The sequence below is a fragment of the Hyposmocoma kahamanoa genome, unplaced genomic scaffold, assembly GCF_003589595.1.
Source record: "Hyposmocoma kahamanoa isolate Upper Pololo Valley unplaced genomic scaffold, ASM358959v1 86, whole genome shotgun sequence".
In the NCBI taxonomy this organism is placed as follows: domain Eukaryota; kingdom Metazoa; phylum Arthropoda; class Insecta; order Lepidoptera; family Cosmopterigidae; genus Hyposmocoma; species Hyposmocoma kahamanoa.
Window position 1 is genome coordinate 16,278,069 of NW_020654289.1, and position 72,089 is coordinate 16,350,157.

A 72,089-nucleotide genomic window follows, 5' to 3' on the forward strand; every position below is an offset into this window, starting at 1 on the left:
CAAATCGCAACAAAGAATAAATAGTTTAAATAAGGAGTACAGACACCACTCATCAAAGTTCCTGCAGGGCTTCGTGTGGAATAGACGCGTTTAGCTTGTGCATGCGTTTATCTCCGCGACGAACCCGACAAACGGTTCAAAACTTCAAATGCAAGTATTTACTGTCGCATAACTTTGCAAGTTACAATAAATTCCGTTTTATTTTTATTATAACTATACACTGGTTCATTAACTGCGCACCTAGGTGGCAATAATCGCTCTTTTGTAAATAGCTCAGTTAAATAATAAAAGGGCATCTATTCATATCGAATAGGATAGTCGCCTCGATTTTTCGCGGTATAGGTGCCCTTGGGGGGCAAGGGAAAAGACAAGAAAGTTGGGAAAAGAAAATTAAAAAAACATCTTATTTTAGTGAAAAAGACAAGTAAATGATAACAGTTTAAAGATAAGTAAAAGTACCAAAAAGACAAATTATTAACTGTTCAAACAGCGAACATTTTGTATATAATGTTTTGATAGCTACAAAAATACGAAGTGAAGTAGGTAGTAACTTTAAATACGTATATATTTATTATTAAAGATATAATGCGTATATACAATACATTAAAGATTACAAATAAACATTTTATTATGTATTTTTCTAATTTTATTCTAAAGTGTTATCTATCCTTGTTAGTATTTTTATCGTGTGGCGTCTATCTATATAGGTAGGCGTCTATCCTCAAAAAAATAGGTTTGCAAAAAGGCAATTTCTTCAAAATCAGGAAATGTTAGATCAATAAAATTAAGTCTTAGTGTAATGTAAAAGATTAAACTAGTTATATCGATAGGAATTATTCATGGTAAACTAATTTTGTTTTTATTTGATTAGGAGGCCCTTTCAAAAAGTGGGGCATCTAACCCGATTTTACCCTACAATCTGTTTCTGGAAGGTTCCTAGATTATTCCAGCGTGTCTTTTAGGTCATGTCACGACTCGAATATCCGCAATGAATATCAGCATCGATGAGTGCTGATGCTGATGCGAATGTTTTAATTTATTCAGATTATCAGATGCTGATATTCACAACAACCCTACTGGTTACTATACTCAACTCCTATACCTCACATTGCTGGGCATGAGACGTCTTTATAAGGCCTTTAGGCCATATTGACAGCCCCAACAGATATATATTTCAGCAGTTTTGTAAAATTTCTGCAATTTACAGATACTCCCTCGTGTTTTAAGTTATATTTAATTCTCAGTTGCACAAATATTTGAAAAAACTGGAACCTAGTTGGCTATTAGACCCGCTTGTAAAACAAGTGGCCATAAATTCATTTAATGGGCATTATTATACCCTTCGATAATATTCCGGACGATGTTTAAAATACCAATAGAAGGGAAAAACAAGACGTGCGCTTGGTAGTAAGCCACACGCCAATCCAGAACAATTGCAGCGCCACTCAGAGCTTTAAATCGCAAAGATCTTGGGGGCACAGCCATTGCGCCCGTCACCTTGAGACATAAGTTGACAAGTCCTATGTGCCGTTACCCTTCCAAACTGGAACGCTGTAATGCTCACATTCCTGCTTAGCTGCAGAAATAAGTAACGATGCAGTACTTTCCTGGACGAACTCTTTCACAAGGAACTCTACTGCTACTAAAAACTTACGAGCTTAAAACTACAGTGAAACTAAAACTTGTTCAAATAAAACTTATGCAGCTTCTGTGTACTTAACAACGCATACCACATAGATGACAAAAATCCGTGGTGATGACCCGTTTAGCTCTTCTTTTGTTGTCTCATCTATATTTGAAATAAATATTATGAACATTTCAAGTTCAATAAAGAGCAACGCCTAGGTACTTACTCACAGTAGTTCTTAATCATTCTTTTCAGTGAAATCTGCCTTGCGAATGAGTAGTAGACTTTAACCAATGTGACGATTTCAAATGTAATTTACTTGCCTGTAAAATAAATATGTATTTAAATTTTAATTTGGTTTGTCAATAAAACTGTAAATGTTTTTAGTCAACGCGCTACAATGATACCAAGGTGGATCGGCTGTCGCATTGCAGCGCGACTCAAGTCTGTAGTGGTAGAGTCCCTTGTGAAAGAGTTCGTCCAGGGAAGTACTGCCATGTATAGTTATTTTTGATCATTACTGCGTTCCAATTTTGAAGGGCGAGATTTGTCATCTTATGTCTCAGAGTAACGGGCGTAGTGATTAACAGGCGTGTCGCTTAACACCAGGCGCACGACTAGTTCGTCCCGTCATTTGGTTACAGAGAGAAAAAGCTGACCTCAATAGTTCGTGGAATTAAATCAGTTTACTAAGTTTTATTGAAATCGGTTACCGGAAAGTGCGTGAAACCGGTTTACCCCTAGCCACCCTTAAAGATGGAATATTTACTTCAAATTTAAATGGCACCAATACTATCAGCTAATCCGCTAACTATGACGTGGCTAAGTGACAAACTATTTTTTTGAGATGTCATAAAAAAGCAATAACCCAGGGGGCCTACCACAACCTCTTAAAACAATATTACTATAACCTTACATTGACTTTTCGTAGCATGACGCGCTTAAAGTAAGCTTATTATAATGTTAAAACTATGTTGTTTTATTGGCAGCTTTGTGACTATTCATTTACTCAGTTCTACAGTACTATGACGCGACTTTAACATTAAAGTAATACTGTTCTTATGTCAAATTTAGCAATCTTAAAATAATTACTCGGACGCAGTGGAAACAATTTTATTTTCGAATTTATTGTCTAAGTATTGATTTGTAATGATAAAAGTTATGTTGAACTTATTTATTTACATAAATCTCTTTACTATTTTGTTTATTTTTTATTTAATAGTACACAGAAAATAATTTCTCGTTTAATAAAAATACGCGATCTTTATTTTGTAAAATTATAACAGCGACATCTATATGCTTCTTGGCGACACTAATAGTTGACACTAGACTGTAATTCCGAATTCACAACGTAATTATCAAGACTCAGCTTGTTTTATTTATTTTTCTTCGTGAAAATGCGGAAAAATAATTGAAAACAACGTAATAGATTTTGTTATTATATACTTTTCTTTTTTTAACACTTAATATTCTCTGAATGTAAATAACATTAAGTACTTAAACATTATACTACGATAAGACGATTCGGAACATCAAAAAAGAAAGAGATGGCATTACATAGTTCATATAGCGTTATTTCTTTCCTATTTTTAGTAAGGAATAGACAATATTGGGAAATCATTCGTTCTTTCAATCATATAGCAATGATACATTACTTGGTTGACAGGTTTGTCATAGTACGAATATGGGTAATATTATATTGAGCTTACTTTATGCTTACATTGAAATCAGATTGTTTTTGGAAAGGTTATGGTAGGCCCCCGGTTTTCAATATTGAAATTGTTTAATGATATTTGAGCTATGCATCGATTCCGGTTAAGTTCCGATAAGTCGTTACACACGTTACGTTACGTAAACACGTTAACTAATTCTAACTGTTTTTTTTTTTGCAGTTTAGAATGGACGTTTGACCATTTGTCAGTTAGCCGCGTTTTAGTTAGTGGACGGCAAAATACTGAAGTACCTTCTTTCCAACAAAAAAAAAATCATCAAAATCGATTCACGAATGCCAATTAACAAAGGTCGGAGTTATCGCGTAACATACATTTAAAAAAAAGAAACAGTCGAATTGAGAACTTCCTCCTTTTTTTGAAGTCGGTAAAAAAGTCTTATGTCGTAATGTAGCGCGTCGACGCGAGAGGCTTCACTGTGTGAGAACTGCATTAAGTGTCATTTCAGTCTTCTACAGCCATATCTACAGTAACCAACCAATTACTAAATTGGTCACAGGGTAGTTTACGATTGCGAATGTTTAAAATTGAAACAAAATAATAATTAGCAATAAATCGGACCGTGGCGACCGTCGATCGCTCGATTCTCCCTCACGATTATCGATTATAATCTATGTATGTGTGCAGTAGTATCGATTACGTTCTTTGTAGTGGTAAATTAACACGGAGGCGTGTGTGCGTGAGTATAGGAACAACAGATTTATTGTTAATGGTGTCCTGAACATAATTAAAATGGTTGATGTTTCGCTCGACCCAAGCGGCCGACGTCCTTCGCTCGTGCCTTAGGTTAAGTACAAAAAGCAGAAGCTGCTATCCAAGATGAGAATACGTAATATACCAGTACCAATAGCCTGGTCTCGAACTAGGGTACCTTGTACTATGAGTACCAAAGTAACGGAATTTATTCTGGGGCACCTACCCAGACAACCCAAACCAAAACCAATTTAGAAAAATTAATTTCTCATTTTGGTCCTACCGGGAATCGAACCCGGGACCTTTCCGTCCAGCGCTCACAGCATAAAACGTTGGGGCACTGGGGTTGTCAATCAGTCATATCAACAGTCAACCACTTGGTTTTATCTAACATTAATTAAAAAACTACGAATTAAATAAGGAAACAGTACCTATAGGATATAGTGTAGTAATTAAAATCAAGTCGAAGTGGAGGCCTATTCGTCTAGAGTGGCGTCTAGCTTTACTAACTTATTTAAGGTAGAGGCCACTCTAGACGAATAGGCACTTCGACTCTATTTTAATTATCTTTAATATAAATATAATTTTCATTTTAATGTTTTATTTCCGGTCATAGTTTCAGCCTCATCAAAGGTAATCAATACGCTGAACTGAGTACCAACCTTCACTAGTGGAAGAAGCACCGCAGTCTTCTTGCTTGTGTGAACTTGTTTATTTATTTATAAAGGTATACCAACAGATTTAACAAATATGGAATTACAAATTAAGATGTGGCTTCAAAGTATTGTCGACAGTTTTTTATTGCTCATGTTCTTTGGTTTTTGATCCATTTTCTCAATCTAAAAAAAAAACCGAAATAGCTCAACCTCTGTATTATGAGATTACTCTGTGCTCGGCATAGTGTTATAGATGATGGCGCGATAAGCCAGAGCGATGGACTCTCACCTTGTGCGATATGTAACCCCATGGCGCCATCTGCCCTCACTTTAATATAGTGTTATAGAATATTACCAATATATTTATGCAGCTGGGGAATTTTGATATTATACTTTTCTTTGACTCGAGAATGAAAAATTCGCAGTTTTAAAAGCACTTCCACGCCATTGGATGAGCTGGTTACCATGTGGTATCCTTGTTGAAAAGTAGTAAAATTGTGGGTGGATAGCATAGCGTTGTATGTTTTTTTATGATATACATTATAGCTTAATATGTAAATGGACTGTATTAATAAGTTTGTTAAAATATAATTTTAATATATTATATTATACGCTATTGTTAAATTTTGTACAGCCTGTTTATTGGTATTCATCGATATTGGATTGTATGGTCATAGCTTCAATATTACTTTCAATGGATTTATAAAGCATTTACATTTTTGGTTCCTAACAGAGCACGACCAGAAATTAATATTTTATATTTTGTTGTAACCAATTTGAAAAAATATTAATTTAAGTATTTGAGATATTCGAAATATGTTAAGATTTTTGTAATGGAAATTTTGAGGCTAACGAGCAGACGAGTCACTTGGTGAGCGATGAATGATCATGGAACATAGACGACGATGACATCGCCCATGGACATCCTGATACGTCCGTTCCCTGTTGATTTGATTTTTGAACCCCATGTCATAGAGTAAAGGAAATATTTCATGAGCGAGATATCTTGTAGGTTCTAGAAAGGAACGAACGTATTACCCGCGTGGTTTTACAATGCCAGACATCAAGGGTGTAGAGATGGTCTCTACTCCTTTGGCGGGAGATCCGTGGGAACGTGACAGTGGCAAGATCGAAAAATTAGTCTGAGCTCTCGCCATTATACAGACAGTAGAACAAACACAGAGAGCCAACGTCCCTCCGTAGACTATGGAACTCCAAACTAAAAAGAATCTTTTTGAAATAATGGACAGACTTGTATTCCTTTAGTGCTGGCAACACATAGGCAGCCCACTCTGACTATGCAAATGTCCATGAACAACAATAACGACCTCCCATCAAACTCGTCAACTCGGTTGAGTGCTACTTTAAAAAATTTAATCTAGTTTAATAAAGTTCTTAGGTTTTCGCGATTGTTATACATAGGAATGAAACTATTTTTCCGGATTTAAATCGCGTATATTTGTTATACGCGATATGTATATACGCGATTTAAATCCGGAAAAATAGTTTCATTCCTAGTTTAATAAATACAATTTTGAAACCTGACAGTTTTTTTTATGATATCAAGCGATATGGGACCAACAAGTCGTGCGCCTGGTGGTGACAGTCGTAGTTTTAAATCGCAGCAGTCTGATTGGTGCTGCCACTGCAAACGTCACAGTCAAGTCAAGTCCCATGTGCCTGTAATTCTGTATTCCTACATGACGGTAGAAATAGGTATGGTGACAATACTTTTTTGGACGAACTCTTTCACAAGGAACTCTGTTATTACTAGAAAACTAGTGTGGCTAGTGTAACTTTTTGACATAAATATTCTCGTTCCCTGTCTTCCCTTAAAAACCTCGCAATATGGCTAAGGTCCAGATCATGCTTGTGATATATTGTAAGACGTTCAGAGTCAAAGTTAATGTGTAACGTCAGAGTTCACGACACTCAATCACAGCAACAAAAATTGTTACCCCCAAAAACAATCGCGAAAACAACATTGTCAACTTCTGAGAAAAACTAATCACGCGTCAATTTACGTGGACCGTGAGACGATTAATCAAAATTCCACCACGAACTTAATTATTAGACACGAGTTTATTTAATTTATTTCATCGGCCGATACGTTCTGGGACGTCCCGAATATCGGATGGTAGTGCCACGCCTTGCCATTACGGGCCAAGCGAGCAGTGATGGGATATCCCAGTAACCAAGTGAGTTAGCGACGGTGATGCATTCAAATCGATGAATTTCTTTCTGAATCTTTTTCTATCGACGTATTTATTATGTGTGAATTGCACTATATTGTACAAAGTCAACAGCACATTAAGGACTAAATTGTTCGGATACCGCCTCCTGAGCAACGGAACAAGATCCGTCAATGTTTAGCTTGATATGCTGGTATCCGTACTACATAACGCATTATGGTGTTCTATTTCCGTTTCGACCGCTAGTTGTAATTTTAAAGTTTACCTCCTAAATTAAAGGAGGAAAGTACACTATGAATGGTGGAGTTTAAATGAGTGGTGAAATTCAAAAAGACCCATCGCATCTTACTTATAAAGCTACCTATTAGTACCTACATTCTCACTACATTACTCTAGAAAAAGATTGACCTAAACATTCAACTCGCGTAAAATTTGCAATCACTGAATCAAATTCAATTGATCCAATCTTACTGATACGTTTTTCCATACCATCGTTCCACGGGGACGGGTCGCCGTTAGTAATATATCATGTGGAGGAAATTACCACGGCACTTACCACGCGTTTAAACAAAAGCGAAGGTTAAGGTTTGGATTATGAGATGATCAGTGATTAAGAGGACGGTAGTTTTTGGAAGACAATTAAAAATTCTAATTGGGAAAGGTACATCGACAACTTAGCTAGAAACTGGGCCGATGCAGGTATAAAAATCGATACCATTTCATTGAGTAGACTGCATTAGACAATAGGCTAGTACTAGGGGTCAAATATATACGTTAAGGGCTTACGACGACGAGAAAGTCAATCTAAGTTAGAAAATATCTTAAATGATTAGTAAGTCTAGAATAATGATGATCATTTTAGTAGCAGTATACCCTTACCTATTTCTGCCACCGAGCGGTAACGTGAGCATTTCTGTGGTTTTGAAGGGTAAGGGTGTTGGTGAACTTACAGGTACATGGGACTTGTTAACTTATGTCTCAGGATGATGGGTGCAGTGGCAGTGACCTTCAGATATTTGCTATTTAAAGCTCTGGATAGCACTGCAACTGCTATGGACAGGCGTGTCGCTTACCACTAAACGCACGACTTATTCGTACCTTCTCTTGACATCATAAAAAAAAAGAAAACAACGTAGATAGTTTAGGGAATAATAAACCATTATTTGTAGGTTATGAAATAAAAGAACATTCGTGCTCCCCCATACAAAGAAAACACGATTTAAAAAGAACTCATTAACGCAAACAATCACCTAATGACACAAAATTAAAATCTCTCTAACAACAAAATACATGAAAAATTACAAGAAGCGAAAACAATAAATTTAAAATGCTAACGACATGTAAACTTAATGAAACATCGGCTAGCAGAACATATGGTCAAGGCGATACACCCTGGATTGAAGCAAAACGACCATCCATATCTCATAACCGTACGAACAAATCGTATAACAATCACCATTTTTCAATCGGTTTTTATCAGCCCACAATTAATAATTCGTAAAAATCATTAACGACCGAGACAAGGGAACAAAAGTCGCCGTCCTTTGTGGCATGTCGAGAGTTGTATAAAAAAGGAGAGGTGGAAAAAAATTAAAAAGAGCAACGGAGTACCCCGCAGGGCGGTACCGCGGCCGAGCTGTGTTCACTAAACCAACACGGGATGTGTCGACACAGGGTATCTGTCTGTGCCGCTGCGCCCGCGTCGCCGCCGGTTCCAACGTTACCGTTTTGGCAATCCGAGTCGCTGTTGAGGATAATTGCAGTCTTGATTTTGTCTTTTTTTGGAGTCATTCTTGCAAATATTGTGTACTTAGGTTCGCTATAAGACCAGAATAAGAGTAAGTGACAGTAACAATAGACTGTTTTGTTAAGCGTTACAATATTAAAAAAAAAATAGTTGGAAATGAAACCATTTTTTCGGATTCGGATACTCTATTTTTCACTATACATAGTTACAAAATTAATAACCGTTATAACTGTAGTGAAAAATAGAATGATTTGCATTAATTAATATTAGACATAACTGGTTGAAGACTTTACCATCTCAATCAGCCGTGACCAAGACACCTGAAGAGGACCAGAAACGTTGGTTTGTTTGTAAATCTATTATTTTACGGTTTAGATCCGAAACAATTGTTTCACAATCTCAATGTGTACACAAACGCGAAAACCTAAGAAAAAATGATAATGTTTTTTGCACTGTAAAAAGTAAATCGTCTGGAAAGGTAATCTTTGACTATATATCATAAAATCATGATACATTGTTCTTTAGACACATATATATTCTGGCCGTAACCAAATCTATCAATTCTCAACAATACAATTAATATTAAAAGGACGTCAACGTATCTAATGGCATTCTGCGCCGGCGCCGCATCAAAGACGCTCGACACTTGCATGAGGATACCACCCGCAGGCTGCGCCTAGTGGTGACAGTGTTGCCTACAAGGAGCCTCTATAAAGCTTTAATATAGTGTAAGACTAAGTCGTTAACGGGTTTTATTTTCATTATACATTTTTCAATGTAATCTGAAAGTCTTGAATTTCTTCCTTCTTAGCTTTTTGTAACTTACATACAATCTCAGATAATCTTTAAATATAAGCGTTCAAATGACTGAAGTTATTTTTTCATATTAATTTCACTTTTAAACTGCCTCCGTGGCCGAACGCTGCCACGCTGCACTGCCACGCAAAAGTCCCGGGTTCGAGTCCTAGGCCGGGCAAAATATTTGTATGGCATTTCTTTCTCTCGTGAGTTTTGGTGTAATTTGTGGTTGTCTACGTGTCTCTCCATGGCGTCCGCGATAGAGTTTCTCTAGAGAAAGCGGGGCTATGAGTTTGTGCGTTATTTATTCGTCATTATTTGTTTTATCTCCCAATCCCAAAACTCGTAAAAGTTCAACAATAACTTGCAATACATTAGTTAACTTAAAGATGAAATTAAAAATTTGAAAAATCATCTACATTAAAAATATTAAATGGGTATGTAAGTAAGTATCATTCATAACCAAAAAATAATCGTCTGTCCTCACAGCTGAAGCATTAGCCATAATAGGAAATGAAACTGTTTGTTGTCGTACATTTGTTTTTGTCAAACAAACTAACGTTTAAGGCTACTTACAGGTCCCGTGGTCACGGCTGAATGACCGCGGCGATTTTAAATATGAAAACAAAAAGTTTCATATCCAATGTAGCAATCGAAACGTAAGTACTCAGTAGCTATAATATTAAATTAATGATTGCGTCTGGGACTGCTCTAATTTGTTTGCATTTTTAAAATCATTTAACGACGGTCCCTGATTCAAATAAAATAAAATTATGGCTAGTACTACGGGCTGCAGTGGCACATCAGTGGCGCTGACTAATTTTCATACAAAATGTAGTTTTTTTATAATACCAAGTAACGGGACGAACAAGTTGTGCGCCTGGTGGTAAGCGACACGCCTATCCGTAACAGTTGCAGTGCCACTCAGAGCTTTGAATCGCAAAGATCTAGAGGCACTTCCACTGCACCCGTCACCCTGAGACATAAGTCTCATATGGCTGTAATTTCACCAGCACCTTTACTCTTTCAAACCGGAACGCAGTAATGCTAACATTCTAACTGCTTAAGGCAGAAATAGGTACGATGGCAGTACTTCACTGGACAAACTCTTTTCAAAAGAGTTCTACTTTTACTAAAAGATAGACATAATACCAACTTTGGTTATAGGAATGCAAATGATAAAAATTGAGAAATTTAAAAACCGACATCAAAAATCTGTGGAATTACAGCTATTTGCCAAGTTTTATTGAAATCGGTTACCCAAAAGTGCGCGAAACCGGATACAATAGTTTACCACTCTTAAAGGTCGAATATTTTCTTTAAATTGAAATGGGACAAATACTGAGGTACCCTCTTTCCAACAAAACAAAAAGAATCATTAAAATCGGTTCAGAAATGGTAGAGTAATCGCGTAACTTACACAAAAAAACAGTCGAATTGAGTACCTCCTCTTTCTTTGAAGTCGGTTAAAAAGTGCACCAAATTCACGCCCTTGTGACTGCAGTCGTAACGAATCAAAAAGTATGGTTTCAGTGCAAACTCGAAGTTTCTCGAATGACGCAGTCATCAAACAAAAGAAAGATATCGGTCAATTCACTCAAGCTATGACACATTCAAATATGCATACACTCCTTGTAATAATTAACGCGTTTGCATTTTGGTAAGTTTCGAGATATTACGCTGATTGTACTTAACAATAAAACTGAAACTGAATAAGATATCTATTTCTCCTATAGCACGCCCTGTGGCGGAAGTTCTCAGTAGAGGTCTGTGCCCACTTTGCGCGGCGCCCCCAGGCCAGCTACTTATTTATTATTTTATTTTAAGGGTTCTGAGCCTTGAGCTCGCCCTCTAATCCGGTGACGCAGTCAAGGCCATCAGCGCCCAACTGCAAAATGTCCTTCACAAAAAAAAATACTATTCGAGGTTTGACTGGAGTATCAATAAATAGTGATTACAAGTAATGTGGTGTCTTCCCTAAGTAACACCCAATACAGGTGCATCAAGTGAATAGCTATAGGTCAAGACTGAAAATCAGCTTATATTATGGTTTGTGTTTTATGGATAAATAAATTACTTTTTATTTTCTTTATTTTATATTTTACTTAATAATTTCCACGATTATCCTCAGGCCATGTGTCCGATTTATCGATTCTTTCGAATTACTTTAGGTTTGTCATAGTATCTCTGTAAATATAAATTATAAGTTTATATCTAAGAACTAAAAGAATAAGATATAAAAAACCTCTTATTGGAGGTTGTACGTTTCGCTGATTCCAGATATGTTAATAACTCAATTACGCTAAAATTTCGATTACGTCACTTATGATACAGGATAGTAGCACAGTACAGACAGTCAGACAATGACGTCAAACTTACATTACTACTCTTTTTTCATCTGGACTTACAAATGCGTTATAAATTGTTATACACAACATCGTACCACCCGCTAGCGCCAATTGCGTGGTGACAGCTTCGACGTTTAAATGACTAACATGCTACAGGGCAGGCCTGGCCATCTTTGTACATGACTGTACTTTATGATAAACGAATTGGATTAGGAGTTATGAACCTATGGGCGTTATTTAATCTATCAGTTATATTGACCTTGACGATGACTTATGGTGCTCGTATAGATGAGGGTAATGGAAAACTAATGGCGAATAAAGGACTCGTAAGAAGTAAACTAGGATACATATATGATATTGATGTAATAATACTAATAACCTAATTCATAAATCACTAAGAAAAATTTTTCCCATCCAGCTAGATTCAAACCAGCGCCTCCAGCATACTTTGCTTGACGCGCTCCCCATTGGGGTTGCCCTCTAGACAATTGTTGAAAATCTGTGCGTTGCTTTTGGGCAACACCATGTGCTGCAGCACTCAAAACTTGCCATTCATTAATTACCCGATATAAGTTGTTCATTATGTACAGGGTCCAGCTTGACACATAAGATTTAAATCCAACTCTATGCCGCTTAGGATAAGACCGGTCCATAGTACGAAATGTCAAGCTTGACGTGCTTTTGACTGTACATTTATTTGATTTCCTTCCTTTAAGTTATATTGTTTGTTTTGTTTTTTTTCTTCTTTTTCTCTTACTTATTATTTCCTACTATTGTGTGTACTTGTGAAAAATCAATAAACGTGTTCTATTTATCTATCTAATATACGGAACGAGCAGCAGTAGAGCTCCTTGTCAAAGAGTTCGTCAAGGGAAGTACTGCCACCTTACCTATTTCTGCCGCCAAGCAGTAATGTCAGCATTACTGGGTTCCGGTTTTGAAGGGTAAGGTGCTGGTGTAATTACAGGCACAAGATACTTGTCAACTTATGTCTCAGAGTGACGGGCGCAGTGGTAGTGCCCCTAAAATGTTTGCGATTTAAAGTTCTGAGTGGCAATGCAACTGTTATGGATAGGCGTGTAGCTTACTATAAGGCGCACGACTTGTTCGTCCTGTCACTTGATATTATTAAAAAAAACGAACCAGCCGACATTACGACTGTTTTTTTGCTTCTATTTTTTTATTGATATTTTTGTATTAATAATAAATTATAATAAAGTGGTGGAGTAAAAAAAAACAATGAATATCATGGTTGTAAAGCAACATCATATTCAACAAACTTAATAAATTACTAAAACACCTGGTCTTTGGGACGCAGGTAATTCGTTCGTGACCTATAATTCGCATCTAACAATCTGAGAATTCAATACGTGTAGTGCCTACGCAAATTAATTAAAATATTACATTTACAATAGATAAAACAATTATCATAATAATAAATGATAATGAGTTGAGCAGTTTACACAACTTAGAGCATTTCTTATCTATAGTATTAAATAAATTTTTGCGGCGTCTCACAGGGTTCGTTCCTGAGACCTGCGTGTCTCTTATTCTGTCCATAACGACGACTTCCCCATATTTATGCCCTTTTGTCACGACACCGACCAATTGGATGTCCTGATAATTTACTGTAACGTGACGACATTAATATAGGGCTAAGGGCATCGTGATGAGGGGCCTTTTAATAATTCCATTTGGGCGCGTGCTGTGACAATTCTTTTATGATTTAAGTTTGTTTTGTCTTGTTGCTTTATTTGATTACATTACCATTGTTTGATGTTTAACTTCGTATAATTAAACGATGCTTGAATATTAATTTTATTGTATATGTTTATTTATAAGAGATATTTTTAACCGACTTCAAAAAAGGAGGAGGTTTTTAATTCAACTGTACTTATTGTGTGTATATCATGCGATTACTTCGGAATTTGTGAACGGATTTCGATGATTTTTTTTTAGGAAAGAGGGTACCTTTGAATTTGAATAAAATATTCCACCTCTAAAGGTGGCAAACTAGAGGATAGATCCGGTTTCATGCACTTTCCGGTAACCGATTCCAATAAAACTTGGCAAATATACCTATGTAATTTCACGAACTTTTCAGGTGGGCTTTTTTTATAAAAAAATTATGATAAGAATGCCTTCTCTGTATTGAAGCTACTAGATTTGATTGATGTAAAGAATTAAGACGTGTGTAAAACTGTAAGTTGCGATATGAAAGCATTATACATATAAGCATGTAAGTTAATATATTTTAGTTATCAACAATAAGCCTATTATTTTATTATTTATTAAACAAGATCAGAAAGCATCGCATTAGATCTTATTGTCCGTAAATCCATGGCTACCGGCCCATGCCTTGAACAAAACAGTCATCACTTTCCCTATTCAAAACTCAATTATTTGTGATTGCAGGCGATTGTTGCAATTGCATCGACGTAGTTGTCCACTCTTTATTACGAACCGCGGTCCATGTCCATGATTGCGCTCACGCAGAATTCAATAAACACCGCTACTGCTACGCGTGATGAGATCCCAGACCTAATTTTCTGACCAATCTTATTTTCCAATTTGTGTCATGCGCACGATTATCTTCTGTACTAGACTCTTCGATTTACGGTAGCGATGATATTACAATTTGTAAAAGAGTGGCATAATTTTTGTGTTGCTTACAATAAAATATTATATGTAAAACGAAGTACCCAAAGGCAAAATATTTTCTTTTGATATCGTATCATTAAGATGTTTTGTTAAATAACTCCAGTACTTTCTTGTTATGATTATTAATATAAATATGAAACACATATAGAAAAACTTTTTCCACCCGATGGGACTTGAACCCGCGACTATACTGCAGCGTAGTATTGCTCTTAACAACTGAGCTACGGGCCAAGTTATCGAGTTGTCGAAATTCGAGATCTTTGTGCTAGATTTTTCGGCATTCTCAACCGCTAGTGACGTCTAATGCGATTTTACAACCTTCTTCACCGCAGAGTTGGAACTAGAATAATAGGGAAGAGTGGAAAAAAAAAGAAAAAGCGGGAAAACAGAAGCGATGTAGAGGAAAAAGTATTAACATATACCTACTGTCTGTATTTGTACTTTAAATCTCTCACAGAAAGGAAATTGAACTTAAATTATAAATAATCAAGTAATTTGGTTTTCTCCATTGTTACATATAGGAAATTAAACTATTTTTTTTTTCGGATCTACACCTAGTATATTGGTTTTTCAACTTTAGTCGTGACAGTAGGCCTGTAACTAAAAGGTTTGTTTGAAAAAAAAAAAAACAAATAAACTCGCTTTCGATTCTAAAAAAATTGTTTCATTTCCTGAAATTAAATTTGTTATATCTACAACTCTCAATTATTGAACATCAAAATTGGCAAAAACGTATCGATCACCATTAAAAACCCCGTCCTTACGTTATCTCTTACCAAATTCGTCTCGACATAAATTGCGATATCTTCATTGCAATTGGGTGTGAGATAGCCTCAACAATTGAATTGTACCGACGTACCAATTAAACGGCGATTTTCTTAATAACTCTTAATTATTTTAAAAGCTTCTCGAGAGATAAAAGTAACGTATATATCCATATAGATTGCGGTATTGAGAAACAATACAGTACTTGTTTTTATTTATTTATCAACGAACTTGTTTTTGATACTGGGGCATCATCGCAGTAGATTGTAATTATTGAAACCTCAGCCCCGTCTTTTAATTATAGGTGCCTAAAGATTCATTTCAGAAGCAATTTTACTAAAGCAGTCGAGCTTCTCGTGAAAGAGTTCGTCCAGGGAAGTACTGCCACCTTAACTATTTCTGCCGCCAACAAGTAATGTAAGTAATGACACGCCTGTCCATAACAGTTGCACTGCCGCTCAGAGTTTTAAATCGCAAAGATCTGAGGGACACCTCTACTATTCCCGTCACCTTAAGACATGAGTTGAAAAGTTACCCTTCAAAATAGAAACGCAGTAATGCTCACATTATTGTTTAGCAACAGAAATAGGTAAGGAAGGCAGTACTTCCCTGGACGAACTCTTTCACAAGGACCTCTACTGCTACTAAATTTGAATATGAATTGCCCCTTTTCTAAAAGAAATTAAATGATAAAATGATTACCTTATTCCCAGCATAAGCTTACTTTAGAAACCCTTGAGACTATATATAGAGTTATTTGTGTAGTTGGAACAAGAAAATAAATAAAACTATTTCAACCTGTCTCGGTTTCACATATAACCAAGTTCACATTCAGATCAGTCATTGCTAAAAAAGATTTTGACAAGTCAGCAAATGAATAATAATACATAATAGTCCCAGTACTAAGCACAGGCCTACTCTCATAATGAAAAGGCTTTGGCTATAAGTCCCACGCAAGCCCACTGCAGATTGGGAACTTTACACCCGTTGCTTCGCGGATGTGTGCAGTTTTCACCGAAAAGCTCATTGTAAATTTGAAATTAAATTTTACGCGTAAGATCTAAAAATCTCAGAGGTGCAAACCCGGATTCGAAACCACGCCCTACTGCTCAAGAGGCGGTAGATTAAACCATTAGGCTACCAACGCTTAGTCAAGGAATTATTTCAGTAGGTAAATTAGTCAATCGTTCAGTTGTACAATTTTTACAATAATATAGGTCTACTGACTTAGGTATTTATTTTTCTATTCAAAATATTGGAGGTGACGCGCGTATTTTCTGTTACTCTAGCTGAAGTGCGAAAGTAAAACCGAAATCATTCTACAAACGAAAAGTTGCAAGTTTATTAGATCATCTAAAAATATAACCTAACCATTTTACTATGAACCACTCCGGTAGGTAATTGCCCAAATACTACCATACAGGTGGTATTTGGGCAATTAACGTTTAAAAACGAGTATTCAAAGTCACCATCTTTATTATTACTTTACGATTCGGTAACATTGTAACAAAAACGTAGCTAATGAAGTCGGTCCAAAGTTTTATTCCACCAGTAAAGTTTCACATCGTAAATTCTCGTCAGTCAAAACGATTATATTAAAAAAAACTGTCCTTTTACAGTATGTCGACCGCCACTTTGCTATTAAAAAAAATATCCTAATTCTACAACGTTAAGTTTTCAAATGTCGTAAAGTCTATGTAGGTCATTTTTCGGCGATTCTTTTTTTCTATTTATTTTTTATTTTCGTTTCTTTGGCGGCTTGTTTATTGGGACCAAATGACACGACAGGTGACGACGTTTTTTTCCCTTGGTCGTAACAAAGGGCGGTGGGAGAGAATTGTTATTCACTTTATTGCGTGTCCTTCTATCGTGCGATGCGGACGCGATAGTAAGCTAATTTGCTGGCTTTTAATTTTGAAACGCAGATGTTGCGATAAAGATGTCTCCGTTATTATTTTCAAATGTTGCTTTCTGTATTTTAAATTGTGGCAATTTTTTGTCAGATTTAAAGGCTTTTGATATCAGCTGTTTTATCTCATTCTATTGCCTAATGCAATATTTCTTACACCTATTAAATCCTGATTTTACAGTTTCAAGCCTTTGTTACATCGCAATTGTAAATTCGTAATGTAAATTTTTGAGTAACTGAAAAACTAGATTTAAATTAAATTATGTACGAAATAGATAAAACTAATGTCTTTTGTCGTATCAAACGGAATTTAGTCACATTCGTTACTAATCAAAGGGTATATACGACCAGTACCTACTACGTACCTATTATACAAGTTTCTCAAAAATGTTACTTTTTGGAGTTGGTAACTTTATTAATGAAGGTACTATATGTATGTATGTATATTATTCAGATAAAAAATTTAAAATTTTGATGCATTAAAAACTATTAAGCTCTACGAACTTAAAAATTATAAAAAAGCTAACAGCCATTAAACGAATTCGAACCAAGTTCAAATAAACGACATGCGATAATCTGTGGACATTAGAGGGCATCAGTCAAAGCCGAAACAATAGTAATCGTGTAAAACATTCACTTGACTATGGAGTGCTATTAAAATTACATTATAGATACTTTAGTACAATCGAGTCCGAAAATGTGTAAATTCAATAACCTTCACCAGGTTGTTCCAGCTCGTAATATCGTAGTGTGTAGTAAATACCTAGTATTTTAACGCAAAAAGTGTATTTTTTCAGAATCGACGGAAAACTAATTTTAGTAGCAGTAGAGCTCCTTGTGAAGGAGTTCGTCCAGAGAAGTACTGCCACCTTACCTATTTTGGCCGACAAGTAGTAATTGTGAGCGTTTGGAAGGGTAATGGTGCTGGTGAAATTATAGGCACATGGAACTTGTCAACATATGTCTCAGGGTGACGGGCGCAACGGCAGTGATAAGATCTTTGAGATTTAAAGCTCTGCAACTGTTATGGATAGGCGTGTCGCTTACCATCAGGCGCATAACTAGTCGTCCCATCACTTGGTATTGTAAAAAAACGAATTACTTATTTCCAGTGTAAGATTATTAAAATTTATGTAGGTACATATAGTGTAAAGTATATTACAGACACTTAACCAATTTACTACTTGCCAAATATATTTAAAAATAAAAGGTAAAAAATTATACCATATTTTTTATTAAGGACTGTTTTGTCAAGAAGCTCACAAAAAGTTTGTTTTGTTTTGAGTTAAGTAGATATCATTTAATTGTTAAATTGCTAACGACGATTTTATTGACGGGTAGACAACCAAATTTTACGTTCTAATATAGTATAATCTTGAATTTCACATATTACGAGTTACATCACTATTGTAATAGCGTGGTAATAATAATGTGATATAGCAACTTAAATTACAGTTTTTAAACGTAACGACATTCACTCCGGGGCCTTGTTAATATCTCTGCCAATCGTTCTACCTCGGGAAGTGAGGATCTCGTCACTAACTACCAACTCTATGATGTGGGCTTTCTATCTACAACAACTACACCAATTAATTACCGGGCCCTAAAATATTACCCAAAACTCCCCGACATGAGGCGAATTTAGAAAAGTTAATTTCCTAAATTGATCCAACCGGGAATCGAATACGGGACCACGTCATCCAGTGCCCACGGTGCAAAACTATAACACGGCTATCGAAGTCATCAAATTATTAAAAGAAAAAATCAATACTCAAAATAATTAAAACAGTTAATGTTATTGTTGAAATTTAGACTTAATTCGTAAGAACTCAACACTCATAAAGAAATCATCACACTTGCGATAAAGAATCACATTAAGCCGGTGAGAAAAATCTGTTTATCCTACAAAAACGCGAAAAAGTCGTTGTGCGTTTCGTTGGTCCGAGCGGAAGCTAGACACATGTTTTCGCTCTTATTACATGGTCATTAAGGTTTTTCTAACCGGCTTAAGCCGACTCGAGCATTAATAAGTGTAACAAATAAATAACACACATACTCATATCCCCGTACTAGGGAATCTTAATCGGAAAATGCATCGTTGGTGCCATAGCCACACATAGACGACCACAAATTGCACCCAAACTCACAAGAGAAATAAATGTAGGTTATACAAATATTTCCCACGGCCCGGAATCGAACCCTGGACCTCTGCGTGGCAAACCAGCGAGGCAACTGTTCGGTCACGGAGCCAGTTATATTGTGGTGAAACGATTTCCAATATTTGCTATGCAAATATGCAATGGTGCATATTATAGATAAATATAATACAATTCTGTATCCGACAGTACTATCTTTATTGCCTACAGGAAACACAAGTGTTTGACGTACACTGATCAGCACAACAATTTAAATGTTTTACAAAATAATATTACATAATTTGATACATCTACATTTATTTAATTAGTTATATAAGTTAGTATTAAAATATCCACGTAATGTTTTAAAATTCAATTTTGATTTTGATGTAAATATAGTAAAATAGTTGTTACAACCTAAAACCTACCTGCCTACCTAAACCTACCGGACGATATATTATAATACCTATTACCTACTATACATGATACAATATTAGTTGCTGTAGAGCTCATTGTAGAAGAGTTCGTCCAGAGACGTACTGCCCCCTTACCTATTTCTGCCTCCAAGCAGTAATGTGAACATTACATTACTTTTGTAAGGGTGCTAGTGAAATACAGGTACATGGAACTTGTCAACTTATGTCTCAGGATGACAGGCACAGTGGCAGTGCCCATAAGATCTTTGAGATTTAAAGCTCTAAGTGGCAACTGTTATGGATAGGCGTGCCGCTTACACCAGGCGCACGATTTATTCGTCCCGTCACTTGATGTTATATAAAAAAAATGTATAAAAATAGATCCATTTCCTATTACTACTAATTGATGATCGGTGGCCTGGATGTAGAGATCTGATGAGCTCTGGTACTCATAACACAGGGAATTCCCTACCATGCAATTGGAGCGCTGGTCTGGCACATTATTCTTATATAAATGTTCTCAAGTATCATCATCATCATCAGCCGAAAGACGTCCACTGTTAAATATAGACCTCCCCCAAAGATTTCCAGATCAGCTGATCGGATGGTCCATCGGTTACCGCCCTTGCAAGGTCATCCGTCCATCTAGTAGGGGGCCGTCCCACTGAACGTCTTCCGTTCCGTTCCATTCGAGAACCTTTCTGCCCCAACGGCCATCAGTTCTAAGAGCTATGTGCCCTGCCCACGGCCACTTCAACTTCCTAATCCTTCGAGCTATGTTGGTGACTTCCGTTCTTCTACGGATCTCCTCATTTCTGATTCGATCACGTAGAGAAATGCCAAGCATTGCTTGCTTCAAAGCTCGCTGAGTGATTTTGAGCTTTTATATGAGGCCCATGGTAAGTCACCACGTCGCAGAGCCGTAGGTCATCGCAGGCAACACTCGTTGCTCGAAGACTTTTGTCTTCCAGGACTGCGGCAACAAGTATACAAGTGCTGACTCAAGTATAGGTACATGAAAATATATAAGTAGATACATACGCCTGTCTACCAAAGATATCTCTTTGCTTTTCTTTTAATAGAGACCACTAACTTCCACTTGCTCCGTTCCTGACACCTGTCTTCGCTCCACTTAAATCAGTCTTGTCTTAAGTGTTGTCTACGTGAAAGGTAAATACATACACATACCTTTCAACTTTGTCTAAAACATTCTGTTTGAATATCTACATAATTTTAATTCTGGCAGTATATTTACCTACGGAGTAAATTAAGGATACAATTTACAAATTCAGCTTGACCAGATTATAATAATTTTATTTTTCTCAAACAAAACGAGAACGAAAACTAATCGGATGCCGCCAGCTTATCTCATTGCTCATTTCACGCTCCTGGATCAATGTGGGTGGCCAGTGACATGAGTACAGCGCGCGGTGATGTAAAAAAATACAAAAGAATTTTCAGCCTGTTACTCCAACTTTACTCGACCAATAATAATACCATCCCTGTGGCCTACAATATGACAAAACCCAAAAATGTCACAATCTCATTGTCAAACTGTCCGGTGGCGCTACCGCATTGTGCCAAAATGGTATAACTCTTTTTGTCGGGAGAAAGTCATTTTTTGTTACGATACTTATTATTGTGATGACAAGTGACAAAGGTACAGGTGAATTTTGTAAATAGATTTTTGAAATTATAATTACTCTAGAATTTTACTCTTTTTTTTACTGTTTAATGGTCAAGTAAAGCTTATTTCGCAAGTGGGATTTAATTATTTTTTCCCGTACGGTTTCGTAACTCAAAATGTTTGAATAAAATTACCTGTAACCCTCAATGACTTTGCTAATTCAGCTCAAATGTTCGAAATCGTAAACGTTATTCAATGTAACACAAAAGTACCTATACATCATACAATAATTCTTTACTGTATAGTTCCAGTTTAAGTAACACTAAAACACTATCAATTCTGTTCTTGTACATACAAGTACGGTAGTATCCATGTGCGCTACCGAACAACCATAGTTCTCATATTGCGCAAAGAAGCGTCGCAAATAAATCCGCAGCTCCACAGCTCGTGTTGATCCGGCTTTAGTCCCTAAAAAGCGCTTGTGGTGACACCTCCCCGTCCTCCTCCCACCCCACAGCCCACATGCTCCCATCCCGCTCGCACGCCCGCGCGCCGTCCCAACGCGACAATGCGACACGACCCCCTGCGGCTATACGACACAAGCGACAAAAACGCCGCATGCGATACTCACCTCTATAGCAACGTGTTTAAAGCCAACGCTTCGTAACGGGCGACACATTAGAGGACATTCAACCTTTAGAACGCAAACATCCTAAGTCAAAATATAACAAAATGAAACTAGTTTCTATTACTGAAGAGTAAAGAACGATTTTTCTCTAAAGGCACAAGGGGTGGTGTAAAGACACAGTTTTCAAATGTCACGCAGTGTAGTCGTCTCTTTTCTCCGGAGTCCTGTCGCATCTGCCCGGCTCCTTTGGCATCCTTCAGCATGCATGTGTCCCCCCGCATATCTTTCATCCCGCTCTTCGCCACTGAAGCCCAGTGTCCGGTCTCGCAGACTGTTAGACGGTCGTGTTAACGCGCTCGATACTCGACATAATCACGAATATATTTATGTCTCGTACGTACTTACATGTATAGCTTGGATTAGATGTGCAATGTACTGTGAAGTGACACTTTGTGCGATTTGATGTATGTTTATGAGGAAGAGTAGAGAAAGAAGCATTCATGATTCAGGTTAGTAAAGTTTTGGACGTTTGAACACCTTTACACCTGTTTGTTAACGTTATTATTTATGTAACATTGTTTTAATTAGAATATTTTGTTGCATAACACAATTATTATTTCCTATTGGATTTGTATTGGATTTAATATATTTTTTCAATTTATATGACTTGGCAATGAGATCGTATAATTTTGTTGTATTTTCAACAAAACAGGTTTTGTTTGGTTGCAAACTACATAATCGCATCCGCGATGTTCTTTTTACCGACATACTTCCATAATAAATTATTTAACTAATTGTTAACCTTCAATCGATAGTTACTAAGGAGTATTTATTTATGTAGGTGTAAAAATGGGCAATTGAAGAGTTATTCCATTAATTACACATACTAATCTCTAATTCATTGTACGTTGAGAAGACTCCCGAAGGTCTCATTTTGTTCACCTTCGCACTAGCGATCTTATAAATAACCACTTTGTCATCAGTATACATTTTTAATCCGATTAATTTATTTGTAATTATTTATTTTTGAAACTTCCTTATTAACAATGAATTTATGTATTGTATAGGCAAATAAAACAAAATTTGCATAGGTAAGTCTTTAACGTCATTTTGTTCAAAATGCAACAATACGAGTATAAGTTATACGCTTTTTGTCTTGTGTTTCTTATTAAAGATTTCAATGCCTACTTTTTATATTTTATATTTATAATTTACAATTACAAAGGTGTGATTGTTAATTGTTATTGTAGTTGGATTTTAGTTCCCAGGTTATATAATTGTGTAAATAAAATTTATTTTTACAAGAGTGATAACTAGGTGACTCGTATAGGTACGTTTGTACGTACATAATATATCCGTGTATGTAAATTTTTACAAATTTGTTACCTTTTAATTAGTTAGAGACCGTTGTATTATTAACTTATGTTTGACTACTGAGCACAGCTCTTCTAGAACGTTGGGTTGCGACCATAGCTCACAACAATAAGTTCGCTAGACTTATTAATAATAACCTTATGTAGTAACCCGCCTAGTTTAGGTACAATCCTGTTACAAACATAAAGTGGAATAGATTTTATTATATGGTTCTAATTACATGTAGGTACAATTTTTATGTTTGTGAAAATAATAAATATATGTTAAAAAATCTACAACACACGGGATTTCTCGTGATTGCAATTTCTTAACTTATTATGCACCTAATAGGTACAAGAGGTACAAATGTGAACTGCCAATGACTTTTAATGCTATTTTTATAGGACCTTATCATCATGTCCATATGACAATGACAGGATTCGAGTTCGTACTTTTGCAACAGGAATGCTTTCTCCACCACTTGTTAAAGTCCTTTTTTCACATACAAGTTTTGCATTACACGACCAAACAAATGTGCGAAAGCGTCTGTATGCCAAACAGATCAAAGGTGTTTAAAAAATATTTACATAAGTAATTACATATATTACATAAGTAATATTTACATAAGTAATTTAGTATTATATTTCTTTAAAGCTTCGTCGCGAAAGATTGCGAACTATCTTAGAAGGTTCATTCAATCATTTTCGAACTGGAAATCACTAAGTCTTCAGGCTCAGGTTTGTTGGAGCAAGAACAATATGCGCGGTAACGATTTTGGATTGGTCTGCACCAGAAATACTTTTACGGTGTAATTCTAACGACGGCCCACGTTACATCGTGGCTTGCGTGCCCTAACAACAGCACGGTGGAAGATTTAATGGCGGCTACTAGTGATGCGGACAGCGTGCTTAGAATTTGGATAGCAATAATATAGAGTATGCCAACGATGCACTAAGCTCTGGTGACAAGTCAAGCCCATGTCTGTGTGCCTATATTATAGGATAATCCTTGTCGATTCTAAGATAGTAAAAACAGAGTTTCATATTTAACGATTATTTACATACACCTTAACCTGTGTTACCTAAGAGCACCACAAAAGCATTGTTAAGAACACATTTATTTGTGTATTTGATACACTAAGCTTTGGTGACAAGTCAAGTCCATGTTTTTTGATCTAGTACTTATGTTTGCCGATCCTATCCGCTAGCCTCTTTTGGAATTTCGATTCTAAGATAGTAAAAACAGAGCTTTTTATTCAGCGATTGTGTTATCAAATAACACACCACCACTAATAAAAACATATTTAGTTATGTGTGTGTGAAAAATATGTACTTTTGCCCTAAAACTTCACTATTAAACTTGTCAATTAACGTTTAAAAACATCGACACCGTTCTACGGTTGTTTTCGACAAGTGATGCTGCGCAGAACCGTGCCGGATTGAAACATATACAACGTTTGAAGTAAAGTGATGGCTCTATGTGGACGGACAAACTGATTGGAGGAAGTTTATTAATGGATTTATAGATAGATGCTATCTGTACTATCTGACGATTTAATCTTTGTTTCATCCAAAGATTTAGAGTTACGACTAACTGGAGCGCGCGAACGAGAATGAAATTTATGGCGTCCATCTTTTAAGCAAAAATTCGCACGCTGGACGTCATTTATTTATTTATTCATTTTACATTGCAAACTTACAGCTAAATAGCCAATACGCTTGCATGTCATACAATATATAACATATAATTCTTCTATATAATAAGATTGCGATTGATATTCAAAATTTGCCATTCACGATGTTTAAAACTATAGTGAAACAAAAACTTTATACTAAATGGTATTATACAGCTTCTGCGTAATTGGATGACGAAAATCTGTAGTAGTGACCCGTTTAGCTCTTGCAAGTAGTCTCGATCTAAGACGTATGAATTAATTCTTGCTCGTTCTTCTCAGGGGAATCTGCCTTCTGAATGAGCAGTAGAGTTTAATCAGTATGGGAATTTCAAGTATAATTTGCTTACCTATTATGAAATATAGGTTATTTGACTATGACATTGACTATTCTAATTCTAAAATAATTTGCAAGTCTCCCTACATACATATATATTCAACGCTATCAGCGAATGTGTCAATATCATCACACTGAGTGTGTCTCCGATCAGGCGCATAGCGCGAACTCGCGAAGAGTCATCATCATTTTATTAACCGACTTTCAAAAAATGAGGAGGTTCTCAATTCGACTGTATATTATTGTTACATGTTACACGATAACTCCGGCTTTGTGAACCGGTTTTGATGATTTTTTTGTTGGAAAGAGGATACTTCAGAATTGGTCCTATTTAAATTTGAAGAAAATTTTCCACCTCCAAGTGTGGCAAACAAGGGGATTAATGACTTTTGAAATCGTTTTTTTTAATACTCTGTACTACAGATTATCTTGTTTACCTTATCGAACATCGACAGTATACGAAATTAAGCGCGTTTCGCCATATTGAAAATCGCTTTCGTTAGCTGTCAGTTACTTTATAAATGTTACAGTGCTTTTTAATTGTATGTTATTTGGAGCCATAGGGTAGTATTCTGTTAGGGTTACATAGCGGTATTCTGCACATCAGTGGCATCGTATCAGAATATAGTTAACATAACTAATCAACCAAAAGTGTACTTTAACATTTTACATATAAAGTAAATATTGGAAGCGACGTTTTACCAAATTAAATAGTGTTTGTTTTCGTAAAGCAATGAATGGATTGGATCTCGAACTTCGAAGGACTTTGAAATCCATGTTCTATCTATTTCAACATTAGATACGAAATTTATATTTGTTTATGGCTATACAAACGTGTTTTTTTATCTATGGTTTGTGTCAGTCAGTGTGTGATCGCGGGTTGCTCTCGGAAATATATTTCCGAGACGTGTGTTTGCCATTGCGGAATATTAAAGTTTCTACTAAGTAAAATTGTGTTTACATCAAGACCAGACCTAACTACAGTTCACTAATAGAAGAATACCTACAATATTCAAAATCTAGTATAGTAATATTAGCATGAACTCGGAATTGCGTATGTAGTGGTATTTGTGTCTTTACAGAAGAATTTGTGTTTCTATTTGTGATTTTGTATTTGTGGTTTTTATGTGAAGTGCACATCACTAAATATTTTACAATTCCGAGCTCTCGCTAATAATACATACATACATACATACATACCTATTTGCAATTCAGTTGATAGGTATACACGTATACCAATTAAACTAAACCCACTTACCGTATGGTTCCCAGTCGCAAATAGGATCACCCCATCGCGTGTTAATTCTTTTTTTATAATATAAGTGACGGGACGAATAAGACGTGCGCCTGATGGTAAGCGTCACGCCTGTCCATATCAGTTGCAACGCCGCTCTGAGCTTTAAATCGCAAAAGTCTGAAGGGCACCGCCACCGCGCCCATCACTCTGAGACATATGTTGAAAAGTCCCAAAATTGAAACAGTTATGCTTACATTACTGGTTGGCGGCAGAAATAGGTAAGACAGCAATACTTCCCAGGGCGAACTATTTCACTGCTACTAAATGTTATCTTATAGCTTGTTAAATAGTTAACTATTACCGCGATGATGGTCAATCATTCCTCTTTGAAGAGGGCTGTGTATAGTAGGAGATATAAACTTATAATTTATATTTACAGAGAGACAATACTAACAATATCCTAGATTCATCTCGTATGTACTGTGACAAACCTAAAGTAATTCGAAAGGATCGATAAATCGAACACATGGCCTGAGGCTAATCGTGAAAATTATTAAGTAAAATATAAAATAAAGAAAATAAAAAGTCATTAATTTATACATCCATTAAACACATTTAATAAACAATAGTAGAAGCTGATTTTCAGTCTTCATTCACTTGTAATCACTATTTATTGATACTCCAGCGAAAACTCAAACAATACAATATTCGAATACCATATATACATCTCATCTTTGATAGCGTGTTTTAGCATACTAGTAATGCCATCCCGTGTCGACGCGCGGTACTAAACTCCTGCAACAGCACCAGACCGAATTAGAATCTATACATCTACTTTTAAAATCATTATCTGCGTTTCAAATTTACAATGAATTTTAGTATTTGGAAATGTACAAGATTTGACGTTCCAATTTGAATTCCAGGCTGTCAAGCTACACTGATTAGGAGGCTGATCAAGTAATCACTCGAGAATATTCCCATTGATTAAGAACAAACTTATAAAGGTCACGGATAAGTATGCCTACTTATGTACATAACCTTCTTCCACTGTGGTCTGAGACAAACTTTACATTACCAAGGTATAAAAGTGTAATCCACCGGAGCCAAAGCTAATCTAACTAATGGTGCACGGCCAGACCATGCATTTCGCTGATGACCCTCGATTTATTTCAATAAACCTCACCCGGCTATAATGCCGCATACTCCGTGATATTGTCGAGGATTTTATTAGATTAACTTGCAATATTCTTGACGACAAACCATGGGTGAAATCGTGGGATTTATGAGTTACTTGTTATCTGTGATTAACAATATGATACTTATGTTCTTTATTACATTTCTATTTTCTTCTCTTGCAACTCCTTTCTCTCGGCTTCTCTGTTGTAAGTTCTTACTTAGACTGCTTTACCATATTTACTTTCCATTTATTTCATCTTTTTTTTTACTATACCAAATGACGGGAAGAACAAGTCGTGCACCTTTAATCAAAAGCGCCTGTGTGACGCTGCCACTGCGCCTGTCGCCTTGAGATATAAGTTAATGTCTCATGTATCTGTAATTTCACCAGCAAAAAACAGGAACGCAGTACTTAGCGGCAGGAGTAGATAAGGTGGCAAGTAATTCTTCAGGCGAACTCTTCAGAAGGAGCTGCACTGCAATTAATTGCTTACCATTTTATCTGATCTGTGTGACTAATCTTTGATCTTCCCGTACCTCACATTCCTTAGATCTTTTCTTCTTTGATTGTTTTTAATAAATACGTTGTACCGCACATAGTGGCCAGTATACTTTACTTCATCTTTCATTCTTATAAACTTTTTACGCATATAACCACTTCTTTATTCGTGACTCCTTCAGTTCAGCTTTCACAATACAATGAAAAGCTAAACAAACAATATAGATTTCAAGAATGTTGTGGTTATCCGCTAAATGATTCTCACTAATTACGGGTTTCTTACAACGGTATGATTTCTTCTTATTTTCCCGAAATTTCGGAACGTTGACACGCTCCATGATTACGAGTTGGCTTTACATCAAACCGTGGTGATCCTGTCTTGGTAAGAAACCTGTACTTAATGATAATCACTTAAACAAACAAAAGACAAAAGCATACTTACAAAAAGGTCTTACTGGTAGTTAGCAGTATTTTCCAAGCAACTCTTCCAAGGTTTATTCTGCGCAGAAAAGAAGAAATCAATAAACTCTAAAAAGGCGGCAAATTTCTGATAATCTGGTTCTATTCAATTAGACGATTGAGAATCGTGAATGTAAATTTTTAGACCTGATTTCCTCTACCGATGACAAAAACACAAATATTTAATAATTACATTTTTTTTCTTATGCTATCAAGTGACTGGACGAACAAGTCGTGCGCTTGATGGTAAGCTACGCGCCTGTCCATAACAGTTACAGTACCACTCAGAGCTTTAAATCGCAAAGATCTGAGGGGCACTGCCACTGCGCCCGTCACCCTGTGACGTAAGTTGACAGGTCCCATATGCCTGTAATTCATACATTTCTGCCGTCTACTAACTAAAACGTGGCTAAGTGACAAATGATCAAATAACCATTTTAAATAGCAAAAAGTGGAGCACAAAATTCTCTTTTAAAAATAGTTAAATTACTTAACGTGTTCGACTTATCAAAACTTACCCTTTTTTTTTATGATTACCCTAACGATGCATAGCTGAAATATCATCAAACAATTTCAATATTCTATATAACTAACATTCCCGGCTTCAATATAGATACTATTGACTTTGTCTTTTACTCTTTGCAACTATTTATCGCTAGCTGTTGGTTCGTATCTAAATCTTTGTTTTTTTTTTCAAACAAACCAACGTTTCAGGCTATTAACATGGTCCCATGGTCACGGCTGACTTTATTAAATTAATTATTGTTAAATTATACGTAATATTTTAGTTTGGATAAACAAATTGTAACGCTCTAAATATTGTCTTATCTAATATTGTAAAGGACAACTTAGAAAGGAAGAAACGCAACCGAATGAATCTCAAACTTTATTACAGGTTTTTGTAGATAGGAAATACGGTTGCAAATAGCTTTGTGATGTATGTACATATTAATTTATTGTTAACATTAAAATGATATTATATTACTTACATAATGACTTTACTAGCATGCTGGAAACGGCTTTCGATGAATAGATTGAACATAAAATTCAAAGATGCTTGAAAACATGATCGAGATTTGGATCACGACAGCACTACCGTCGCCGCGACGACAGCAGATGTTGCGCGTGACACCATTAGTTCCGCGAATTGCCGCCGACTGCGCCGGCGGGCAGCGCTCGCGCACTGCCCGAGCATGCGAAGTAACGCTTTGTGCTGTAAGAAACGATGGAAAACGTGAAACAAGTTATGAACGAGACAGAAATTAATGGCGGTTTCGAAGGCGCAACTATCGGTACAGCACACCAAAAAGACAATCTAATAAAAATTACAATATAAACGATATGTTGTTAGAAATTATTATAATGTATACTAATACAATATACACTTGGTGTAATAAAACCACATGTGGTCGTATGTTAAAATGCTTTTATCACACGATAGTCATAACAATATGAAACAAATCCAAACTAATATTACAAATGCGAAAGTAACTCTGTTTGTTTTGTTTTCACGCCGAAACTGCTGAACCAAATTTGATGAATTTTGGTAGAGATCTAGATTGACCTAGGAAAAGGACTTAGACTTTTTGTGACAAAAATAAATCTTAAAGGGGTGAAATAAGAGATGAAAGTTTGTATTACAGTAGGCTACTCGAAGTACTTATTCTATGCAGATGAAGTCGCGGGAACCAGCTAGTTGTGAATATGTGACTCTCTCCTATTTAAGCATTAGTTCTTAGAATCGTTACACCATGAAAAGTAGATCATTTTTCAGATATGGCCTTATTACACCATGGGTGCCATATTATAATGTTGTTTTAAGAGTCTACCTCAGCTCGAATTCAAATTCTCCTCGTACTAATACGGTTCATTTTGCTTATGTCGAGCGGCAGGTACCCTGGCTTTATTTCGCAATTAATTTTTTCACAAAATGTCGTATATATTGTAATAAAAATCGTTGGTATATGTAAAGTACCTATAGAATACAGCGGGGTTCTTGTAAAAATTCGAGGTAAGTTTGTGTTTTTTTTTTCTATCGCGAAAATTTATAGGAATCGTGTTTTCACATCGTACAGTAATCAATTTATATCTCAATTTTACTATAAATTTTTTTTGCAAAGTGATTGATGTAACACTTTCACTGTTATGCTGAATCAATCAAAGCCATTTGAAGTTGTAAAGACTCTTAAACATTAGTTCTTAGAATCGTTAAACTAAGAAAAGTAGGTTACAATGCAGATATGGCCTTATTACACCAAGGGTGCCATATTAGAATGTTGTTTTAAAGCACCCGACGCTATCAAATTATATTCCTAATCTTGTTGTAGAGCTGGCCATTTTTAAAACAATTTCACATGATACAGGATTCCTTTAAGTACAATGAGATATTATTTATAGATTCAATTGTATATACACGTTGTACGGTGCATTGAACCGTATGAGCTCTCCCTAGAGCTCCTGAGAAGATAAGCAGTATAATCGTGACCGTTTGTGTCCGGCAGCATTTCAGTGTATGCAGATATAATAACAGACCTGCCGAGCCTCCATCGCACCAGCGGTCAGGCGACTTGAAATACTTAGAGAGGCACTTTAATTAATGCACCTCAAATTAATTATGGATCGGGTAAGGTCGGACTTGCGACCTCTTCAAGGTGTGGTTTTAATTTTGAAGGATGCTTGAATTGAACGGATAGACTTTGTGTTTACTCCGTCTGGGTTGGTTATTGAAAATAGTATTAAAATACCATTGCATTTGAAAAAGTTCTGGGTAGGTTCTGACTAACTCTGTCGCTAGCCAGGCAAATGTATGCAAGGCATCAGATGAGGAGGTTACGGGTTCGATTCCCAGTAAAACCACTTTGGGAAATGACCTTTACTGTCTGAGCGTTTTCTGGGTAGTGCGTCTTAGTGAGTTTCATTGTTCTGGTATTCAGTACAGGTAATTCCCCAGTTTTAGACCAGGAGCCATTGGTGTGGTTGTATGGCATATTATTATTGACATTTTCGATTCAGCACTTCACAACTTGAGCTGTATCCTCGTGATCTATATTTATAATAATTATAAAATAAAAGATTTACGACCATTAAGGTGAATTAAATAAATGCTGGCTGTTGAAGGATAAGATCGTCTTGTTTCATACTTCATCATCATCATCAACCTATTTATACGTCCCACCACCGGGTCCGAGTCTCCTCACGCCGGCCAAATGCGGGTTGGCTTGCTTAGTTACGATAAAAATGTCAGGTACGGTACTTATTGAGCAGAGTAACAATATTTAAATTATAAATACCTATATATCTAAATATTCAAAAGAATTTTGTGAAATTACAATATACTTCTTTCTTTCTTAAAAGTTTCTTTTTTTCTAGAAGTATTAACAAATTTCTCAGAAAAAAATATTTTTTAACAGACATTGGTAATTTGATACATAAAAATAAAGCGTCTTCTTTCATTAATCATTTAAAAAAAAAATATCTAAAATTACGAGATACAACATGAAATTAGTTTTGTTTCCAATGTATAACACTGCGAAAACCTAAGAACTCCTTAGGCAAATAAGAGTAAATAATAACTGACCTATGTACGACAAAGCAAGTCCAAAAATTATCAGGAATATTAGAAATTTTCGCAGTAAAATGGCTCCAGAATCAACGCAGACGAGAATGAATAAATTAATCACGACCGACTATCGCTTTCAACTGGCACAATGAAATTCCACATTACCAGTTCACGAGGAAAATCGATGAGTTCAAGGCCAAATATTACTTCTACTCTTCAAATTTGAATTTATATATCGTGTTCGATTATTATTGAGAAGACATTTCATTGTTTTGGTTAAACGTTCTAGGTCTATTCGAATTGTAAGGTTTTCGCGATTATTACACATAAAAAATGAAACTATTTTTTTCGGATCTAAGTCAAGTACCTATATTTCGGTCTTTTTTCAAACAAACTAACGTTTCGGGTCTTTCGCAGGTCCCATGGTCATGAGTCAGTCGTGACCACGGGACCTGTAAAGGACCTAAAACTTTGGTTTGTTTGGAAAAAAGACCGATATTGCTTGATCTTGCACCAAGGGATTCACTATGTCATAGCCACGGAATTCACTCCGAGGAAATAACCGATAATACACAGATGACAACCAATTTAGAAAAGTTCGTTTTCCAAATTGCTCCTGCCGGGTATCGAACCCGGGATCTGCTTGTTCCGCACCCACAGCGAAAACCGTTGAGTCAGAGAATTTGTGAGAATTTCGTTACATTTGTCTTAATCCTGCTTTTAAATTTCGAATGTACTTAAAGTGTTTTAATGTTTAAATAAATTGTATTAGCTTACATTCTAAAACAGAGTTCTAAGAATAGATAATTATATTCAATACTTATATCCAAATTCTGATTCCCCAACTCGACTTTCAACAGCGTACTTTACTTAGGGAAGATACTGTACAGTGACTACTAGTGCCATCTATGATCTGACAAGAAAACTAATTTTATCGAACGTAATGAAATTGCTCTTTTGATGTAATAAGGTCACATCTGTAAAAAAAACTACTTTTCAGGAGAGACGTTTAAAAAATTCTCCGAATGAAATTAATTGATAACTTTTTATGCTTAAATAGGAAAGTTATAAAATATCACATGTAAGTACGTAACTTGTTTCATGTATTAATGGTTCATATTATTTGTATGTCTTCATGTAATAAAACTCTAAAAGGTCTATATCTAAAATTACATTACTTTTTAACCAACTTTTAAAAAAGCAGTAGGTTCTCAATTCGCCTGTATGTTTTTTATGTATGTTACAGGATTTTGTCATTTGTGAATCGATTTTGATAATTCGTTTGTTGTCGGAATGAAGGTACCTCGATAGTGGTCCCTTTTAAATTTGAAGAAAATATTCTGCCTCTAAGGGTGGCAAACTAGGGGATGAATGACTTTTGAGGTTGGTTTTTTTAGTACTCTGTACTGACATTATTATTTTAAATTAATAGTGTAAAGAACTTCATAACAACAATACGAATTATTAAGCGTCATCGACGCATATGGTAACAACTTGCAAATAAATATCGTATCGTCGATTAGAATCGATTCTATCGATTGAGCAATAAGTCACAGGCTACATGAGCTAACGAAGATGAAACAATGGGTTCTAATGACAACAGGGCTGCGCCTACGCCACCGTTCAGCGAATTGAATGCGTTGAAGCGACATTGGTGTGTTTCGAAATTCAAATTTGATTGAGAATAAGTAACACAAAGCATAGAGAAATCGTATGCTTGGTGTTATAAAGCCACGTGTGATCGGACGTCAAAAGTGCTTTTATCACATGACAGTCATAAAAACAGTAATTTTATTTTTTTTATAACGTACGCCTTATGGTAAGCGACACGCCCATGTCCATAACAGTTGCAGTGCCAATCAGAGCTTTAAATCGCAAAGATCTTAGGGACACTGCCACTGTCTTCCAGAGACTTAAGTTGACAAGACCCAAGTGCCTTTAATTTCACTAGTACACTTACCCGTTTGAACCAGACACCACACCACAGTAATGTTCACTACTGCTTGGCGGCAGAAATAGGTTACTTCCCTCGACCTCTTTCACAAGGAGCTCTACTGCTACTAAAGTACGAACTACATAAAACAATGTGTGTACATGTGAAATTTTACAACTCTCCTATTTAAGCAAAATAAAAATAGTTTATTTGACATGTAATACAAAACAAATAAAAGAATATGTAAACTATTAATTATAATAATAATGAGCAAAACATGTTAAATGTGTCTATGACACTACTTTTGTTCGTTAAATTTTTAAACCTTTCTCTTGAAAAGTTGATATTTTTCAGATGTAACCTTATTACACTAAGGGTGCGAAATGGCAACAAAGGCAATAATAATAATCATTATTATTTTTCAAAACACACCTTAGCCTTATATATAATATAGAGAAGAAATTTAGTGATTAGAAATGTAAACAAAATAAAATGAAAGAAACAGGTAGAAAGGCGTAACAAATCTAAGGACTCTGGCTCCTAAACTAGACAAAATGTCTGTATCTTAGGAGACAGTGAAATAGAACTGATCTTGTGCCAGTTTTTGAAAACAATTAATCATAACAGGATTTCAAAAATACTTTTGGATTTTTTAACATTGAAGAGTACATAGAGTTGTAATATGATAGGAATATATATATTTCTTTTCAATAACGAGCACTGTTTACAGTGAAGGAAAATATTCAACCTCCATTTTTTTTATGACGTGTGTGTGTGTCCCAAGTGACGGGACAAACAAGTCGTGCGCCTGGTGGTAAGCGATACGCCTGTCCATAACAGTTACAATGCCGCTCAGAGCTTTAAGCTGCAAAATCTTTAGGGGCACTGTCACTGCGTCCGTCACTCTGAGTCATAAGTTTCCTAGTCTCATGTGCCAGTACTTTCATCAACATCCTTGAAAGTCGGAACGCAGTAACGCTCGCATTATTGCTTGGCGGCAGAAATTTGCACGATGTCAGTACTTCCCTGAACGAACTCTTTTACAAGGAGCTCTACTGCTACTAAATACTAGAATTAATGTTTACATAGCCCTTCAAAGACGTGTGGAGTCCACAGCCCGCACATCGTCAGCGCAGTGGACAGTGGTTTAAACTCTCACTCTAGATGACTCTAGATGATTTTTTTAAGCCCACTCATAACCCCGCTCTAGGGAAACCCTGTACCGCGAGTGGACACACATACAAATTACACCCAAACTCACGAGAGAAATAAATGTAGGTTATACAAATATTTCTCCCGACCGAGGAATAGATCGAACCCGGGACCTCTGCGTGGCAGTGACAGCATGGTAACCGTTCGGCCACGGAGGCAGTTAGACACACTTATCAAACAGTATATTACAGTAGTTTATACATATTAGTTGATTAACGTACATATTCCTAACAGAATATAGAAACTGGAAACAATATTTTAATTTATATCATCATCATATAATAATCTTCTATTTAACGCATCGATGGCATACACTATAATGCTTGCCATCGTAATGAAAGCATTTGACGTACAGTAAAGGAATGGTTACGTCGAGCGGGAGGCTCCTTTTGTACGTCTCAGATAAAATAATTACTTATATCACAACGTAGAACACGAAATTTTTAATCCAAATATGCAAATAAGTTTTTACGGATCTGCAATAAACATTTAGTGGTAATTTGCGTAACTATCCTGGGAAATTTGTTTGTTGAGGTAGATTACACGCAGAATTTTTTCATACTCTTAATAGCCCAATGTACACATAACACATTTGCATAATAAATTTGAACCAATTACTTCATATATATTTAAATAAATCCCGTAAAGGTAGTGACGAAAATTTGAACCTGAAAAACTGGACCATATAATATATAAACTTTTACAATTAAATACATTTTTCATTTTTTTTTATAATTACAAACTGAACAAAATCATGAAACGTTTTAATTATTTATGACAAGTGTAATAAACAAAGTACATATTTAGTGCAGTTTTGCTAAAAATATCTCCTTAATAAATAGCTATACGTAAATGCAAGGTTATTCCTAAAACAGTTCAAAGATGATCTGATATATTTGAACGGTTGTGGTATTTATTAAAATTGGATACTGATAACGTCGGGTATAATACAATTACACGTAACTACTCGTAATTTAGTGACCAAATAAAATCTGCGTAAATGTCTTGGCAACCAAATTAGCCTGATTTACAGAAATATATTATTGTCAGAACGAACACAACATAAATGCAAAAATCAAAGTAGCCATTGAAATAACATAGTAATAACGTTAAATCCCTCTATTGTAAAATTTGGTTTAGTGTAGTTACGAACCCTTTACCAATAATAGATGCGCAGATTTGCACTATCTCCGACGATAAGCGACATGATCATAGTTTTGCGAAAATGGCACATAAATATTGTTTCTTTGTTTTTAACAGTTTGCTCTAAAATTTACTTGAAAAATGAAAACTTTTGCTGTTATCTCCTCAGGCTATTGAGTAATCTGTGCCTCAGAAATGATGAATTGTTGAATTAATACTACAATTCTCCAACAACAACAAGCACAACCTTAATTATAATAAATAATCTACTTTCACTGCTTTTACTTTAAATTATTAAACATTTCTATAAACCTACCTCTTTCTATATTAATCTCTATCTTTAAAAATGTGTACCTACATGAATTTGGAAAACTACCACGCTAAATAACTTGTGAGATTTCTATACACATATGGCATACAAACCAACCACCCAAATGCCATTGACAAACTTCTTTGAACTGCAAAATAGAAATTATACAGCATACAGTCAAAGAAATCAGCAGACGTTGCTTTTTAAAACTTTTTGTTATACTAATTTGTTTTCTAGGAAATGTGTTCGGCATCTTTTAAGTTGACCTTATGTGAGACATAGAGATAATCTGCCCAGGCGTCATGTACTACAATGGGGTTTGTTACCCTAGCAATAAGGTATCTATTGTTATTTTCGTCTGTTCATAAATGTGACGTTCTATTGTTAATGTATTGTATAAAGGTCATGTCCATTTTTGCATTGAAAAGAATTTTTTGGAAGTGCACAGGAAGGAGTGCTTTCGAAGAATTGTAACACTTGTGTGGTCGCATCTAATATTATATATTTCAGTAGAAGTAGCGCTCCTTGTGAAAGAGTTCGTCCAGGGAAGTACTGCCACTTTTTATCTATTTCTGCCGCCAAGCAGAAATGTGAGCATTACTGCGATCCGGTTTTAAAGGTGCTAGTGAAATTACAGCGAATTATTAACCCTCAGATCTTTGCGATTATATTATAAAAAATATACCGCATGTTATGTGTAGCATTTGTTAAAAGGCTGTAAGATTCCCATGTCAATTTGTACATTTTGAACTATGGATCATTATTGTCGCAAATGGCATAAAGTTGAATTTGAATATCAAGTTTGATTTGCTCTTGGCCTTATACAACCAAGTGGTTCTCTTAGCTTTGGCTCCTGTCTCTCGCAAGTATGTATATTTAAGCTGTGTTCTATATATTTTAGCTGTTTATTGTGGGAGAAATAAACAAATATTTATTTCTCGTGTTCTAAGGCTTTCGCGATCTAAGTTGTTTTTCTTTATTCAAAACAAACCCACGTTTCGGACCCTTTACAGGTCTCATGGTCACGGCTGAGTTTGTTGGTTTGAAAAAAAAAAACAAATATATGTTATTTAGATTCGAAAAATTTGTTCCATTTTTAATTTATTATTATTTTTATATTACAATAAGCGACTTTTTTAATCGCTAAGCAAAATCTTGTGTTTTAACCACCTAGCGATGACTTGCCGGACTCAGTATTTAAATTAACTTATTCTAAAGTATCATAGGTAAATAGGTAACATAGGTGTACTATTCGAGAATTATATAAAAATTTAGGTAGTATCTTTTTACAACAGATTTACATATATATACGTAGACATGTTTTTAATTTCAAGTAAACCACGTGCACCGACAGGTCTGGTGTCATAAAAGCCGTTTTGCAAAAAAAAAAAACACGTTTTTCACCGTAATAATTTAAACCTTGTTATTGCATGAATAAGATCCTTTCTTTTCTTCACTTCCACGTCTTTCTTAATGTTTTTTATTAAAATACCTTAAAAATCCCTCAAACTTCCCTCCGACCAGCATAATTCAATAAGAAAACCGAAGTCGGAGTCTTTATCACAGCGTTCATCACTTAACCTGTCAAATATAACAAAACGTTCAGCTCAAAAAGCGCTGTAGTTTTTGTTACCTTACAATATACGGTTCAAATGTTAAAGCGCTGTTTTCACTGCAGCAAAATAGTGTGGATCAGATAGCCGGTGCCTGCGGCATGTTACATCGTAAGTTTTGCACCTAATAATTTTACAAGGCAATTATAATTATAATTTTCCTCAGGCGATTATAGGTTTGTTAGGAAGATTCGACGACGGTTTAAGTGTTGGATGTGTCAAAATTATATTACATATGTACTGAGCCACATTTCAAGCATGCTAACCGACACTCTTTATACAAATTTGTACACTATATAAATGACATAAGGTAAGATTTTTAATAAAGAATTTTGACAATTGTATAACTCTGATGCATCAAAGCTACTTTGCAATGCATCAAAAACTATATAATAAATATAAAAAGACCCAAAAAGTTTAAGACATAATACTTACCCTTGGTATAATATTGACGGTGGAAATTTAAAATGTCGTAAGGGGCATTGTGTCCTAAGAGGCATTTTGTCATAAGGCTATTGTGCTATATGTGTGTTATTTATCATTATTACATGAAAGTCATAAAAATAATACTAACTACACAAACACAAATTATATATATGTCGAATTATATAACTCTCCTATTTAACTTTAAAAAAGTTTTGGAGTAATTTCGTTCCTAGAATCGTGAAACCGTTCTCCTGAAAAGTTGTAATTTTGCAGATGTGGCCTTATTACACCAAGGGTGCGAATTATACTCAAGGAATTCAGAGTCATTCTCTAAATTGAGACAAATATGAAAATAACCGTTGAAAATGAAATTTTGATTAACAAAATTGAACATTGAATTCAATCCGATATTTCTAAGATACTTATGGACTTTGCACCGTATTTTTTCTTAATAAAGACTATTTTGGAGTATGTTTATGCGATGTGATTTCCATCTATGGATATACCTGACAAATAAAAATGTACTCCATGTAAATAAGTATTATTTTAGCGTGTCTTACATAATTTATGTATATGACGATCAAATCAGTGGGCGGCGCCGGTGTCATTCGAATGCTAACCCTGCCATGATGAATTGTTCATAAGATTGATTGATTTCACATGTCTCAAGGTAAAATTATATTTGGCCGTTTAATTGAGTTCTGGTACTGCCTGCTTCTTAAATGCGTTACATGATTTATATTTGATAATAAATAAATTAATAGACTCTTGTTCAACGGCAGATATTTAATTTCCTGTAGGGCTCTGAGTAATAGTAGAATATCTGTTGTTTTTAAAAGTCTAATAATCTTCGGTACAGAGTACAAAAAAACCGACCTCAAAAGTTCGTGGAGTTACATCTAATTTGCCAAGTTTTATAGGAGTCGGTGACCGGAAAGTGCTCGAAATCGGATTCATCCCCTGCTTTGGCACTCTTAGAGGTGGAATATTATTCAAATTTAAATGGGACCACTACTGAGATACCCTCTTTACAACAAAAAAAGAATCATGAAAATCAGTTCACAAATGTCGTAGTTATCGCCTAACTTATACCAAAAAACATAAGCCTAAGACTTGCACTTATAACGATTTTCAAACAACATCAATGGCACTAAGTAGCAAACTCAAAATATCACCCAATAAACACAAGTTATTTTTGAAGTCGGTTAAAAAAAGAATAGCCACATTGTGGCAGCAGACACCGGTTCGAGTCCAGTCGGATCAAGGAATTTTTCGTTGTATTATTATTCGGTCTTAATAATTCTAACATAACATATATTAAACCCGTCATAATGTATCTACAGAAAGAAGTACGTTTATTGAATTGTGACCAGAAATCGGTATAATCAAAAAATAATACCTCCGTCTGAAATGGCGAAATTATTATTTTATATTTTGTTTTTTTTTTTATATGTCACTAGCAATTACTTTACCACAGTGCCGTGCCAAAATCAATCTCTATTACCATTTTAGGAAATGGCTGCAACAAGGAGTTTTCCGTTATTTGTAATTTTTTATAAAAATATACAAGCAATTTACTTTGCACACTCGATATTAAATAATTGGATATATTATTGCTAGATATAGCATTTATAAATGTATTTTACAAAATAAACAATTTCTATTAAAAACAAATAAATTTGTTTACGTTGATTCTTGGATCAACCGACAGGATTCTTGTTATAAGAAAATTACAAAAGACAGCACTGGGTCTTGTAGTGTTGTGGTTTGATACGGTAGAGTAGTATTTAGATGAAAATTGTACAATTTCAATCTTTTTAATAATTATAAGCCTTTTATTAACGCTTCCGTATTATCTACTCTACAAATATACTATGCAACTTATAAAATAGGTGTCTTATATAAAGCCTAAAAATTGCACTTATAACGATTTTCAAACGACATCAATGGCACCAAGTAGCAAACTCAAAATACCACCCAATAAACACAAGTCATAACAAAATAGGATTAAAAAGCCACGAGCTATATAAACTGCGCTCATTACCCTATTGTCATTGTCTTTGAAGAAAGCCGACAGGGTAAATATGCAAATTGTGAGACTGGGCAGTTGGCTCTTGCAAATTCTTTTGTTTATGCCAGGTAGGGTTGCATCCCCACTCTTTGGTCAGTAGGTCACTTTGACAGCTTAACTTGTGTCACTGGATTAGTCTTAAGCTGTTCGGCTTAGCGATTGATCTACGTTTACGGCTTGACCTTTCCGGGCAAAGTGGCAAATGCAGAAGTTGTGTGAATACGCTGATGGATTTTGCATAATAATTCGTGTTTGTGAGTGACTTTGCTAAATTTGTTCAAGATGTGCGATGAAGACGATAGTTTGTTTAAACTGACGCAGTTTGTTAAGCGCTGGTGGGAGGACGGTTATGTTAACAAGGTTTGTTCTGTATTTATACATATTGATTTCGACAATGACCTCGGTGACCTAATGGATTACATTGTGGGTGCTGGATGCTAAGGTCCCGGGTTCAATTCCCGGTAGGACCAATCTGAGAAATGACTTTTCGAAATTGGTTCTGGTCTGGGTGTTCTGGGTTGTTTATGTATGCGGGGCTATGAGTTTGTACGTAAAAAAATTGCATAGGTATATTTCGATACCACACACGAAATTTGTTGTGAGTTAATATACCATTTTTTGCTTTTTGACTTTGTGAAATAGGTTAACTGCTATTCAATTTAACATTATAAATGTACATGGGGCGTTTACAACCTGTATCTGAACCACTTCATACATTATGTACATTTTGATATGCACAGGGCCTTAGAAGGTTATATGTACTATAAATAAAAATTCCTAAATAAACAAACAAATAAACAGCTCTACAAATATGTGTACATCTTCAATTTAGTCTGTTTCATAATCAGTTAAAATCACAACCGAAAACGCCTAAAGGCAAAGGGGACGGCACCAACGCAATGTCTTTTTATTTTAGCTCTTTTATTTTGTCACACCCACCAAACCCGATCAATACTTGACCTCTGGCTTATCCAATTATTATTTAATACCCATAACGACGCACGAGGCGCCTTAAGCCGAGATTAAGATAAGGCGTTATGCATAAACTACGTCTTTGTACACTTAACTGGTGACACGCCCCGGATTTGCGCAGATGCGACTGTAAGTTATGTTTCGTGTGTGATTTTCTTTTATCTGCAAGACACATGAGCGATTTTGGTTGCAGAACCACCTACAATTACTACATTGTATATTAAGGGCGGTAAATAAGAAGTTACTATGAAAATAGACTCCATATAAGAGGCTCGAAGCCGAACGCTGACGGCTTCCATGACTCGAGGTGTGGAAATTTTATCCTCTCGTACTACATACAACGTTTTCCATCACATTTGTGAGGAAATAAATATAATGACGATTTATTTCTTTTATAAATAAATATCGCTTAACAAAACAACAATTACAGACTTGCAAATGTAAAAAAAATGGCCTTTTTGTTTTTTTATTTATATAAACAGATGGCCAGCTATTCTTCCATAGATAATACAACTCGAACTAAAATGTTGTAAAAGACAAAAACGCTTAGCCATGATGGTAAAGAAATAAAATTAATAATTTCAAAATACTAAGCATTCTGCTGAATTTGAATTTATAAAATTAATTCAGCAAATGTTTAGTTTTTTTTCTATACTTCAAACTTACATGAAATAATTCAGATTTTTCGGACATTTAAACTTTTTGCTTAACCCTAACTTATAAGAGAAATACAGTACAATTAAATTTTAAAACATCTATTACCGCCATAAGGCGGTATTGTAATGAAAAAGCCCGTGGGCGTAATTCAGCATCTGCATGTTATGGCACTGTTTACGAGAATATGTGATGAAATGTTAGTTAACTAGTCACATTCGACCGTAGTTCAGCGGCGTCGTTTCTGTTAAGTAGTACTCAGCCACATAATCAAGTAATGAATACAAAGTATCACTGCAAATTTATATCTATGTAAATGACCTAAGTATGCACGTACGCCCGTTATTTTAGTTATTGTGTTCTGCATATAGGTCTGCAGGAAGATTTTTTTTTTCAGATATTTATTTGTGTTTTCCTTTTCTTAAATGTGATTTTCCTGTACAATAAATGATTAGGTAAATACATAAATAAGGAGTTTAGACAGTTCGTATGAACAAAAACAAAGGCATATACACCTTTTGAGATTTAAATTCCACTCTATGTTACATATGATAAGATTGTTCAAAATCCAGCATGCTGTTGAATAATACCTCTAGATCAACACAGTAGTTACAACATTTGTAGGTACCTGACCGATACGTCGTTTCTGCGTACTGTATGAGAGTCCCCTAAGCGGGTGAAGCACTTGTCCAAGCTATATCATTACGTGCATTAAACTCGATTCAAGATAATTTCGGTAAATCTAAATTGTATCAGCTTAATGGAAAATGTCCACAGATTACGGTGTCGCCTTAACATGTTATTTAAAAAAAAATTAAAGGATTTTTTACTAAAGTATTTTAGGACGACAATGGAGACCAAATCGAAAATATAATATTTTCAGATTGTCTGTGCTTAGGAAGATATGACCCTTAAACGTAATTCGATACCCCACCGAGTAAACGTACATTACCCGGTGTTCTTGACAGTCGTCTTCACAGAGTCACAAGTTAATTTAAGGTGCTATGTATACGCTTCTGTAATAAGCCGGTTCTATAAAAATCTCGATTGATATTCGAAATTTGCCATTTACGAGGTTTAAAACAATAGTGGAATAAAAACGTTATACCCTATGTTATTTATTATACAGCTTCTGTGTACTTGGATGACCCTTTTAACTATTGTAGGTTGTCTTGACCTATCATATCTGAAATAAATATTACAAATGATACCGATTCGGGTGAATGCAAATTATATTTAAATTTATATTTAGTGCACTAGTGTATTTTGATTAAAAAAGGACTGACAAATTTATCGATCCCCATAGACTACATATGAACTTGCCGTCTTTGTTTGTATGACGAAGTATAACATAGACGAACTTTAAAATGAAACAGTTTCGAATTCAAGCCGTAAATGCAGAGTTTTGTGTCATTTATGACTTTAATCAACGTACCATTCAACATTAAACTGGGCTGGCATAAAATAGGCATATCCGTGACGTCAAGCACTAACAAAATAAGTTTTTTTTTATTATATCTAGCGACGGAACGAGCAAGTCGTGCGCCTGTTGGTAAGCGACACGTCTACCCTCAACAGTTACTGGCACTCTGAGCTTTAAACCGCAAAGATCTGAGGAGCACTGCCCCTGCGCCGGTCACCCTGAGTCATAAAGTTGACAAGTCCCATGTGCCTGTAATTTCACCAGCGTCCTTATCTTACAAAACCGAAACGCAATAATGCTGACATTACTGCTAGGTAGCAGAAATAAGTAAGGTAGCAGTACTTCCCTGGACGAACCCTTTCACCAGGAGCTGTTGCTGAGCTGCTATTAAGTACTAAACTAAAAAAAAAATATTTATTAGCATTATTTAAAAAAAAAGCTTAGTTTGCGTTTTTCCGACTAGGTATGCCTTTGTCTAATCTAATAATCTTATAAAAGAACAATTATGAAAGCAGGGAGAAAATACGGAATAAACTAGTTAATGTTCTCACTACCCTACAAATGTGGAATTTTAACATTTGACAGTCAACTCTCTTTAGTCTATCTAGACCGAAATCCGCCACCCAACTCAAATATGAATCCAGCACAGATATAATAATACCTTGGAGATTACCAACTATAGAGTGCACACAGAGAAGATAAACTAACTGGCTATTATATGAAAGTTCTATATTAAAGTGTTCATGAAAGTCGTTATAGTTGATTTTATGACTTTATAGAACAGAGATTTTGAAATAAATAACTTTACCCAACTACGATCTTTAGGATCCATTAATCAGGCTTTAATTACTTTAACAACCATTGTAGAGTATACGTACTTTTAAAGAAATATACTTATTATAACTATATCTGATGTGTTTACCTTTCTAAGTATATCTTTTATCATACTCCTATACCATCAGTGTATTAGGAAATAGATCAATCCAAAAGTTGAAAATTTCGCCGCAATGATCACTTTAGGCAAGCAGGTTGGTGACCTCAGTAAAGCTACAATCTAATCAACCCCAATCCAACCCCAAAGCCCTTTAACTCCTGTCACTTATATCCCTTTTTCCTATTTGCTGTATTTTTGATGACAAAATTAAAAAAAAAATCAATTAGGATACATGGATCATCATATGTTTTGCCAGGAATAAGACGTCTCTGTAGCCTTCATATGGGATCTAAAATTAAACTTACTCTAAATTTATAACTCTAACTCACAGTGTATTGGCAATTGTACCTGTTAAAATATTTCATGGCATCATCTGAAGATTGGAATGCGTCTCAAACAAAAGAGATTTAAATAACGCTTCTCGTCTTTATTGAGAGGTCAGCTAATGTTGGTCGTTGTTATCAGCGTTATCCTTCAAGATGTTTCCTGGCATATCTAGTTTATTCTCTTTTCATCAAAAGCGCTTTTATTACATGAAAGTCATAAAAATTATGCGAAGCGTACGAAACAAATTATGTATTCAGTACATCCTTGTGAAAAAGTTCGTCCAGGGCAGTATCTTACCTATTTTTCCCGCCAAACAGTAATGTGAGCAATACTGCGTTCCAGTTCTGAAGGGTAAGAGCGTTTGCGCTCTACGTCCGATTCGTATCAGGGGGTCTACTCTCGATCTCCGTCCGACATCCGTCCGAAACAATTACTGTCAAATAAGTAAGTAATTCGACAAAATTAAAAGACAAGTATCAATTATGAAGCTTCATTCGCATCACGCGTCTTTTCATTTGGTCAAGTATTGCTTATTTGGCAGTAATTGTTCCGGACGGATGTCGGACGGAGATCGATAGCAGACCCCCAGTTCCGAATCCGAGAAATGACGATCCGAAATGTCACTCCTAAGTGTCATTTTATCTCTAGGTGTACAAGATATTCGTATTTTCTCGGATTGGAATCGGACTTAGTGCACAAGCGACCTCGGATGTGGGTTCGAGTTTTCTAGATTTATGTAGTCTCGGATTCGGAACGTATATGATCGGATGCAGTGGGCAAACTTATCAACTTATGTCTCATGGTGACGGGCGCTATAACAGTGCTCCTCAGATCTTTATGATGAGTGACACTGCAATTGTTATGGACAGGCGTGTCGCTTACTACAAGATGCACAACTTTTTATCATAATTTTTTTTTCTCCTATTTAAGTAAAAAAGTCAAGGAATAAATTCGTTCGTTGAATCTTTAACGCTCTCTCCTGAAAAGTTGTCATTTTACTACGACCAATCAAGAAAATTAGCATAGCTAATATCGTAAATTTCTTTATCAGCCTACGTTATTGCAATGCTTAACAAAGACATACCTTTTCCAAAACCACGGCGACCACCGTGGTCGAGTGGCTTGCATCGTCGTCATCTCTGAGGTTCCGGGTTTGATCCCCGGTCTTTTCTATATTGTCTGGGGGTTTCTCTGGTACCGTCGTTGTTCCCGATTTCCATAGACTAGAGCTTTAGTTACTTACTTTGGGGTCAGAGCAACATATGTGATGTTGTCTAATAACAACTAGCAAAAATGTACAATTCGTTGACCTTTCTCATTTCTAAAACAAAACTTATGATTCACGAGATCTCAACAAGCAATGGGACGTTAATCAAATTAATAGACACACACAAAATGACCACCCACATGGTGATCCATTCATTGTTAAACAAACGACAAATATTGACATAATCGCTATGTTTTATGTTTACGCACAATGTCTACAAGTATACCTATATATTGAACAAAAAAGTGGGAATTTATTGTTTATTGTCATAAAGTTGTATATTTGAACTATAGTTCGTTCTACTTTTTTCTGTTATTAGAGTGGCACTACTTACGTAGCAACTATTTAGTAATCTGTGGCACAACACACGGAACAAGAAATCCGTAGTTACGGCCGTTTTCCCATTATGGATGACCTACAGACTTGAGAGTCGATTGGGACTGGAACTACGAATGTATGACAACGCGATTTGACAGTTTGGAATAGGGCAGTCTTTTTAACCGACTTTAAAAAAGGAGCAGGTTCTTAATTCGACTGTATGTTTTTTTTGCATGTATGTTACGCGAAAACTTTGTGAATCGATTTTGATGATTCTTTTTTTGTTCGAAAGAGGGTACCAGGAGTGGTTCCATTTAAATTTGAAGAAAATATTCCACCTCTAAGGGTAGCAAACTAGGGAATGTATGACTTTTGAGGTCGGTTTTATTTAGTACTTTGTAGTGAGAATATCGTTGACGGACTTCGAGAGTAGTCTCGTAGTTACGGCCGTTTTCCCATAAAGGTGACCTCACCTTTATGGGAAAACGGCCGTAACTACGGATTTCATGCTTCGAGAATGGGGCATCAGGAGAGAAATTAACAAAATTTATACATAATCATTCACGTGATAATGGCCACGGAAGACGATTTACAATGAAACATGTTATGAAAAGTCAGAAGCAAAGGCACCATGCCCGTGTTAGAAATAAATTGGAGAATTTTTTATTGCAGTTTATATCCAACTGGGAAAGCCAATAAAATTGTTTACAGTATATAAAGCTCATTTATTATATAAAAAGTTATATGAATTCTCATATTTTTTTAATATAATAATAAGCTTTACAAGGAAAATTTTCCTGATAATATGTGTACTATATATAGATCCAATCTATTAATCATTTCATTTACTACGAACCCATTTAATGTTCTTGAACATCTGCCATTCAATAGACATGCAGCTTTATATACAAATGATTATATACCTAACAATAGCGATTACAAAGGCTTTATTAGCTTGACACAAAGTTCAAAATTACAGGTTCGTAATTATCCATTACACGAACAACTTTTGTTATTTTTGTAAAACATCTTAGGAGTCTGTTTGAAACGCTGACGTCATAAAGCGATAACCCGAAGTTAGAGTTTTTTGGTTTAAAAATTTGTTATTTGCGATTTGGTTAGCAATCAAACTGGTTTCGAACATTGATTCCCAAAGTAGTCTACCTGTATGGACCTGTAGGGGTCCACTTCAACTTACAAGGGGTCCACGTCAGTGAGATAAATCCCCAGGGGTTCACGTTTGTGAGAAAAAATAGGGGTAGGGGGTGCATGAGATGTTATTAAGGGTCCACGACTGTGGAATAATCCATATTGCACAGATTAGTACCTATGTAAATACATAATACGTTCTTCTAATAGACGTATATAATATGAGTGTGCGCGTTTACTATTATTGTTATATAAATTTATTTATGAAATTCTTAAACATTTCACAATAAACACGATTCGGGAAGATAAATCTTAATATCATTTTTGTATTTCAAGTTTCTCACTAGCACTGTGTTAGCTGTCAAACTGACAAATTGACACGTGGTCTACCAGACAAAATAGTTTGGGAACCTCTAGATTATTGTTTTTGTTACCTATGTAATAAATAAGTTTTTAATTTTGTTACCGACTTTTAAGCTTCACCTTCATCGTAATTCAGGTCTCTTAGGGATATAAACGCACGTCATTATTACGAGTAGACGTCTAGATGTCGTAGGCATTTCGGTGGTATTGACATTGAATTTTAGTTTAAGAAGTTTAATACATATCGAGTTCTTAGGTTTTCGCGATTGTTACACATAGAAAATGAAACTATTTTTCCGGATTTAAATCGCGTATATTTGTTTTTTCAAACAAACCGACGTTTCGGGTCCTTTACAGGTCCCATGGTCATGACCATATAATACATATTTAAACATAATCAGACGTTTGACAGTTTATTGGAAGAAATTTAGGGGCAGGAAAGACAGAAATACAATTTTACCGCGTTATCTTTCGCCTCACACGGTTAGCCGGCTGGACGTTGGCTATCCAAAACACTCTTAATAAAACGAAAAGTCTTTTTCAGAGGACTATTAACGGCAAAGGATAATTAAAGTATAAATTGCGAAGTAAGTGTATAGTGTCTAGTTATGACTAATTGTAGGCAGGTTGCAAACTATGAAACTTAGGACTTATGTGTACGAAAGTGATTCGAAGTAAATGTTTATAAATGGTCTAATATGTTATTTACATGATGTTATTTTCATAAAAGTATTGCTGAGAAAACTGGTTTTTAGTGGTATTTTTTACAGATTAATTGAATGCGGAGAGCGTATTAAATAAAATGATGTAAAAGAATGTAAGTTGACGTTTTTGCTCAAGACTTAAGTTATTTTGCATATAACAATAATAAACAAAACGCTGTATAGGTAAGACAAAAAGTTTCCTTTTTACGCGGCAAGTAAGTACGATACATCGGATTGTTTATCATCGGCAAAGATTTCCCATAAGAAAAAGTTAAGCGCATGTTTAAGGCGGTCATTACGCAAATAGCAATGCCTTTTGCGCTTCACTGTACACTAACCGGTTCGCTTACTTCATGTATCATACCCTGAACAATATGGCATGTCACGACAGCGAGCCAGCGAATAAAAAAAAACAAAAAATGATCATCGCAAAATGCACATTTTTTCAAAACAACATAAGAACCAGACCGTAAATGAAAGCAGTAAGGCACACTTCATAATGTTTCTTATGAAAAATATTGTGAATTATGTCCGCTTGTCCAGTAGGCGTGGGTCAAGATATGTCTGCAATCATACGCTTCTCATACAGGTTACTTGAAAATATACTCTTTGAAAGTGACAATAAGACATGTAGGTGTAGCAAGGCTCAGTTGGGCGGTCAGTAACCTCGGTTTAACTCCGCAACTTTGGCCGATTTTTGCTTCTTACTCTTTTTTTTATTGTTCACTGTTGACAATTACTTTGAGAATTCCCACAGTCTTCGGCGAGGGTATTTTAGTTACTTGAAGCTACAAAACTTCAAACGCAACCGGCTCTTGTTATAAATTATGTCACCTATCTGCATATGTCAAATATGAACATAATATTTCTTATTAATGTGATTGCTTTATAACTATGAATTCGTTAACCTTGAAACATCTATTATATTTTGGCATTTATGTTGAACATTTTACTAGTTCATTCAACAAAAAACATTCCAGTCACTTAATTGGTGCATAATTAAATGATTTATTACTGATTTATTTATCTTAGAACTCAATTTTAATTAGTTATTTACATTGCATTCAATAAAAAATGTTACTAAAATATTTATTTAGTTTGAACTCAAAATTCAAGTATAGATACATATAGAGCGAATAGCGTTTACACGTGCTTACATAAATATAGAGTGCATTCATGTCATTCAAAAAACGATAACATCCCATAACATCCTACTTAAATACTTAAAATGTATTTAAACATGAAATAAATAAGGTACTCAGAAATTGTATTCTCTTAAAAACACAATTGAACGTTTCTTCGAAGATCAAATACCAGGAGGTACTCACCATATTTCCAATAAAAATGTTATTTCATTAAAACACCTAAATTATATTTTGTAATGATGTGTGATTGCTTAAAAAGGAGCTACAGATTCGCCCGCTAGCCCTTATAATGACAATTCGAAAAACTTTTTTTTTTTACTAAATTACACCCGGTCTAGTACTTGCACAATCTTTGATACTGAAATTGTTAAAGAGTGAACGAGAACGCCTCATGTTCGTCTAGAAGATACCTGTTCACTCTGAAGGTACTGTTATATTCACCTAGAAACAATCACTTACATATCATCTGTTTAAAGGTAAAACCCCATAAGTGATATTTTAAACAAAAAGTCTTTAATTTTTATAGCTATAGTAAGAAAATCACTATCTTTCTACATGTCAAACTCAATAACAAAAAAGCTATAAACTTAATAAGAGTTTTACCTGCAGAAAGATGATGCTTTTCTTACAACAGGTACACTATTTAGAGAATTTTTGAGGAAAATGTCACTTAGGTGGTTTTACCTTTAAGCAGACAATATAGCCGTAAGAAAAACTCTTTAAAATTTTATCTCACAATAACAACATAGACACTTATGAAAGACATCTGGCACTTAATGAAGAAATTCCGAGAAAATTGTATAAAATATCATCTCAAATTGGTGACAATTACACAAATGATATATCCCTTACGAAACACAAACAAAAAATGCAGTTTATAAACTAAGTAAGTACACGAAATTGCTTTTGAAACGCTCTATAATTTCGTCCCAAGTCGAAACGTGTGTTTTTGTTAAACGACACTTTATTAGCCCTGTGTTTATCCGGATTAGAAACGAATTCTTTGTATTTCTTGTAATTGCCGTTTGGTTAGAAATTGCCTCCGTCTGAAGGCAAACGTCGGTTTAATTTTCACCAGACGGGGTAATGACGCCACCCCAACAGTTTCACAGTATAATCGAGTGACAAGGACTTTTAAAGACAACAATCGGCACTAGAAAAGGTCGGTTGCACGAAGGCTTGTTCAGCATACTGTTGATGTCGATTACACAATGACAAATTGTTTTACATTAAAAATTTGTAAAAAGAATAGAATACTCTCGAAAGTGTGTAAGAAAACACTGACATGTATGAAGAGTTTATTGCATTGTGTTGTGTGATAAAAATATGTTAGTGTATATAAGAGTAGCTGTGCTTTTTTGTTTTGGTTCGTACTAGGTGAATGCATTGAAAGTTATAGGAAATAGGAAACTCCTATCGCCGCTTATATGCGATAACACACAAGAAACACGGTTACGTTCGAAATAACAATCGTAAAACTTAATGTTATCTCATTTCAACATCTGAGTAAAACACTAATACCGACCCATTCACATTAAACGTTGCTTAGAAAGGAGTGGCCAAATTAGCTTGAACTCAACTTTGACAACGCCGGCCCTGAATGCTTACCAAATGAATAGTAATTTAGTTTTCGGATTAAATCGTTTCAAACACGCGACACAAACCACTTTTCTATTCTCGAGTCGACTCGAAACCGTCATTTTACACAATTTTACCCAATTGCTCTCGGTTCTTGGAATTAATTTGATATTAGCCTTTGAAAACGCAAGGTGTGGTTTTGTGTCGGCCCGATAGTTATTTTGAAGAGCCATTCCAAACCAGTGTTTAGGGTTTGCTCTAGACTGGATAATCTTTTACGATTAGCTATATTCATTCATGGTAATTTGATTGAATGAAATCCTTAGTTTATAACCTTGTTTATGATAATTGATACACTAATGTCCTGTTCGAACTTCATCGTTACAATATCATTATGTTTGTTTGTTACAACATAGTTTAAAATTGCCTCCACTTTAAGCGTTTAATACTCTTATAATAAAAAAGAAACCAATTCATAAGAAAATTTCTGTTGTTACAGGAATCTCAATCAAGCAACTCTGAAAGATGGGGTGGAAGAGGTCCGGAGCACAACATGGCTCTACAGCAGATCCTCAAACTACAAGAAGCCAGAGCCCTCCACAAAACTTCTCTATTACCAATTTACAAGAAGAATGGCCTACCTTCTCCTGGAGCAAGTCACAGCTACGAACAAGTCAGAGATAAGAGGGATTATGATCCTAGAGCTCTTGACCAGTTGAAGTTGGAAGCTGAGTTCCGTAGGCTCATGGAACATTCTGGCAAAGACGCCAAAAATGAAGACTCTTTAAAATATTTTCAACACATGATGGAAGCGAAACAGCACTTTGATTACATAAAGAGCATTCAAGACAAAGAAATGAGAAAGGATTCCAGGAATAACGATAATTTAGAAGTGAAAAAGGAATCGACATCACCCGCTGCTAACCGGTCATCACCTATACACAGTCATTCGCCGCTTCACAGAGCATCTTCTGCTGAAGGCTCGCCTAACCACAGTGTCCGCTTATCAACCTCGTCCAGTCCTCTTTCTACTACTAGTCCAGTCAACTCATCTCCTTTAAGTCATCTCCAAAACATGCAACCTTTCGATTTTCGTAAACATAAAATCAGTGAATATAACGAAAAAGAAGAGACAAGGAAACCAAACTACGATATCAGCTCAGCAGAAAAGGCGATAGATTTGATGAGAAGTCAATTTCTGAACTTTCCGTTACCACCTAACTTACAAATTCCACCAACATTTAGCCACTCTGCAGCTATGGTTGCTGCTCTCAGTCAAAATCCAATGGGACTCGCCTCGCTACAAGCTCTCCTTCCTCAAATGTCCGCCAAACCAGTGGAAAATAATGAAAGCAAACCTAACAATTTAAATGAAAAACCAAAATCAGACGAACGACGCACTGACGAGGAAAACATCCTTAATTTGAGTAAAGATGCTTATGTCGACGTAGCACAAAGTACTAGAAACATGATGCTAGGCAAATGCATTAGCCCACCAAAGAGGCAATGGGGCGCATCTCAATTGCCCTTGAATTTAGGCACACATTTCATCAATCCAGTTACTGGAAAGAAGAGAGTTCAGTGTAACGTTTGTTTAAAGACATTTTGCGACAAAGGAGCTCTAAAGATTCATTTTTCGGCTGTACATCTTAGAGAAATGCATAAGTGCACAGTTGAAGGATGTAGTATGATGTTTAGTTCCAGAAGGTCAAGAAACAGGCATAGTGCAAATCCAAATCCAAAACTGCACTCACCTCACTTAAGGAGAAAAATTTCTCCACATGATGGTAGGAGTTCTCAGATTCATCCAGTTCTCATATCACCACACGGGGCTGGTCTAGGTATGCCGCCTGTTATGAGTTCTATGCATCCATTTGGCCCGTATCCTCTAATGAACGCGCCGCATAATTTGAGCCAGTTTCCACATAACGTTCATCTAGACTATAAAAATAGTATGAACTTCTCACCTACAATTGATCAAACGCATATGCGACGTGAATCTGACTCGGTTGAAAAAGATCAAGATGGCCAGGGGGATTCTGATGAAGATGATGGTATCGTCGTGGTCGCAGGAGATGACGATGACGACGAAGGTGATCACATGGAAACTAGTGATTATTACTCCAACCTCAATAAGTCAATTGGCTCAGTAGATTCTGAAAACGAATACGATCAAAGAAGTGTCAGCGACAACGATAATGGAGATAGTAGGAAAGATGAAACTGCTAACTCAGAAAGTATAAAAAGAAAACGCAAGAATTTAAACCCGACTCGTATACACAATAATATCGCAATGGATACACACAAAGCCGATCAAATTATGAACGACAAGGAGCATAACGAGGAAGAAGCTCTAGATTTAAAAAGAGTGAAAACTGAAGAACCTGATGCTCATCACAAAAGACATACTGAATCAAAAGAGACAGAAGAGCAATTAAAAATTAAACAAGAGTATTCATCACTCAAAGACGAACCTAGTGAATCAAACTATAACAATGCACAAGATTTACGTGTAAAAGAGGAAGCTATAGAAAAAATAGACTGCAAAGCGTCTGATAACATTCCGTCTAACGATGAATTTTCTTCTGAAAATGCTCTGAAACGATTAGAGAGTCTTTCAAAAGGTGACTTCCCAAACATGTTAAAAAGAGCAGATGCATACAGTTCCTTGCCCTTTAACTTATCAGTGAACGAAACGATGGAATATGCAGATAGATCACCTTCTTCATCAGTATCCAGTTACGATTACAACACAGAAGAAGCCCATGGACAGATTTTTGGTCACTTCGAAAATGGATTCTTCATAAGTACCACAGATGTTCCAGTAGACCACGAAAACCCGGGCAAATGTACAGTTTGCGGAAAGTTGTTCCAAAATATTTACGTCTTAAAAACACATTACCAAAACGCACATTTGAAACTCATGTACAGATGTACTACTGAAGGTTGCAGGGCCGCATTTCCCTCAAAGAGAAGTAGAGACCGGCACAGCGCAAATACAAACTTGCACAGAAAAATATTAGAAGATTTGCGAGTACGAGATGAATCACCAACAAGAATTATAGAGAAGGCACGTGAGCAAACAGATTTGATGGCAAGATTTAGCGACGACGAACGAGCAATACCATACATAGAGTCACATAAATACTATCGTGCAAAAGAAAGTGATAAACTAAAAAGTCACATTAGTCAGATTCCTTTTGGAACTCCTTACGCACCTCTACAGTTACCTGAAGCATATCTAAATAATCGTGATATGTTCGCTCAGCACCCATTTCTTTTTACGCCTTTTGGTATGTTACCCAACTTCCCTCCCATTCCTTTGGGTTTTCTTCCGCCGGGGTTGAACGCTTTTGGCTGTCAAAATACAAACTTTTCTCCTCCGCTACCTAGAAAACTGAGTTACTGCATAGAAGACGAAGCGCCGCGACCGAATAAAGATGGCACATATCCATGTCGGGCTTGCAGGGAGAGTTTCAAAGATCTGGCCAGTCTAAAGCATCACTGTGAAACAGTCCACGTACAATCATTACATCGCTGTTCCATGAGCGGTTGCAATGCTGCGTTCTTTTCAAGGACTAAGCGTAACATTCACTACGAGGCCCATGTTACTCGAAGACAGAACGGCAGAAGTCTCCACGTCAGTCCAACGTGACCTTATTAAAGTGCTTGCATCAATGAATCTTCAGTGCATTTGTGATGTCATTTAGAATTACCAAATAGATTAAATTTAGTGTTTAAAATGTACAAGTCAGTACCTTCAATTCTCGTAGAATCGTGAGTGGTATGTAATAATTTCAATGTTTAATATCTGTACATATTTAGCGGCTGAGCCGTTTCTCCGTTTGGCTATGTGTATATAACTTTACTGTACGTTTCAATTATATAGTAGGTAGTATTTGTAAAATCAACATTCCATAGTAATAATTGTGCAATAAATATGTAAATAAATAATGTTAGATGTGTAATGTATGTACAAAACTAATGTTATATGCCTAATGGTTAGATAACATTGATTTAATAATGTGACGGACAAATTAAACCTACACCAACTCGGTAAAATACTCTGGAGGACGTAACTCAGTTTTTGAAAGTGACCTGTCAATTTATTACATCAATGACAAAATCATATCTTGCTATTTTGGTGCTAATATACTTCAAAATTATTTCAATAATTATCTCTTCAATGTATTCTAATTAATTAAATAATGTAAATTTAATAAGTTTGTGAGATTACTGTGAATATATTAAATGTATAAGAACCAAAAAGTATTAAAACTTAAGGTTGTATTTAGGGTCACACCCAACTATTCAGCTAGTACGTATCAGCACTGCACCTATTACTAAGAAACATTATCGGTTTTATTACCGATTCATCAACGATTATTGAAACACAAAAAGTACTTTTTAATTATTTAACAGTGGCAAATTGGTAGAAGAAGCTTTATTTGCTAGCATCATGGTAAGATGACTTCCCGTTAAAACGACGCGCATAGCGACTCAATAGTGGTGCTGATGTATGCTGTACAGTGAGTATTGATCCTTAATTATAAGAAACGAAGCATGTTATCTTCCTTTTGCCAAACATTAATTAATACGTAATAAAAATGTTTTGAAAATTATTAGCTTGTCTGATTTATTACACTTGTATTTACCTGAACTTAATTTAATGGTCGGCTGGCTACAAGCTATAAATCAGTGTACATGAATTAAATAAACATTAAATATACAAGGTGATAAAAAAGGGTCAACAATTTATTTATTTATTTATGTACACTTTAGCATATCACGACAGTATCATTTCTATAGAAAAATTTAATTTAATAATGGTTTAATTTCAATGGTAATAGGTATATTGATATCCGTCTAACGGAAAAGTAAAACGCGAGGTAAATCAACAAGTTCTCGAAACCACGGAAATCACTCACGCAGTCACAAAGTCTATACTGGTGTACAAAACGCATAAAACTTTACTTATATCTATAGAAAATTATATCTATAAAAAAACTAAACACTAACATTTATAGGTAGACCTACAGTCCTCACTCCTTTTTAAGCGTCCTATATATATAAAAATATGCAATTGAATTTCTAGCATACTAAATAATTAAAAATAGACGAAGCATGTTATAAATAAACAAGTTCTTCTAAGACTACGATTCTAGTTCAAAGCACTTGTCTAAATTATTATTTTTCAGTATTCTAAATTATTATATTGTCACACAGTATATCTACGGTAGTTACTTAGTAAACACAATAGTACCTACTGCAAATGCTAGTGCATCAAAATAAATAAGACTCCATCACACACATCGCACATGAAACCGAACACCGTAACTAGTGAAAAGAATAATGTTAATATTTTTCTTTTTATTATGAATAAACTAAAAAAAAAAAAACTCAAATTGTGAAAACACAATTTTAAAATTAGTAAAAAAATATTGAATGTATCTCATTGTGAATAATGTGAAGATTTTTATTTGTACACAATACTTAGTTATCAATTTATAAACGAGAATATATGAATATATTGATTTCACTGAGCTTTTTTCATTTTCAAATCGTGTTTTCTCAATTCCACAATTTTTAGTTACGACAGCCTTTGCTTTCTTGTGTGACTACATAGGTAATAGAAAGAAAAAATCAAATAGGTACACTTGGTATTCTTACTTATATACTGAGAACAATTTTTTTTAAATTCAAAATTGGAATAATAATATAAAATGGACGGAACCTCATTATATTCTTGTTTCTCGGTGTCTGACTGTGTTCCTTATCGGAAATAGTCGGAACATAACTTCTGTGCTAATTAAATTCAAATATTAAAAACACTCTTTATTTCAAATTTGAAAACATAATACCATTGACCTACCAACAAACATAATACACAACAATGTTTCTATTCGCATTTTATACCACTAACATACATTATAATGCGAACTGTATCCACACAATACGTATGTACAATTTCGTAACAGAAGAAGCATTACATAACATTGAAGTAATCCGTATCAATAATCTAAAATTAACAAAAAAAAGATGTTACTGAAATGAGATGGGTGAATACATTTATAAACAATCAAATTTATCCATTGACTTACAAATAAATGGACGACGGGTCTAATACAAAAACCACGAAAAAAATGTCCCAAGTCAACCTATTCGAAATTTAAATTGTTATGTCATCGCAGTATCGCGCTGTCCGTAGAACAAATGAAGACTAAAGCGGAGTGTCGCGCTCTGTATACGATTTTAGCGCCTTACAAGTGCGGACACTTTTTAGCGCGGACCCGACGTCCATATAATTGTAAGTCAATGAATTTATCACAATTTTTTAAGTTGTTTCCAAAGAAATCTTTAAGTTAATTTGACTTACAAAACAGGGTACTCCCAATTCAATGAGCCCAAACACGATAATTCTGCTGTGAGTCGTTCAGGAATTGGGTAGTCTACCTCTAGTATTGATTGCGGCATCAGATCAAGGTAACGTCATAGGATTTCCATAACATACGGAATTTCAAGACTATTGGACAAATGGAGGTAAAATAAATATTTATTTTACGATTGACATCCCTACTCTAACCGGAAATCCATAGAAGTTCATCAAACATAGGTAAGGACCATCTCGATTAAATAAGCCTTCAAAAAAAGAAGCACCTCTAAGATAAGGCCAGCCGTTGATGAGCTCCAATGTCACAGATAGACATACAGCCAGATGGTCAGAAACCTGTAATTAGTAATGCCTATTCAATTAGTGAATATCCTAAGTTTTAATAGGTTTAAATATTATTTTGAAGCACCTAAACAAACACAACATTCAAAGACGACAAAGCAAAACAAATCGCTGCCTTTTGGTACTTGGTACTTGGTGCAACGGGCTGGTATCCGCAACTCGACGACAAAGCGCCTATTTTGCGTGTGGTGGGTGCAGGTTCCTACTCGTGCCACCCAAGCTCCTCCAGGAATCTCAGCAGCCGCCTTGGTTTGCTGAAGACTTCGGGGAGCGACCTTGGCACTCCAAGATATTTTGCCCTGTAGTTGGCCACGCCGGAGCACTGAAGTAGGATGTGTGCAGCCGTTTCCTCCCCCTCCATGCACGCTCTGCATAGAGGGCTGTCTGTGATACCTAAATTAAAAAGGTGTTTATTGTATGGACCATGACCCGTTAGGGCGGCAGTTAGAGTGCGAAGCTCTTGCCTTTTAAGTTTAATTAGTATTCGAGATAGACTGGCATTGAGCGTTGGGAGTGCTTCTCTCGCCTGTCTACAAACCGTAAGGGTGGTCCATGTATTATTATGTGAAGATTTTGTACCTTTGTGTATTGTTCTGGACCATTGGCAGGGGAGGAACACTATCGGTTCAGGTCCTATAGCGTCCGTCTCCGACCCTTTCCTGGCTAGTTCATCTGCTGCATCATTGCCACGTGAGCCGCTGTGTCCTTTAATCCACTGAAGAGTTACGTGGTTTTGTATACATACCTCCATGAGTGCTTGATGGCATTCGTAAATGAGCCCTGAGTTTATGTCATAGCTATTCAGTGCTTGAAGTACTGACATACTGTCGGAGAGTGTTCGAATGGAGTAGTTCTTTACTCTTCTCGCTATGATTGCTTCTGCCGCCAACTTGATGTCCACGCATTCAGCCTGGAATGCTGTGTTGTGGTCACCAAGCGGTGCTGATATCCTGATATTGAGGTTTTCTGAGAATACCCCAGTACCTGTTCCTGAGTTTGTTTTAGATCCATCTGTGAAGACTCGGACCTCTCTGAAGTTTAGTCCTTCGTTGGGATCTTCAAATAATTGTATCTTGTATTTCTCGTCAAAGATGTACTGTTTTGGGATCCTATCCGCCTCCAGTAGCGGTTTCTCATTGACAGTCTTGTAAAGGATTTCTGTATGTGGGGTCCTCATGTGCTTCCAGAGCCCGGCTCTGTTTAGACGCACTGCTGTTGACGCCGCTTCCTGTCTGCCTCTATCATCAGTGCTGCCTTTATCATCAGTGTTTTGTAGAAAGGGCGCAAGCGTAAGCAAAGAATATGTTTTATTTTTTTACGACTGTTTTAAAATAAATCAAAACATTTAAAACTTAATTTTGGTTTTGATTAATTTTAAGTTTTAAAATTGAATTTAAAACAGGACGTAAAACAGTCGTTAAAAACTAAAACACGTTCCCCTGATATTTTTTTATATGGCTCTTTCGCCCTTTCTACAGAACAATGTTGGTATAATAACGCAGTATCGCAGAAATACACTTACGATTACGAATTAAGCACACAGCGACAAACAGAGCATTTATGATCAAAGTCTATAGTGAATAAGCACCCATCTAGAAAAGAAGATGGCTCTGCGTTATTGCTATATATATATACTATATGATAAAAAGAGTATATATAATACTCGTTAAATACTACTGTGTTATTTAATAAAAAACAGCGAAATGACGAGAAAGCTTACGAATAACCAATACCAAAGGATTACAAATCACAGTACCATTCCATACCACCAATATATTATATTTAGTTAGATACTGTAACGGTGGTGTTAATAACAAATCACTGTTTTCAGAAATAGTAACCCAAACCAATATGCGTATTTTTTTATTTATTACACAGATGAAATTTATCACGTGAAATGATCACGTTTGATATGACGTCCTCGGTGGCCCAACGGTTTGCACTGTGGGCGCTGGACGAGGAGGTCCCGGGTTCGATTCCCGGTAGAAAATGAACTTTTCTAAATAGGTACTGGTCTAGGTGTTCTGGGAAGTGCAGAGTATGTTGCTATGTTACTCAGAGTACAGGGTTATCCCAAGTTTGAGACCTGACAATACGTCTGGCGCATTCTATTTTTTAATTATACGGTTCTTCGGCTCTTCGTCAGATACATCTCAACTTTTTTTAATAATCTTCCTTATGAATGAGACATTTTTGAGATATTCCACTATTCTAGAAAGTATTCGACGTATTAACAATAATTACTAACTACAATATCGTCGCCTCACTTTCTCAAAGTCGTACCTTAAAGCACAAAGTAACTGAAATGCTTTGTATATACAAATATGCAGGCTGATTTCACTTCACATTTCCTTCATTCACACATTACTTTTATCTATTCTTTTTTTATTATTTCGCTTACAAAACTGGTTACAGATTTATCAGTCTTAACTAGACATGCTTAAAAATAATTCAAATACGATGGAATCTACTAGACGTAAGCAGGACATGCATATAATTTTCACGTAAATCTTCTTACGAACTAATTTGGGCTCGGATGGCACACTTTCTGTTTATAAACTAAATAAAAAATACAAATAATAAGAAATAAATATTTGATAACTTACTTTTTCGAATAAATTTTACGTATACACCGTTTGGCTGAAGATAAAGAACCACCGAAAATATCCAAAACATTTCGAATACAATTATAGTCACTACACATTCTATACAGAGGAGAATGATGACCGAGTCTTGTCTTACATCCAGGCAGAGCAAAGGTTTTCCTATTTTGTAATCGGCTATCTACCCGAGGCAGAGAAAACCGAACATGCTCCAAAATATCCGGCGAATCAATGTAACCATGGATTAACTTATATAAAAATGATGTCTGAGATTTTCCTGCGCAAATATAAGAAAGAAAGACCGTAATGAGTGACACGCGATTGATGAGAGAGAAGCTGTTTACACATATTATCAGAGTACGCCAAATGGTACAAAAATCGCTTCTGCACGAGCTCCAATCTATTGGAATTCTTAAAGTAATACATCTAAATTAACACCCTTGATAAGAAATTTATAAATAAATATAAATTTTTGCCATGCCCTGGATAATCACTCTTTTTATCATACGACTTTGAAAAAGTAAGGCGACGATATCGTGACGTCCTCACATTGACATTACACAGGTAACACTATCTCTCAATTTAAAAAAGAAGATTCAATAAAGAAATAATATATAATACAGTATCGCTACATAAAGTAGCAAATGCCGCATTTTTAAACAGCCACAGGCTAAAAAATAAAAACATCAACGAAAAAAAAACCAGAAGATTGAATACTCTCATTTGCGTGATTTATGAATTTCAAATAAGCTTCTTTCGATATTTTCGCATCATACAATTCTTGCTAAAGGGTTAGGTTGAGACTGAAATTTTAGGGTGAATAAAAATTAGGGAGATCGGTAAGAGTGCTCGATTTTTTATTTTTTTTATGATAAGCGACACGCCTGTCCATAGCGTTGCAGGGCCGTAAATTATAAAAATCTGATGGGCGCTGTCATTTCGCCCTTCACCCTGAGACATAAGTTGACAAGTCCCGTGTGCCTGTAATTTCACCAAAGCCTTACCCTTCAAAACCGGAACACAGTACTGCTTGACTTTACTTGACACGTTTGATTATCAAACTCAAACAATCTATATTTTATAACTAAGCAAATTACGCTTGAAATCGTCACGTTGATTGAACTCTGCTACTCATTCTTAAGCACGATGTTCTTAAGGCAGCTTTCGTTGAAAACAATTAGTAATAACTCAATGCGTTGCTTTTTCCAATTAAACATTTGTATACATTTATCATTTACAATATTTCATTCAAATATGATAGAGAGACAAGACAACCTGCAATCTGCTAAGCTTTATCTTTTTTTATCTTTATCTTCAAGCTAAACCGGTCACTACCATTGACTTTTGACATCAATTTAGTGTAAAGTTTTTGTTTCACTATAGTTCGTAAATGACAAATTTTGATAATCGTCCAGAATCTTATTATAGAAGCGTATACATTGCCCCATAAACGAATTTGTGACTTTGTGCAGACAACTGTCAAGAACAGCAACTTTATTTTTATTACTCGTATTAATGATAAATATGTATATCACAATTTTTCCTAAAAAAATACTATCTATTATTACTCATATTAATGATATCGTTGCTGGAAAAGCGAAAGTACTAAAGCGCCATTTTGGCCTTATAGATGTTGGTAATTTCGCCTTTCCAGGACGAAATTTAAACTACATATTTTTTTTCTCAACATAAATTTCTTACAAATATAATAAAGTTCTTTAAATTTCTCTCTTAATAATTTAGAAAATTTTCCAAAATTGTTCCTGCTGGGAATTGAACCACGGACTTCGTTGCCTAGCGCTTACAAAGCTAATCGCAGTTGCACCGAGGTCATCAATAAACAAGTAACACGCAAAATAAATATAAACTATTGAACCGTGTCTATAACGTCTACAAGGTTCAATGAAAATGACTAGCCGGCTCGGGATCAGGGAGCACCACTTTGAAAAAGTCATACTTCAGTGGCTGCACTATAAAATCGATACTACACGTGAAGCTAGTGTTGCCGTTCGTCACATTTGCACGTATTAATTATATACTATGGTTTCTTTTGAACTACACACTAAAAACTTTTTAAACTATACATTTGAGGTTTTTTTATTAGGTATATCAAGCGACGGGACGAACAATTCGTGCACTTGGTTGTAAACGGTCGTTTAGTAGCAGTAGGGCTCCTTGTGAAAGAGTTCGTCCAGGGAAGTACTGTCACCTTATCTATTTCTGCCGCCAAGCAATAACATCAGCATTACTTTGTTCCGGTTTTGAAGGGTGAAAATACAGGCACATGGAACTTGTCAACTTATGTCTCAGGATGACGGATGCAGTAACAGTTGCAGTGCTCTGAGTGGCACTGCAACTGTTATGGACAGGCGTGCAGCTTACCATCAGGCGCACGACTTGTCCGTCCTGTCAACTGATATTATAAAAAAAAGACAGTCAGTTGCATTGCTGCCCACAGCTATAAATTGCCAAGGACTGAGTCATGTCATTGCGCCCGTCACCTAGAGACATAAGTTGACAGGTCCCATGTGCTTGTAATGTCATATAAATACCTATAGGTTTAGCCCAGGGTACTACGATATAAAAAACAACATTTAAATAAGTGTTTACTTTTAAAATTACTCGCGAATCTATAAAAAATTTGAAATTAATTGTACATACAAAAACTTTCTCTTACGTAAGTAGATACTCAAAAATTGCATAATGTACAATATTAGATTTTATAAATAGGAAATCTTTACAAGCTGCTTCAGCCAGGCAAGTATAGCGTAAAGATCACATACAGAAAACACCTTATAAAAACAAACTTAATTACGTATAGGTATACTACGTATTGACTACGTAAGTAACATCGCAAGTATTTCGATTATACTATCCAATTACTAACACGAAGGTACTCTACCGTGTCAAACCAATACACTGTAATGTGTACAAAAATAACTAATGTAATGTAAAAAAAACTGCTAAAAGGATTGTTTACTTTTTGTGATTTTTAGATTAACCGTATTTAAATAGTATTGCAGATAAAAATGTCACTATTTTTCTTGTCATAGTGTTTATATTTATTCAATGTATATGTATGTAACTGTATATAAAAATGTATATAACTGATAATGGTAATGTATATATCAGGTACCCTGCCCTGGTCCATTGCTGTGATTGCAGTGATGCGATTACCCACGTCCTTTACGTTTGTTCGACTTCCAATCTGGACATTGCGAACACCATGAGCGGATTAGTTGCATAAAATATAAATTTAACTTCTTCTTACAAGATATTCAAGAATCCTATTTATAGCTGAATAAAGAAAATCTACCACAAGTTTTCTCATAGATGGCGCTACAGCAATAAAACCGTTTACACCCAAAATAAAAATCAGCAATAAGCTGGAGAAATTCATAAGGTGTGCTAATTCGTTCCATAGTTCAGTTGCAAGAGCAGGAGCCCCGGTCTGGCAAACAGTGGCTAGTTTGAATTAAACCGGATAGAAAGAATTTTTTCTTTGTCAAACACAAATCTCGATCTGTGTATCAAAAATAACACCAAAACTAGTGTACCTAGAATTTTCACAAAAAACGGATGAATATCGTAGATAGATATATAAATAAACACGTCATTCACTAATGTGATACAAATACAGATTTAATACTAGAGGAAAAATAAAATATTTTTGACTAACAGTGGAAGGACGCTGACTCAGCATATGCCTAAGATCCTAAGGCGCTGATTTTCAGTCAGAACCAACGAGAGGGACTGAATCTAGCAGTTACTTGTAAGTTCATTGAAGTAATAAATGTAATAAAGTATGAATCACCTATTCAAGATGTAAATTCATGTTCGGATATGAATATAAGTGTAGGTGTAATTGAAAATTATGATTGTGAATGTGATTTATAATAAATCAAAATAAAACGTTATTTTCGAAAGGCCACGAAAAAGAGTAGAGGATATGAAAACTAATAATAACAGTAAAATTTAAACAAACTAGACAGTAAAGTAGACATCATTGTAGTAAAAATTTATGATATTCCATAAAATAAGTATTGCATTCTATTTATAAATTGCAAAATAAACTATTTCTATTCAAATACAAAAAAACTCTTTGTCCTTGACAACACTCGAAATATTCTTGGTGTAAAGAAATCCCAAAACACTACACTGGGACTTGGACAGTGTTTTGAAATACACGATAGTAACGAACGTTACTTTTAATTCAAGTTGTCCCATCACTAGCTGTCGTCGGCTTGACATTTGAGTGTCACCCAGCGTGACATTTATTCCGGCACGCGACACCGGTGTCTCACTATGTAACATCGCGTGTTATACTCGTTAATTTTTAAACTTCCCATTATCGAACGTTATTCTAGAATAGGGGAGCCCTTACAAATTGAATTTTGTTTGTAGTTTTGTACGACTTCTAAGTAGTGGGGTGTTGACAGTTAATTACAATGGTGGATTTACCGGGTTGTTACATTCTTTATCGAAGATTGTTATCGAAATGTTGGGAATTAATGTAGGTTGTTTTAATTTTTACGTTAAATTGACTTATTTTATACAAATGGAGATTTGTTTTATTAGTACAACCGATGCCCTAAGATATCTGACCGCCTAACCGACCTTTTATTTCGGAGAGCCTTCTTACGTATTCAACAGAAAAGTAAAGGAATTTCAGATTTTTGGTTGACATTTGTATTTAGTACCTAATGTAATTAAAGATCAAGATGGGTTAAAAAAATTATTAAAGCGTCATTACTAAAGATGCAATAAGGATATATTGAATTTAACGACTCACAGGTTAAAGGTTAAATTTGTTTAACCCTGTCTTCAAACTGATCTATTCAAAGTGATCTAAGAACCTATTTGGGTTCTGTTACAGTGTCGTATATATTAGGGCATCGACTGTACCTCTAGCCAGCACGCTTACGAACAGGCTGTATAACTAATAACACTATCGTGTACTATTTTAATTTCAGTACTTTCGTTCCAGAAAACATGCCAGTCCTATCAAATAATATCGTATAGTTGAAAAATCATGTTAAAATTATTCTGTGTGCATAATATTGTTAACCACCACACTACAACTGACGATGAAAAATTATCTACTGAATCATACATCTCCAAAAAATCGACCGTGGAAACGAGTAGCAGTCAATTACGGACCGAAACTAAATTATAATACACCTAAGTACACATAATTTGAATGCGAGCCTCAATCGAGGCAACAATACGCATATTTCCAAAAGTCGCACACAAAGCAATAGTTCCCTCATTTACATAATCAACTCTCATCAGCAGCATTTGCATCCGAAACCCAGTTCGAATTAAATTCAAACTACAGCAACACTAACTAAACGTCATACATTCAACCCCTACCTTAAAACGAAACAACAAGTTTTAAATTCCTATAACAACGTTTTAAAATAAGTTGGTAAAGAAGTTTGTTGCGGTTGGCGCATTCAAAAAAGAATTCGAACGTCCCGCTTGTCAGCAATTTGTTTTGAAGAGAACACTTTTAATTCGCAAAAAGAACGAGTCTTCTATGTTTAAAAAGAATCGTCACGCGAACTATGTAAGGGTATGTTTATCAAGTGGTCGGGAGAAGGCGCGCGCACTTTACAGGTTGCGTAACGTCATTAACGTTACAAATTGAAAATGAAACTTTTTTAAGTAAACCAATATTTCGGTATCTTTACAGGTTTTATGATCTCGATGGACTGGCAACGCGTATACGATTTAGAAAACAAAGTTCATTTCCAATGTGGAACTATCGCGAAAACCTAAGAACTGTATTATCACAAATTTTGATAGTGTTTATAAAGTGACAATCAAAGGGCTTTTAACGCAGTTGCAAATTTTTAAATTATTTCGCGAAATTGTTATACATGGTCTATCTTGTCAGTAACATATTTTATTTCTGTTTTAATTTATAATTTAATTATTCGTTGTATTGTAGAGCTTTGATCCCGCGAATATCAATCACGAAAATGTTTCATGAATATCGATACTTATGAAACAAAAATAGCACTAAACCAAGTCTTTTTTTTATTACATGGTAACTACATGCTCCACTCTACATGATAATACTGTAGAGTGGAGCTTCTGAAGTTGCAAATAAAATTGTCATTCAAATTAAAATATGAACTATAATTCTTACGAATTACATAAGTTACTTTGAGTATTCATGAACTACTCGCAAATAAATCGTAATGTAAATACTTACCACTTAAACTATAATATTGGGGACTAGTTGAAAGATTTAATTGGTTGTTTTATTTTCCCACCAACATAGACATGGCTTTACGAGTTCCGAATTTGAATTTAAAAAGTTCGAGATGGGGCTTTCTAGAACTTTTTTTCGCAGCCGCTAATGAGAGTGTGGCTTCTTAGGGAGCCATTGGTTGTTATAGCCAGCCAGACAGCAATTTAGACTTTGTTAAGAAACTGGTGTGGAAAAGACACGTGGACGTATTGATTTAACTATTACTTTCCATTAAGTTACCTACTTATTTGGTGATCGCAATTTTTTGTGGTAGTCATGTGCAGGTAAAAATATTACATAATGTTGTGACTATAGTACGTCTTTTTACTAGGGTTTTCATCTTTTTCTAAAGTTTCGACAATTTTTTAGTATTTTCGTTTTCGAGACTTTTGAATTGTGTCGCTCAATTAAATAGTATTTCAAATGTACTAAACCAAAAATCATTTTTTAATTTCTGGTTTATATCATGGACATTGCAACATTACTGCAAAAAAGCTGTGGTAGTCTAAAGGTATGACCTACCGCTCCTCAAATCGAGGGCGGGTTAAACGGGGCGAATAATTTCGAATCCGAGCTTGCACCTCTGACTTTTTCGGAATTTATGTGCGAAATTTAATCTGAAATTTACCACGTGCTTTTTGATGAAGAAAAACATCTCGAGTCATTGGAGGTAAAGAGGTCACACCTTGAACCTCTACAACTGCGTAGAGACGTTCCATTAATTAACACCTTTTATCGGATGTACCATGGCGAGTGCTCTGAAGAACTGTTAATCTTATCCCGCCCTCTCCTTTCCTGGTCCGAAGCTCGCGTGCTGGCCTCCGTAGTCACCATTTTACAACTAGCCGTATTCCATCGCGAACTAAAAAGTTTGGTGGCACCTCCTTTGTCTCACAGTTGAGAAATGGAACTCCCTTCCAGGATACGTATTCCCTCCGTCGTACGATATGGAGTCCTTCAAACGAGGCGTGAGGAGGTGTCTTGTAGGCATGCAGGGTGGTGGTGGCTAGGGCAGTGAGTGTGTCAACACTGCACTAGGTTCCTTCACGTTTGGATTCCATGTTATGTATAAAAAAAGCATCGTGGTTAAACATACACGTCAAAGAAGGTGCACAACCTTTGGAAAACAGGTCCAGTCCCCAACCCGCATTGGGTTATGACGTGGCGGACTATGGCTTCAACCCACGCCTAAAAGAAGAGCCGTGCCCAGCAGTGGCACGTATAAAATGGGTTGATGATGGCAACACTACAGAAAGGAGCGTAGTACTTATAATGTGGATATTGATGAACGGTTGTAAGAAAATGCAATCCTCTCTATCTGAAACCGTCTTAAGCGTTTAATACGGTTCCAGATAGAGTTTTTTGTTTCTTATAGGTACGTAACAAAAATAAAAAAATAACTTTCATTAGTAATTGTTCATTTTACAATTTGAGTTATTATAGAACTTAATTAGAACATCATTGTTATTACAGCTCCTAAGCAGAGCTCCTTGTGAAAGAGTTATGGATAGGCGTCCCGTCAGTTGGCATTATAAAAAAATTTTTTGACTGCCTACATCCCTAGTCTATAAATATGGAAGCCTATTTTTGAAAGTATTGAAAGCCTCAGTTTTCCCGGGATTTTCGAGACTGAAAGTCCAACTTTCCACCTTAAAATAAAATATCAGATTCGTAGGTCCCTGAATTAATTTTATTTTAGTATTGATATAATTTTATATAGTAAATAAGTATTTATTCGCAAACTTCCGGGTAACCTGTCACAAACTCGATTTTTTTCCGAAATAATTTTTGTTCGAATTTTCATTACACCGAAAACCGAATTATAACGAAACCGTTGTTCTTTCAGGATGGTAACCAAAGTTTCGATATATTATTGAAATTATAAGTATAAAATATATAATTAAGCATTCCTTTACATTTCTTAAAAAAAACACGACTGCTCGGTCGCATTTCTCACCCACAAAAGGCACCCAGCAGGACAAAGCAGTGCATAAAGCACGCATATCTCACATATTTGCAACGCCTCCATTGTTTAAGTACAGATTGATCACGCGAACCCTGCCCCCAGGACGCGGCGATTGAACAATCGTATTGAAGAAATTCGACAAAACGAATTTTGGAAGCAACTGCCTCCAGGAACCGTCTGCCATACTGCACGCAATGCAGCCAACATCAGCTCATTATCTTTTTTTTACTAGTATAGGTTTAGTTTTTATCATATTCGAACATAGAATTTTGTTTTGATTGCGCACGTCAAGGTCATGTGATGGTGATTTATTATTATTATGAATAAATTAGGCAGTTATTGAGTTTTGTACGTAAGATGTTTCCTGTTTATGATTCACGGATTTTAATTCAGTTTAGGAGTTCTAATTGAACAACGGAACCTACTTCATTTAAGTAATATAACTATGAAATCAAGTAGATTTTTACATGAACAAGGTATGTCCGAACGTTCGTTTGTTTCAAAACTGTATAAGCGATTATTATTCCGAAAAAAATAGTTTGATTTCAAATAATTACAAAATGTTTAAATTTGCGTAAGATTTGTAGATTCCAAGTGAAATTGACGTGCAAATATTTTGAAAATGCACCCATATTGTTCATTTAAATATTCATGCCACTCAGTGAAGTCTCAAGTAGGTATGTAAATGAAACCCTGAAGGGATTGACAAACTGTGAGAACTTTCTCTCGTGATTCCAGACGCTCTAAATTTAAATTAAATTCTTTATGTGATCGATGCTACTTGTGCGAGATTGGAATTCTTATTCAAATTTTTGAAATTCGAAACAAATTGTGGCCTTTTGGTTTCTTTAAACATGATAATGAGAATATCACAAACGCAAACAAAGAAATTAAGGAAAATTCGAATATTAGACTTGAGTAGGTATTACAACGAAAAATTTAACAAAGTACATTCTTTAGTCACACCTTCACTTTTTTTTTATAATTGGAGCATTTCATCGTATTTGCCTTGACACCCTGGAGGGAAGTCGTGAATTCACCACAATGGTTGGCACTGTAATACATTTTCGCCAACAACATAAATAACAGAAATAGTTTCATTTTCGGGTAGTGAATGAGGCCTCCACAACAATTTCACATTACCTTCATTAGGCTCTCATACGTAGTTATGCTTTAGTTCGCGCAATATCTGTTGCCCTATGGCGTTTACAACTTCAATTCAACGTAAAGAAGTATAATCAATCCCCCAATTTCGGATTCCCTTTAATGCATAACAAAAACTGGAAAGGAAAATTGATGCCAAATTCCCACACGGAAGCTGAATCGAAAAGAAAATTGGATATTTTTTTATTTCGATCGACAGAAGCTCGTGCCGAGATAGCGAAATTGCTCTCGATTCGATCGTTTCAGAGGGCACGCTCCGAGGCTCACGCAACAATTTAATAGTGAATAACGCTACAGATTGTGTTCTGAATTCAAAATTTTAAGAATAAGATTCACGAAACATCTCTCGCATAAAACAAGTTGTTTAAATAAAATTGCTTAATTTCCAAAATTAAACCTTATAGAACACTTTTTTTATTTTAAATAACGTGAAATGTTATTATAAGACCTATCCCACTTCCAAAAGGCGCTATTTTAATACGGCGCTCCTATTTCACGGCGCGCGACAAACAGTGACATCTACGTGACGCTATCGCCTTCAGCCAATGACAAAACAGCGAACGCTCATTGGCTGAAAATGTCACATTGGACTTTTTGTAGAATTTTCTTTTGAGGCATATTTGTTGAGACGTTTTACCAATGTGCTATGTTATCTATCATTATGAAAACTCTATTATAGTTAGGTAGTTACGATGGGTGATTTCTTAACAGCGATTTAATTCGATATTCAAATGAACATCTATATACTAAGTATTTCGCTTCCGGTTGAATCGAAAACGTGTAATCTTTGTGAGTACTACTTAGGATTTAACATTGCAATGTTAATAATGTTATGTAAGTAAAAAAATAAATAACCTTTCTGGAAGAAAACAAAAGTCTTAACGAAATAAAACTTAGGTATATCCATATGGTTTTTCATATCAAGTAGAATTTTATCATATTCGGCACTAAACAAATATTTTGTACAAAAATTACTTTATCCAATTACGTCACTTTATCATTGTGGGTGCAATATAAATAATTCAATGAACCGAAAAACGCACAAAAACATAAGCACAACAACATTAATTAATTAATTATTATTATTAATAAAGAAACATACCTAAATATTTATTTTAGTAATACACGTGGTAGAAAAGTTATGAACTAAAGTTACGATCAAATTATTAAACCTAGACTCTACACTGTCTTTTTTTAAAGCCAACTTAAAACTAGGGCATGGCATTGAAATTTTTACAATATATGTGGGCGGGCATTAGCCGGTTGGTTAAAAATGTCACTGCCACCGCTGCCACCCACGCGCTCTTGCTTACCATTGGTGGAAAATGTCACCGTGTCGCATTCGGCGACATCATTCATTGGTTGTGCCCCGCCCAGTTCCTATTTTGAATTTCAATTTCAGAACAGCAATGACCGTTTATACCGATTTGAAAAAAGAATGTACAGTTGTTTAGTTTTCAAAGGAAGCATATTCTTAAAGCTAGATAATTCGTGTCGTGGCGGTTGGCTTGGGCTTGCGCGGAACTATTGATTGGGAGGACGACGGCGACGGGCGACGCCCGCACTCGCCTGGCGAGGTGACAAATGACTTTGCGAGC

General features: G+C 35.5%; 1 protein-coding gene across 1 annotated transcript; it reads left to right on the forward strand.

Moving 5' to 3' along the window:
* Positions 1-22,245: 22,245 nt before the first annotated feature.
* LOC113234694 (zinc finger protein basonuclin-2-like) lies at positions 22,246-56,222 on the forward strand. The gene is made up of 2 exons (XM_026470134.1): positions 22,246-22,441; positions 52,266-56,222. Exons 1-2 carry the CDS (start codon positions 22,433-22,435, stop codon positions 55,419-55,421), a joined length of 3,165 nt encoding a protein of 1,054 aa, XP_026325919.1. The 5' UTR covers positions 22,246-22,432; the 3' UTR covers positions 55,422-56,222.
* The last annotated feature ends 15,867 nt before the right edge of the window (positions 56,223-72,089 follow it).